Source organism: Humulus lupulus, chromosome 2 (genome assembly GCF_963169125.1).
Source record: "Humulus lupulus chromosome 2, drHumLupu1.1, whole genome shotgun sequence".
In the NCBI taxonomy this organism is placed as follows: Eukaryota; Viridiplantae; Streptophyta; class Magnoliopsida; order Rosales; family Cannabaceae; genus Humulus; species Humulus lupulus.
The window spans coordinates 158,540,115-158,604,857 of record NC_084794.1 but is presented as its reverse complement, the minus strand read 5'-3'; the positions used below and the strand labels follow the sequence as shown (position 1 = coordinate 158,604,857).

Here is a 64,743-nt window from a genome sequence, read left to right as displayed (position 1 = left end):
TCGACTGCAAACGGAAGAAGGTGATGTTCGAGACTCCTGACGCCAGAGATTATGCATCATTGGACAAGTTTTAGGACTACGCACACCGCTAATATCATCTCTAAAAGCTCAAAGGATGATGGAAAAAGTATGTCAAGCGTTCTTAGCCAGCATCACAAATGTGGTAAAGGAAACACCACTTATGGTTGGAGACGTCCGCATTGTAAGAAAATTCCCAGAAGTATTTCCCGATGATTTACCAAGATTGTTGCCGACTCGGGAAATTGACTTCACAATAGAATTAGTACCGGGCACCGAGCCTATCTCCAAGGCACCATACCGGATGGCACCTACGAAACTCAAGGAGTTAAAGCTGCAGCTGCAAGAACTCCTATACTTGGGTTTTATTAGGCCAAGCCATTCACCATGGGGAGCACCGTTCTATTTGTGATGAAGAAGGATGGAAGCATGCAGATGTTCATAGACTACCGCGAGCTGAATAAGGTAACAATCAATAATAAGTACCCGCTACCCCAGATTAACGATTTGTTTGATCAACTCCGAGGTGCGACTGTATTTTCAAAGATTGATTTACAGTCCAAGTACCATCAGCTCAAGGTGCGGGGAGAAGATATTCCTAAGACAGCTTTTAGAACTCGTTATGGGCATTATGAGTTCTTAGTTATGTCTTTAGGTCTTACCAACGCACCAGCCACTTTTATGGACTTGATGAATAGGGTCTTCAAGGAGCTTTCTGGGTTTAGAAGGTTATTATAGGAGATTCATAGAAGGCTTTTCTAAGATAGCCACTCTACTCAACAACCTGACCCGGAAACAGCAAAGATTCAACTGGAATGATAGATGTGAAGAAAGCTTCCAGTTGCTTAAGGACAAGCTGTGTTCAGCACTAGTAATCTTTGTACCGACACCCAACGATAAGTTCATAGTCTACTACGATGCGTTGAAGCAAGGGTTAGGTTGTGTGCTGATCCAGAATGACAAGGTGATAGCCTATGCCTCAAGGCAGCTGAAGGAGTACGAGCAACGCTATCCAACGCACGATATGGAGTTGGCAGCGGTGGTCTTTGCGTTAAAAATCTAGCGCCATTATCTTTACGGAGAACGGTGCGAGATTTATACGGACCACAAAAGTTTAAAGTACTTCTTCACTCAAAAGGAGCAAAACATGAGGCAGTGTAGGTGGTTAGAGCTAGTGAAGGATTACGACTGCGAAATCCTATACCACCCGGGAAAGGCAAATATAGTTGCCGATGCGCTAAGTAGGAAGAGTTATGGAAGTTTAACAGCGCTAGCAAGAATGGAAAAGCCGCTACAGCGGGAGCTGATCAGTGCCGGAATAGAAATAGTTGTCGGTAAGCTAGCTAATTTTTCTATCCAGTCAAATCTGCTAGAAGATATACGGATTGGGCAAGGGCATGATGACACACTAGCGGCACATATGGATGCAGTCAGAGAAGGCAAGGCTACAAAATTCTCAATATCAAGTCAAGGATTATTGAGATATAAGGATCAGGTATGCGTGCCAGATAATCAAGGGATTAAGATGGCGATTCTAGAAGAAGCACACAGTACCCCGTACTTAGTTCACCTAGGGTCGCCCAAGATGACGCATGACATCAAGGCAATATATTGGTGGCCAAGGATGAAGAAGGACATAGCAGAATTTGTGTCTAAGTGTCTAGTATGCCAACAAGTGAAAGAAGAACATCAACGGCCTGCAGGCTTATTGCAACCGCTTAGCATACCAGAATGGAAGTGGGACGATATAGCCATGGATTTCGTGACAGGGTTGCCACGAACGAACAAGCAGCATGATTCTGCTTGGGTAGTAATAGATAGACTAACCAAGGAGGCTCATTTCCTGCTTGTTAAGACTTCATACATGGCAGACCAATATGTAGACATCTATGTCCAAGAGATAGTATGGTTGCATGGAATCCCCAAGACAATACTGTCGGATAGAGGATCGGTGTTTACATCGAGATTTTGGGGCAGTTTACAGCAAGCCATGGGTACTAAGTTTAGTCTTAGTATAGCTTTTCATCCTCAGACAAACGGTCAGTCCGAGCGTACGATACAGATTTTAGAGGATATGCTACGCGCTTGTGTACTTGAATTCGGAGGATCATGGAATAAGTACTTGCCGCTGATAGAGTTCTCCTACAACAATAGCTACCATTCAATGATCAGGATGGCACCTTATGAGTTGCTTTATGGAAGAAGGTGTCGATCGCCGCTACACTGGGACAAGGTAGGAGAAAGGCAGCTTCTCGGTCCCGAAGCTGTTAGAAAAGCTCAAGAAGTAGTAGCTCTAATTAGACAGTGTATGCTTGCTGCTCAAATCCGACAAAAAAGCTATGCGGATGCCAAGTGACGCGATGTGGAATTCAAAGTCGGAGATCAAGTCTTCCTGAAGATATCTCCTATGAAAGGTGTGAAGCGGTTAAGGAAGAAAGGCAAACTTAGTCCCCGATTTATAGGTCCTTTTGAGATATTGGACAAAGTGGGAGCGGTTGCGTATTTTGATGAATAAGTTTATTAAGAGTAATATTTGAAAATCCTAGAGTCTACCAGTAGCTTTGAAATCATTAAAGGACTTAGTCAATGTTGTTTACTCAATTCAAATTAGGCTAAAAAAGTGTAATTACGTGTATAATATTTCAGCGTATGCCGATATATCGCCACACGCGGATATGAAAAACACGTAACTTCACACGACCACCTCGACGAGCCTCGGGAATATGAGCCCAGGCGATATATTGGCTTGAGGGCTGTATTTTCAAATGATTTTGAAACCGAGCTCATTTTAATCCTTAACTTCTTGATAAGTCCAGAATCTTTTTGACCGAGTCTTTAGCCTCTTCTGAACGATTATTCAAATGTTTTTCAATTAAAAAGCCATTATTTTATTCAAGCTAAATGAAGATCTTTTCATTCTTGAACTCTATAAATATGACCTAGTAATCAGCCATTTCTTCATTCTTCAAGCTGAGTTCAGAGCCTACAAGCTGCTAGGATTACTTTAGAGTGTTAAACACTTGGGTTGGGGTTATAAGCTTTATCATTATAAGCTTATCAAACACTTGGGAAGTAAGGTTTATAGTGTATTTCGGTTTCGAGGTGTAGTTCGGGTATAGCAATTTCAAAGGTATCCCTATTCTTAGTTCCTTTCTGTATTGTTTCATTAAGTTCTTATAGTTTTCTCTACTCAATTCCTAACTCGGTATTCTTTATTCTTGGTTAGGCATCTAATTTCTTTGAACTTGAGGTTCTTGTTGGTAAGTATATTCCTGATTGTTTAGTTCATTCTTTTCATCTTTTTCTTTTAGAATACTCACCTTTCTCTATTAATGGTTTTTAGGAGTGTTCCAAACTCCCGACCTTGTTCTCATCATCTCGGTATTTTGGTAAGGAAAATAGGATAGTTCTTATGTGATATGTGTTATGTTTATATAAAAGTGTTATGATTATGCTATAGTATGACTTTATGTGTTATGATATATGTATTTGTGGGGCTTATAGTTGTTATATAGCAAACCCTATCACTTTTATGTTTTGGGGCTTATAGTTGCTATATAGCAAACCCCAACACTTTTATGTTTCTGGGGCTTATAGTTGCTTAACTAGCAAACCTCATTGTAGTCTGAGTCTTATAGTTGCTTAGTTAGCAAACCCAAATAGTCACCATGTACATGGGTTAGAATTATGATATGTGTTATAGTATTTGATATATGTTCATAGTTTATGTGTATGATTATGTTTCATGCTTGTAGTAGATTTTCCTTGCTAGGCATTAGGCTCATTCCTTTATGTTTTAAATGTGCAGGAAAATAGTTTGGCGGCGGGAAGGTTCTTGGCAGCTTGGGAATGTGTATTGAGGGAGAATGGAAATCGGTGGACTGCGCGAACGATTCGAGGATGAAGTTGTTTAAGTCTATCAATCATATTTTCTACGTATTTTTTCGCATCTGAGTTGGAACAAATTTTAAGATTTAAGTTATGTTATGCTTTATTTTCAAAACAATGGGATCCCATATCCTACTTATGAATTTTTATGTATTTTAATCCTTTACTTTACAGTTTTTAAATAAAGTTATGGTGATTTCATATGTATGTTTTTCTTAGGATTAGTGTCTGTGTATAGTAGTTTATTAATGGTCCAAAGTCTAGAATAGTTGGGTCGTTACAGAAAAATAAGAGAAATATCTACAACTTTTATTTCTACAAGTGTTTCCCGAAAGTGAAGATATCATGGTGAAAATTTGGCTTAAAGCTTCAGATTTGCATTACAGAGCATAAACTACGCGTGTTAAGCATCTTCAATGTAGTATTTTCCACACATAATGTCTTGAAAATTCACAATCAACAATAAATCCATCTTATTAAAAATATTTAACATATTTTTTCTCATTTCACTCCATATTATGTACTTAACCATTAAAACCTGAAACAAGCGTAAATCTGCATAAAACAATCCTAAATAACTAAAAACATAACATAAAACGATCTCTAAAACAAACATAAAATGAACCTACCATATATTTTATTTACTTTATAATTCCTAAACTCTTCCTATTCTTCTTCTTCTTTGCTTTGTTGGAATAACACTGGAGCCTTTATTTTTCTTTTAATGCTCACTTCATAATCAGTCAAAAATTTAATCACTCTACTTTAAATTGGGCTCCACACTTAGGAGAAATACTCTTAAGCTTTTATTCAAAGAAAGCCCTAATTAATCCCACTTATTTAAGAACGAGTCCTTTACAATTATATACCTATAATATAAAATAATTACAAAAATTACCTACAAAATTTTATTTACAAAAATAAATTTTCATGTCATAAAAAAATACCGGATTCTAAAAGTACTATACCTGAATTTGAAACTTTTCCGAAATCCCGGTTTTCCCGTTTTTCTAGGTTTAAAAAGTAACTTTTTTGTTAGTTAAAATGCTAATAAGTTACCAATTAGTTACTTTTTTCACCGTTTTTTTATACTGCTTTTTTCAACTTTTTTTTTATTATTTTCTTTTTGTTTTTTTTTCATGGTACAGGGCCCCTCTCTCTCTCTCTCTCCCCACTATACTCTTTTTTTTTTATTAATTTATTACATTCTCTCTTATCTTTAATTTCAAAAATCTTGTCTAGCCACACCGCTAGTCGATTGGGCTCAAAAGTGGTACCATTGCGACCTACTCTTCAAGGTGATCATTTTGATACGTCTGAAGCATATGTTTTTTGGTCGTCGCTGGAGAAGATGACGGAATAAAAAGCAACATTTTAATTTCTTTTTTATATTGTGTTGATCAAAAAGTAACTAAATTTGAAACTTGATCAAAATTTAATATACTAAATTTTGTATTCTTATTATACATTTAAAATATACTATATTGTATTCTAAACAACTTAAATTTATTTAAAAAATATTTCAAGTAACTTTTTTAAAATAAATTCTTTAGGATATTGTTTGGTAACTTTTAAAAAGAATACAAAAAAAATTACTATATAGTATACTAAAAGTAACTTTTAATAACAAGCTATATAGTAATTTGTTATATTTTATTGTAACTCATTAGTTTCTAAAAAATTACTAATCGGCAACGTAAAAGTATTTTAAGCAATAAGACTAATATAACTTCAAAATGACTAATTAGTGACTTAAGATAAAAATGACTAATTAGTGACTTAAGATAAAAAAAAGTTTCAAAAAATAAGTATTGGAGGTAACCAAAATGTATATAAAATAATATGCTATAAAAATAAATTTTTTTCATGAAAAAAGGAACTAATTGGTAACTTATTAACATTTTAAGTAACAAAAATGTTACTTTTTTAAACCCAGAAAAACGAGAAAACTAGGATTTCGGAAATGTTTCACTTTCAAGTATATTACTTTTAAAATCCGATATTTTTTATGACGTGGCAAGGTATTTTTGTAAATAAAATTTTGTATGTGATTTTGTAATTAAATTATAAAAACAGTAATGAATGTAAATTTCTCTTTAAGAAAACTAAGGGTCGAAACTGACCCAAGTCCACATCTTTCTTGGCCTTTAACATTTTTGTGACCTTCTAATAAGTCCACCTCTTTTGTTATAATAATGGGTCTATTGTTTATTTCCCAAAAACCCTTCATGGGCCAGTCCAACCAGCCCAAATAAGAGTTTAGTTCCACGTTTGAAATGTCCATTATATTACACATATTAACCCTAAATAATGCCTGTTTCTTTAAAATATTGCTATATATTCTACGTTGTAATAAATATTATATGTATGTACATAATAATGAAGAATTACTAGGTTATCCAAATAAAATATCAGTATTAATTATTGATTGTCTTCAGAGTAGTTACCCGATTTCCTTAGGGCATATTTATCCGTATAAATAGGGGTCATTTCCCCATTGAAATGAGACACAATATTTCACTCTTCTTTTGCATTACTGTTTATTTATCTCTTTCTTTGTTTTTATATTTTAATTTATTCTCAATAGTTTCATAACACATTATCAGCACGAGTCTCTAACCAATGTAAAGATTGTTTACTGAAATTCTTGAATTGTTTCGAAGTCACGATACACTATACAAATATATATATATCCTCCTCTAACCAAAATAATTTCAAACAACTATTTTAATTATAAATAAGTCTATTATTTTTTTTATGTAGGAATAATAATATGTATATGATACGAACCACACCAACATTGTGATGAAACCCGACACCAAATATGGAACAGCCACCAAGAACATACGAGATTGGAATGGAACCGCGACCCAATGCTTAGCCAAGCACGAACCTTGGTATGAGGAAGACGCCACAAACGGGGATGGAATCCATTTGATAAGTCAGGATGAACGCCACAAGGAATCTCCTTGATAAGTTCAAAAGTTTCTTCAAGAACTCAAGAAGAAATAAACTCACAATTTCATTCAACATAATCTGCCTTTTCACATTGTTTTGGCAGTCCTTATAAGGATGAAAATTACATGAAAACAAGACCCTTGGTCTTCCTAATGAAACCGAAAAATTAAGGACAACCCATTTGTCTTCCACATAAAAACCGAAATTAAAGACAAGCTTTTTGTCTTCCTAATAAAACCGAAAATTAAAGTCCAAAAGGACTATTGGACTCACACAAGTCAAATGTTTGACTTATCACAAAATAAACAAAGACTAAATAAAAAACGTGATAAAAATTAAAAAGACTCATTACAGGAAGATAAATATTGATCAAGCTCCTAAACTGGTGTCCTCATCATTCCTCCCCTCTTGACTTGGATCAACTGGAACTTGACTTGGATTTTTAGTCTTGGTGTCCTCATCATTCCCCCCCTCTTGAGAAAGATTTGACCTCAAATCGTCACCTGCATCAAAAGGACTCAAATCAGAAACATTAAAAGTAGTACTAACAGTATACTCACCTGGTAAATCGAGTCTGTAGGCATTGTCATTGATCCTTTCTAGCACTTGAAACGGCCCATCTCCTCGAGGTAGCAATTTGGAACGTCTTTGTGCTGGGAATCGCTCTTTCCTCATGTGTACCCATACCCAATCACCGGGGTCAAAAACCTGCTTGTGACGACCCTTGTTAGCATCAAGTTGGTTAGTGTTTAAAAGAGCCTCCTTAACCTCACTTTTTTTTGCATAAAAATTATTTTGTTTTCTCTCTAATTTTCCCTCATTGATCGAACTCTTCTCTTTCTTTTCTCTCTCACTTGATTCGACCCTTTTCTCTCTTTGTCTCTCTTTTTTCTCACTCTCATTCATCTTTTCACTCTTCTTCTTTTGCTCACTCAATTTTTGTTGATCACTCAATTTTTGCAACCTCACTTGGTCTTCATATGCTTGCTTTGGCGTCAATGGAGCTAGAGTGATTGTTCGTTGACGGAACGTGAATGAGTACTTGTTGGTGAAGCCATCATGCTGGACTCGCCGATCAAATATCCAAGGCCTTCCTAGAAGGAGGTGTCCAGCTTGCATTGGAACCACATCGCACAATACCTCATCCTCATACTTGCCAATTCGAAATGATACCAGCACCTGTTTTGTAACCCTCACTTCACCACTATCATTCAACCACTGCAACTTGTATGGACGAGGATGTTTAAGCGTTGGGAGCCCTAGCTTTTCAACCATGGAAGAACTAGCAACGTTAGTGCAACTACCACCATCAATAATAACACTGCATACCTTGTCTTTCACATGACAACGAGTGTGAAAGATGTTCTCTCGCTGCACCTCTTCTTCCTCTACTTTTGCTTGCAAGTTTAAGGCTCGTCTTGTGACTAGTGCAAGCATTTCACCAGATTCTGGCCCATACTCTTCATCATCGATAGAAGCATCTTCCAATGGTGGCATGTCAGCAAGATCATCTTCATCTTCAGAATCGAGCTCGCCACTTTCTCGAATCACCATAACTCTCTTGTTTGGACATTGGCTAGCTATGTGTCCTCGCCCCTGACATTTGAAACACCTTATCTCACTAGAATGAGACGAAGTAGGGGCTGTTTTACCTTGAGAGGCTGTGGTGGCTGGTTTTGGTGTAAAGGATGAAGTAGGTTGGTCTTCTTCCTTCTTTGGATAGTTTGACCGCCAAGGTGTTGCACTTGAATTGTGTGGGCTCGGTCTTGACCTCGAACTTGAACTACCCTTCTTGAGCTGCCTCTCAACTTTGATGGCCATATGAACCAAATCCTCCAATTCCACATAATGGTGTAGCTCGATTGGGTCAGCAATCTCTCGGTTCAACCCATTCAAAAACCTTGCCATGGTTGCCTCCCGATCCTCTTCAACATTGGCTCTAATCATAGCCATCTCCATCTCCTTGTAATACTCATCAACACTTTTGTAGCCCTGACGAAGACCCTGCAACTTAAGGTAGAGATCTCGATAATAATGAGGTGGTACAAACCGTCGCCTCATCACCCTCTTCATGGCCTCCCATGTTTCAATAGGGCGATCTCCACTCCGCCTCCTGTTGATGCACAACTGATCCCACCAAACAATAGCATAATCAGTAAACTCAATGGCAGCAAGTTTTACCTTCTTCATGTCGGAGTAGTTGCGACAATCAAAAACTAGCTCCATCTTCTTCTCCCACTCAAGGTATGCTTCAGGATCACTCTTCCCCTGAAATGCTGGGATTCTCATTTTGATATTCCCCATATAATTATCTACCTGGTTCCTATCTTCTCTATTCCCACCATACCTCCTATGGTTACCCGTCGACATCCTATCAAACTCATCATCAGAAAATACCCCTTCTAAATCCCCTTCATTCTCATCCTCCCTTTGGTGTACCCTACCCCTCCTTGGTCTCCGTTGTGCCCCCTCTTCTACCCTTTCCAACCGCTCATGTATTTGCTCACACTCCTCCCTCAACATCCTCCTCATCTCCCCCATTAAAGCTTCAATTTGTAGATTTGGAACTGTAGGTGGTGGAGTGTCATTGCCTGCATTTCTTTCTGTATTTTGTGACATGATTGAAAATCTGCAAAAAATAAGGTTAGAACAGTTATAGAAAAAGACGTCATTGCACTCCCTCACGTGTTTCACTCAAAGAAAATGGTCACTCAAGTACACTCGTGTTTGCACTCAATGATGGCTTTTACCCTTAAATAAGCTCACACCTCTGCCTTTTTCCACTCTATTTTCTTCTTTAAGCTCTTTGAAAACTAATGAAACAGCCAAAACTAATGAAACGGTGATATGGAGATTCAAGCAGCAAATCCAACCAAACAAACCAAACGAACACCGACGAAAACTGGTGAAAATGACGAAAAAATGAGGATTTTTGGAACACTTGTGTGGGGTTTTGGCCAAAAGGCCTCTAGACCATAAAGAACAAGAATAGAACAAAAATTAGAGTTCGGATCCTCTTGGTTTTCTTCTTCTTTCTTTTCTTTCTTTCTTTCTTCTTTTCTTTTCTTTGATTTCTCAAATGCAGATGCAAGGAACGAATTTGAAAGCAAAAAATGAATCGGTTTTCACAAGAGAAACAATGGAGACTCAAAAAGAAAAGAGAAACAATGCAGATTCGGATTTCACAAAAAAGAAAAGAGAAAACCCAACCCACTTTCGGATTTAACAATAAGAATAAGTGAAACTCAATCCCAACTCAGATTTCACCATAAGAACAAGATAAAACCCAATCTCAATTCAGATTTCACTACAAGAACAAGAGAAAAAAAAAACTCGATCCCAATTCAGATTCTCAATCCCAATTTCAGATTTCACAATTAGAATAAGAGAACCTCAATCCCAATTTCAGATTTCACAATAAGAATAAGAGAAAACTCAATGCCAATTCGGATTGCACAATAAGAACAAGATAAACCCAAGGCAAAATTCGGATTTCAAAACAAAACAGCACTAGAAACTCAATGAAAATTCAGATTCTACAATGCGAACAAGAGAAAAACTCAAAGCCCTAATTCACGATTTCAACAAGCTCTAGAATAGTTTCTGATTTCACAACAAACAATTGGAACAAGGATATTAAGAACACGATTTGAACAAAGAAATAATCTGGAATAAAGAGATTAACTATAATGGTTTCAGATTTTTAGAAGGAAAACAAGAACAAAGACTAAGAAAAATCAAGAACACGAATAGATAGATTTTTTATTTTTTTTTGATTTCAGAAACCCTAAAATTGAAATACGAATAGAATAGAAACACAAATGAAAAAAAAGGATAGGCCAAACCGGATGATCCTAAGCTCTGATACCAACTTATACGAACCACACCAACATTGTGATGAAACCCGACACCAAATATGGAACAGCCACCAAGAACATACGAGATTGGAATGGAACCGCGACCCAATGCTTAGCCAAGCACGAACCTTGGTATGAGGAAGACGCCACAAACGGGGATGGAATCCATTTGATAAGTCAGGATGAACGCCACAAGGAATCTCCTTGATAAGTTCAAAAGTTTCTTCAAGAACTCAAGAAGAAATAAACTCACAATTTCATTCAACATAATCTGCCTTTTCACATTGTTTTGGCAGTCCTTATAAGGACGAAAATTACATGAAAACAAGACCCTTGGTCTTCCTAATGAAACCGAAAAATTAAGGACAACCCATTTGTCTTCCACATAAAAACCGAAATTAAAGACAAGCTTTTTGTCTTCCTAATAAAACCGAAAATTAAAGTCCAAAAGGACTATTGGACTCACACAAGTCAAATGTTTGACTTATCACAAAATAAACAAAGACTAAATAAAAAACGTGATTAAAATTAAAAAGACTCATTACAGGAAGCTAAATATTGATCAAGCTCCTAAACTGGTGTTCTCATCATTCCTCCCCTCTTGACTTGGATCAAGTGGAACTTGACTTGGATTTTTAGTCTTGGTGTCCTCATCAGTATATGCCAATGTTAAGTTTATTTTAATATTTATTATTATTATTCCCTTAATAATTTTTCTTATATGATTTGGTACACATTATTATTATTCTTTTCATAATTATGTTTATTATTTATTATTCTTTTAATAATTATTATTTGGTTATACAATTATTAGTCATGTTATCACCTTATTATACGTTACCTTATTAGAATTGAATTACCTTATTAGAATTATATGTGTTAATATATGTTTGAACTTATATCTATGTTACGTTTTAAATTAATATTAATATTACCTATTTTTTTTTAGTTCGCTTGTTTTTCTTTTATGCTATTAGAGATTCAATTTTATTAGTCAAGAAAGAATTATTTGGTACATCACACTTATCACTTTATTTCTTAATAGTGTTTGCAATATAATTTCTCAAATGTTTATTTTTCTAATACTTTGAATATTGTTCCATGATAGTTTTCTTCATGGCAAATCTCACAAAACACGAATTTGTGCCACTTGATATTTCTGGAAGAAATTACTTATCATGGATTCTTGATGTTGAAATCCACTTGGATGCTAAGGATCTTGGAGACACCATCAAAGATAAAAACAAAGCATCAAGTCAAATGAAGGGCAAGGCTATGATTTTTCTTCGCCACCATCTTCATGATGGGTTAAAATCTGAATATCTGACGATAAGAGATCCTCTTACTCTCTGTAAAAATTTAAAAGAAAGATATGACCACCAAAAAACTGTCATACTGACAAATGCTCAATATGAATGGTTGCACCTAAGGTTGCAAGATTTTAAATCAGTGAGTATAACTTTGTAATGTTTAAAATTACTTTTAAATTAAAATTGTGCGGAGAAAAGATTACTGACAATGATATGTTAGAAAAAATATATTCTACTTTTCATGCCTCAAATGTGCTCCTGCAACAGCAATACAGAGGACGAGGTTTTAAAAAGTACTCAAAATTGATTTTGTCTTCTAGTAGCAGAACAAAATAATGAACTTTTGATGAAAAATCATGTATCTCGCCAAACTAGGTCTACCCCATTCCCTGAAGTGAATGCTATAACATCCGACAATCGTGGTCGTGGTCGTGTTCGTGGTCGTGACCCTAATCAAAGCCATAGTCGCGGTTGTGGACATAGACACAAACATAGTAAGGGTCGAAGTAATGTTTGGCAACGTGGTGGTTATAATAACAACTCCTCTACTTCGTTGAAAACCACAAGCAATGAGCATAAGGGAAAGAGTCCACAAAATAAGAATCAACAAACTTATGAAAACTTATGATTCAGGTGTGGTATGAAAGGACATTGGTCACATACTTGTCGTACATCCAAACATCTTGTTGATCTTGATCAAACCTCTTTGAAGGAGAATGAGAAAAATATAGAAGCAAACTTTGCCTATCAAGATGATGACCTCCTCAATGAATCCTTGGATTTTACAAACTTTGATGTTGCTGATTTTTTGCTGATGATCCCATCAATGACAATCTGGATATTTCTACTAGTGATGAGAAAGTCTGTAATTAGAGTTATTTTATTTGGTCATGTTTGACATATTTGTCTGTTATTTATTTTGTTTTAAGTACTTTAGTTTGGTATATTAATTTTATGGACTTATGTTTAAGTATTTCTATTTAGAACTTATTATGTTTTTTTTTTGGTTAATAAAGAAATGGACATTTCTCATCCCTTACTTGATTCTAAGAATGATGGTGAAGATATATGTTTAGCGGACAACACAACAACTCATACAATTTAGAAGCGATAAATATTTTTCAAAGTTAACAAGAATGGAGGCAAATGTTAATACAATATCAGGCAGTGCAAACTTGATTGAAGGTTCTGGAAGAGCCATTATATTAATGCCTAGAGGAACAAAAATTATCATAGATAATGCTTTATTATTTGCCAAATAAAAAAGAAATCTATTGAGTATTAAGGATATACGTCGTAATGGATATCATATCGAGACAATAGATGAAAATAATATTGAGTATCTATGCATTACATCTATTGCTTCAGGAAAAAAGTGTATGTTAGAAAAACTGCCTGCTTTGTCCTCAATTTTGTACGCACGAATAAGTGCAATAGAGGCACATGTTAAGAGAACCAGAAGTTCATAGATCTAAAAGAATCTTTCCTTGTTTGGCATGACCGGTTAGGTCATCTCAGTTCAATCATGATGTATAGAATTATAGAGAACTTACATGGTCATCCATTGAAGAACCAGGAGATTCTCTTATTAAATGAGTTCTCATGTCCTGCTTGTTCTCAAGGAAAATTATTTATTAAGCCATCACCAGTAAAAATTGGGATTGAATCTGCTGGATTTCTTGAGCGAATTTAGGGTGGCATATGATACGAACCACGCCAACAAGTGTGACGAAACCCGACACCAAATATGGAACAGCCACCAAGAACACACGAGATTGGAATGGAACCGCGACCCAATGCTTATCCAAGCACGAACCTTGGTATGAAGAAGACGCCACAAACGGGGATGGAATCCGTTTGATAAGCCAGGATGAACGCCACAAGGAATCTCCTTGATAAGTTCAAAAGTTTCTTCAAGAACTCAAGAAGAAATAAACTCACAATTTCATTCAACATAATCTGATTTTTTCCAAATGTTTTCAAGGCCTTATATAGCCGAAAATTACATCAATACAAGCCCCTTTGTCTTCCTAAAAACCGAAATATTAAAGACAAGCCTTTTGTCTTCCTAATGAAACCGAAAAATAAAGACAACCCTTTGTCTTCCTAATGAAAACTGAAATTTAAAGACAACCCTTTGTCTTCCTAATAAAAACCGAAAATTAAAGACAAAAGGACTATTGGACTCACACAAGTCAAATGTTTGACTTATCACAAAACAAAGACTAAATAAAAAACGTGATTAAAAATAAAAAGACTCATTACAGGAAGCTAAATATTGATCAAGCTCCTAAACTGGTGTCCTCATCAGCATATGTGGGCTCCCACCATGTGGACCATTTAGATATTTTATGGTATTATTAGATGCATCAACCAGATAGTCACATGTTTGTTTATTATCTACTCGTAATGTGGCATTTGCAAGATTGCTTGCCCAAATAATTTGATTACGAGCACAATTTCTAGACTATGCAATAAAGACTATTCGTCTAGATAATGCTAGTGAATTTACTACACAAGCTTTTGATGATTATTGTATGTCAACAGGGATACAAGTTCTCATGTACATACACAAAATGGCTTAGCAGAATCATTTATTAAACACCTCCAGTTAATGGCTAGACCATTACTTATGAGAACAAAACTCCCCATTTCAACTTGGGGACATGCCATTTTACTAGGGATGTAAATGGGGTAGATCTGATCCACCCCAGTAGTGATCCGACCCGACCCGAATAGACTCGTGCCCTGAGCTGACCCGATAGGTGTTTGGAGCGGATTGGATCTGATCCGACCCAGTCCATCTAGGTCGGGTCAGACCTAATCCGACAAGGAGTTTTTATATATATATATATATAATCACATCATAGTACTACTAAAAAGTCCTAAAGTATAAATGAAATTTTTTTCAAACAAAACAAAGTTTTAAATTTCTAAAATCCATATCACTATTGATACAAGTTATTATATCAATGCAATGAATCTTATAGATGGATTTGGTGATCTTGACTTTAGTGACAACCTAGAAAAACATCCATATAAAACCAAATTAATCAAATTATATTTGAAGTTATTTACTATATGTCATTTTACTTCATTTTTCTTTGGTATTTTTTCATTTACATTTCATTTTATTTTATGCATCATATATTTAATTGAATCATATCATTATATCATTAATTATATTAAGAATTCACCAACATATACTAATAATGAAGTATATCAATTACATTAAATGAATTATAAAACTTTCATATACTACCCTAATCTTCAAGATCTATTATGTATGGGTCATGCAAAGAAAAGAAACAAAAGTATTAATAATAGAAGTTTAATAATTTATTTGATTTATTTTAAAAACTATGATGGAAAAGAAGAAACTCAAAAAAGAAAAGAGAGGGAAAAAAATAATAAAAAAAAAGTTAAAGTAAATAAAAATGAAGTAGAAGAGCCCAGATTCCAAATGAATGAAAACATGACTGAATTGGTCCTAGTTACTCTTCGGAACGAAGTGGAAGAAGGGAGAGGTTCTCGAACAAGGAAAAAGATCCAATGACTTCAAAAGAATTGAACGAGGAGCTGTATGAGATGAAAATCTCATGTACAGTTCTATAGAGTGGCAGTAAGGGTGACTTATCTGTCAACTTTTCCACTATCACCCCCAAAAAACCAAACTCTGCCTTACGTAAAGTTGCCAGAGTACGCTTAACCTCTGGATTTGAAATCACTGCTTATATACCTGGTATAATTACCACAGTTGGATCTACGTCATTTTATTCATCATTAATGGTGACTAGTTTAGTCGCTCCTACAGAAAAAAATATATATCAAACATTAACTATCAAAATATTAAAAAAAATGGTTATATATATAAAACAAAAGATAAGTATAAATACCTTTTTTGTCTTTCACCAACCAACTTTGAGTACAGACCAATGCCTCCAATTTAGTTGGATGAAGTCTCAATCGATGTGAACCCACATGTTTACCACCAGTGCTAAATGTAGACTCTGAAGCAACAGTGCTAATAGGCACAGCAAATGTCTCTGGCAATCTTGTTCAACATGAGATATTTAAATCCTGTTACCTCCAATAATTGCATATATCAAAGAATTCATCAGTCCTAGGTAACACTTTCTCATTCAAATAGGCATCTAACTCTGACTTCACACTCTCTGCACCAGATGCAATTATAACATATGTATCATAGTTAGATAGATCATCCTGTGTTGAAAAAGATGTTGATGCATTATCCAATTGCTGACTTCTTTTGCTCAAATCAGAACATTTAGACTTATACTCATCTAATAAATCATAACAAAGCTTGTGGGCCTTCTCAATTTCAATCTCATTTAGATCATTTCCATAAAGCTTAGGAAAAAAATATTCGATCAACATAAATTTGTACCTTGGATCCAAAACAACTGCAACAGTCATAAGCCCATGAATCTCTTCCCAATACTTTTGAAACTAAGACATCATTTGAGTTGCCATATTCTTAATAAACAACTCATCTGATGATACGAACCACACCAACGATTGTGGTGAAACCCGACACCAAATATGGCAACCACCAAGAACACACGAAATGGGAATGAAGAACCGCGACCCAATGCTTAGCCAAGCACGAACCTTGGTATGAGGAAGACGCCACAAACGGGGATGGGAATCCGTTTGATAAGTCGGATTAAACGCCACAAGGAATACCCTTGATAAGTTCGAATAGTCTCTTCAAGAACTTAAGAAGAAAACCTCTCAATTTTCATTTCATAATAATCTGCCATCCCCAAATGTTTACAAAGGCCTAATATAGGCGAAAATTACATCAAGACAGCCCTTTGTCTTCCTGATGAGGACACCAAGACTAAAGATCCAAGTCTAGTTCCAGTTGGTCTGGTGACGAGGGCGCGAGCCAAAAGACTCAGTTTAGGAGCTTGATGAGTCTTATTGTATTTTGTCATCTTGTATTTTTTATTTAGTCTTTGTTTATTTTGTGAAAAGTCAAACACTTGACTTGTGTGAGTCCAAGAGTCCTTTTGTCTTTAATTTCGGTTTTCATTAGGAAGACAAAAGGCTTGTTTTTTTAAATTTCGGTTTTCATTAGGAAGACAAAAGGCTTGTTTTTTTTTAAATTTCGGTTTTGCTTTAGGAAGACAAAGGGGCTTGTCTTGATGTAATTTTCTCCTATATTAGGCCTTGAAAACATTTGGAAAAATCAAATTTTGATGAAATGAAAATTTGTGAGTTTTCTTCTTGAGTTCTTGAAGAGACTATCCGAACTTATCAAGGGTATCCCTTGTGGCGTTCAATTCGACTTATCAAACGGATTCCCATCCCCGTTTGTGGCGTCTTCCTCATACCAAGGTTCGTGCTTTGCTAAGCATAGGGTCGCGGTTTACCATTCCAAATTTCGTGTGTTCTTGGTGGTTGCCATATTTGGTGTCGGGTTTCATCACAGTGTTGGTGTGGTTCGTATCAGTTGGTATCAGAGATTAGGATCATCCGGTTTGGCCTATCTTTTTTTTTCATTTGTGTTTTCTATTCAATTCGTTTTTCAATTCTGAAATAAAATATATATATATATTCATCATCTAGTCGTGTTTGAGTTCTTTGTCCTTGTTTATTTTTTTCTTGTGAAATCTGAAACTACTATAGTTAATTTCCCTATTTCAATTGTTTCCTTGTTCAATCATTCCCTTATTTCCAAAGTTTCCATTATTTCTTTGTGAAATCCCTTGAAATCCGAAACTAGTATACACAAAGTTCTTTAATTTTCGATTCTTTGTTCAATTGGTGCGTTTGAATTAGGGATGTTGAAAATCCATCTAATTTTTTTTTTTTTCTGAAAACGTGAATTAGGGCTTTGAGTTTTTCTCTTGTTCTAATTGTGGAATCTGAATTTTCACTGAGTCTCTCTTGCTGTTTTGTTTTGAAATCCGAATTTTGCCTTGGGTTTCTCTTGTTCTTGTTGTGAAATCCAAAATTGAAATTGACTTCTCTTGTTCTTATTATTGTGCAATCCGAATTTGGCCTTGAGTTTCTATTGTTTTATTGTGAAATCTGAATTGACAGTGAGTTTCTCTTGTTTTTCATTGTGAAAATCCGAATTTGCATTAAGATTCTCTTGTTCTTTTGTGAAATCTGAGTTGTTGTCAAATCCAAGTCTGATTTTTTTTTTCTTGTGTCTTGTACCTGCGTTTGAGGATCAAGAGGAAAAGAAAAGACAGAAAAGAAAGAAGAAGAAAAATTCAAAGGGGATCCGAACCTAAAAAAAAAAAAAACAAGCCTTTTGTCTTCCTAATGAAAACCGAAATTAAAGACAAAAGGACTCTTGGACTCACACAAGTCAAGTGTTTGACTTTTCACAAAATAAACAAAGACTAAATAAAAAATACAAGATGACAAAATACAATAAGACTCATCAAGCTCCTAAACTGAGTCTTTTGGCTCGCGCCCTCGTCACCAGACCAACTGAAACTAGACTTGGATCTTTAGTCTTGGTGTCCTCATCATTACTGATACGAACCACACCAACACTGTGATGAAACCCGACACCAAATATGGCAACCACCAAGAACACACGAAATTTGGAATGGTAAACCGCGACCCTATGCTTAGCAAAGCACGAACCTTGGTATGAGGAAGACGCCACAAACGGGGATGGGAATCCGTTTGATAAGTCGGATTGAACGCCACAAGGGATACCCTTGATAAGTTCGGATAGTCTCTTCAAGAACTCAAGAGGAAAACTCACAAATTTTCATTTCATCAAAATCTGATTTTTCCAAATGTTTTCAAGGCCTAATATAGGCGAAAATTACATCAAGACAACCCCCTTTGTCTTCCTAAAGAAAAACCAAAATTTAAAAAAACAAGCCTTTTGTCTTCCTAATGAAAACCGAAATTAAAGACAAAAGGACTCTTGGACTCACACAAGTCAAGTGTTTGACTTTTCACAAAATAAACAAAGACTAAATAAAAAATACAAGATGACAAAATACAATAAGACTCATCAAGCTCCTAAACTGAGTCTTTTGGCTCGCGCCCTCGTCACCAGACCAACATGAACTAGACTTGGATCTTTAGTCTTTGTGTCCTCATCATTCCCCCCCTCTTGAGAAGGATTTGTCCTCAAATCTTCACCTGCATCAAAAGGACTCAAATCAGAAACATTAAAAGTAGCACTAACAGTATAATCACCTGGTAAATCGAGTCTGTAGGCATTGTCATTGATCCTTTCCAGCACTTGAGACGGACCATCTCCTCGAGGTAGCAATTTGGAACGTCTTTGTGCTGGGAATCGCTCTTTCCTCATGTGTACACATACCCAATCACCGGGGTCAAAAACCTGCTTGTGACGACCTTTGTGAGCATCAATTTGGTTAGTGTTTAAAAGAGCCTCCTTAACCTCACTTTTTTTTGCATAAAAACTATTCTGTTTTCTCTCTAATTTTCCCTCATTGATCGAACTCTTCTCTTTCTTTTCTCGCTCACTTGATTCAACCCTTTTCTCTCTTTGTCTCTCTTTTTTCTCACTCTCATTCATCTTTTCACTCTCCTTCTTTTGCTCACTCAATATTTTTTTATCACTCAATTTTTGCAACCTCACTTGGTCTTCATATACTTGCTTTGGCGTCAATGGAGCTAGAGTGATTTTTTGTTGATGGAACGTGAATGAGTACTTGTTGGTGAATCCATCATGCTGGACTCGCCGATCAAATAGCCAAGGCCTTCTTAGAAGGAGGTGTCCAGCTTGCATGGGAACCACATCACACAATACCTCATCCTCATACTTGCCAATTCGAAATGATACCAGCACCTGTTTTGTAACCCTCACTTCACCACTATCATTCAACCACTGCAACTTGTATGGACAGGGATGTTTAAGCGTTGGGAACCCCAGCTTCTCAACCATGGAAGAACTAGCAACGTTAGTACAACTACCTCCATCAATAATCACACTACATACCTTGTCTTTCACATGACAACGAGTGTGAAAGATGTTCTCCCGCTGCACCTCTTCTTCCTCTTCTTTTGCTTGCAAATTCAAGGCTCGTCGTGTGACTAGTGCAAGCATCTCACCAGATTCTGGCCCATACTCTTCATCATCGATAGAAGCATCTTCAAATGGTGGCATGTCAGCAAGATCATCTTCATCTTCAGAATCGAGCTCGCCACTTTCTCGAATCACCATAACTCTCTTGTTTGGACATTGGCTAGCTATGTGTCCTCACCCCTGACATTTGAAACACTTTATCTCACTAGAACAGGACGAAGTAGGGGCTGTTTTACCTTGAGGGGTCGTGGCTGGTTTTGCTGTAAAGGATGAAGTAGGTTGGTCCTCTTCCTTCTTTGGATAGTTTGACCGCCAAGGTGTTGCACTTGAATTGTGTGGGCTCGGTCTTGGCTTTGAACTTGTACTACCCCTCTTGAGCTGCCTCTCAACTTTGATTGCCATATGCACCAAATCTTCCAATTCCACATAATGGTGTAGCTCAATTGGATTAACAATCTCTCGGTTCAACCCATTCAAAAACCTTGCCATGGTTGCCTCCCGATCCTCTTCAACATTGGCTCTAATCATAGCCATCTCCATCTCCTTGTAATACTCATCAACACTTCTGTAGCCCTGACGAAGACCCTGCAACTTAAGGTACAGATCTCGATAATAATGAGGTGGTACAAACCGTCGCCTCATCACCCTCTTCATTGCCTCCCATGTGTCAATAGGACGATCTCCACTCCGCCTCCTGTTGATGCACAACTGATCCCACCAAACAATAGCATAATCAGTAAACTCAATGGCAGCAAGTTTTACCTTCTTCATGTCGGAGTAGTTGTGACAATCAAAAAACTAACTCCATCTTCTTCTCCCACTCAAGGTATGCTTCAGGATTGCTCTTCCCCTGAAATGCTGGAATTCTCATCTTGATATTTCCCAAATAATTATCTACCTGGTTCCTAGCTTCTCTATCAAACTCTCTTTCACCCTCAACATCCCGTTGTTGCACCCTGTTCCTCCGAATTGACAGAACCGCGACCCTATGCTTAGCAAAGCACGAACCTTGGTATGAGGAAGACGCCACAAACGGGGATGGGAATCCGTTTGATAAGTCGGATTGAACGCCACAAGGGATACCCTTGATAAGTTCGGATAATCTCTTCAAGAACTCAAGAAGAAAACTCACAAATTTTCATTTCATCAAAATCTGATTTTTCCAAATGTTTTCAAGGCCTAATATAGGCGAAAATTACATCAAGACAAGTCCCTTTGTCTTCCTAAAGCAAAACCGAAATTTAAAAAAACAAGCCTTTTGTCTTCCTAATGAAAACCGAAATTTAAAAAATAAGCCTTTTGTCTTCCTAATGAAAACCGAAATTAAAGACAAAAGGACTCTTGGACTCACACAAGTCAAGTGTTTGACTTTTCACAAAATAAACAAAGACTAAATAAAAAATACAAGATGACAAAATACAATAAGACTCATCAAGCTCCTAAACTGAGTCTTTTGGCTCGCGCCCTCGTCACCAGACCAACATGAACTAGACTTGGATCTTTAGTCTTGGTGTCCTCATCACTTCCTAAAGAAAACCGAAAATTAAAGACAAACCCTTTGTCTTCCTAATGAAAACCGAAAATTAAAGACAAGCCTTTTGTCTTCCTAATGAAAACCGAAAATTAAAGACAAAACGACTCTTGGACTCACACAAGTCAAGTGTTTGACTTTTTACAAAATAAACAAAGACTAAATAAAAGATACAAGATGACAAAATACAATAACACTCATCAAGCTCCTAAACTTAGTCTTTTGGCTCGCGCCCTCGTCACCAGACCAACTGGAACTAGACTTGGATCTTTAGTCTTGGTGTCCTCATCATTCCCCCCCTCTTGAGAAGGATTTGTCCTCAAATCTTCACCTGCATCAAAAGGACTAAAATCAGAAACATTAAAAGTAGCACTAACAGTATACTCACCTGGTAAATCGAGTCTGTAGGCATTGTCATTGATCCTTTCTAGCACTTGAAACGGACCATTTCCTCGCATCAAAAGGACTCAAATCAGAAACATTAAAAGTAGCACTAACAGTATACTCACCTGGTAAATCGAGTCTGTAGGCATTGTCATTGATCCTTTCTAGCACTTGAAACGGACCATTTCCTCGAGGTACCAATTTGGAACGTCTTTGTGCTGGGAATCGCTCTTTCCTCATGTGTACCCATACCCAATCACCGGGGTCAAAAACCTGCTTGTGACGACCCTTGTTAGCATCAAGTTGGTTAGTGTTTAAAAGAGCCTCCTTAACCTCACTTTTTTTTGCATAAAATTATTTTGTTTTCTATCTAATTTTCCCTCATTAATCGAACTCTTCTCTTTCTTTTCTCTCTCACTTGATTCGACCCTTTTCTCTCTTTGTCTCTCTTTTTTCTCACTCTCATTCATCTTTTCACTCTCTTTCTTTTGCTCACTCAATTTTTTTTTATCACTCAATTTTTGCAACCTCACTTGGTCTTCATATACTTGCTTTGGCGTCAATGGAGCTAGAGTGATTGATGAGGACACCAAGACCCAAGTATCAAGTCAAGTTCCAGTTGGTCCAGTGACGAGGGCACGAGCCAAGAGATTCAAGGAAGAACTTAATAGCCTAGTCCACAAAGTCCTAAAACAAGAGGAGACCGTGGCCAACATTGAAGGAGAACAAAGACTTGTCTTACTCATCAAAGTTGACTGAGTTTAGGAGCTTCATGAGTCTTATTGTATTTGTCTTTTTAATATATTTACGTTATTGTTGTTATTTGGTCTTTCTTTATTTTGTAAAAGTCAAACACTTGACTTGTGTGAGCTGAATAGTTGTGTGAGCCGAAAGGTCTTGTTTTGTGAGCTGAAGAGTTGCGTGAGCCGAAAGGTCTTGTTTATGGTGCTTTCATTAGGAAGACCAAGGGTCTTGTTTTCATGTAATTTTCGTCCTTATAAGGACTGCCAAAACAATGTGAAAAGGCAGATTATGTTGAATGAAATTGTGAGTTTATTTCTTCTTGAGTTCTTGAAGAAACTTTTGAACTTATCAAGGAGATTCCTTGTGGCGTTCATCCTGACTTATCAAACGGATTCCATCCCCGTTTGTGGCGTCTTCCTCATACCAAGGTTCGTGCTTGGCTAAGCATTGGGTCGCGGTTCCATTCCAATCTCGTATGTTCTTGGTGGCTGTTCCATATTTGGTGTCGGGTTTCATCACAATGTTGGTGTGGTTCGTATCAGTGATTGTTCCTTGACGGAACGTGAACGAGTACTTGTTGGTGACTCGCCGATCAAATAGCCAAGGCCTTCCTAGAAGGAGGTGTCCAGCTTGCATGGGAACCACATCACACAATACCGCATCCTCATACTTGCCAATTCGAAATGATACCAGCACCTTTGTAACGCTCACTTCACCACTATCATTCAACCGCTGCAACTTGTATGGACAAGGATGTCTAAGCGTTGAGAGCCCCAGCTTTTCAACCATAGAAGAACTAGCAACGTTAGTGCAACTACCACCATCAATAATAACACTGCATACCGTGTCTTTCACATGACAACGAGTGTGAAAGATGTTCTCTCGGTGCACCTCTTCTTCCTCTTCTTTTGCTTGCAAGTTTAAGGCTCGTCTTGTGACTAGTGCAAGCATTTCACCAGATTCTGGCCCATACTCTTCATCATCGATAGAAGCATCTTCCAATGGTGGCATGTCAGCAAGATCATCTTCGTCTTCAGAATCGAGCTCGCCACTTTCTCGAATCACCATAACTCTCTTGTTCAGACATTGGCTAGCTATGTGTCCTCGTCCCTGACATTTGAAATACTTTATCTCACTAGAACGGGACGAAGTAGGGGTTGTTTTACCTTGAAGGGTCGTGGCTGGTTTTGGTGTAAAGGATGAAGTAGGTTGGTCTTCTTCCTTCTTGGGATAGTTCGACCGCCAAGGTGTTGCACTTGAATTTTGTGGGATTTGTCTCGGATTTGAACTTGTACTACCCCTCTTGAGCTGCCTCTCAACTTTGATTTCCATATGCACCAAATCTTCTAATTCCACATAATGGTGTAGCTCAATTGGATTAGCTATCTCTCGGTTCAACCCATTCAAAATCCTTGCCATTGTCTGATACGAACCACGCCAACAAGTGTGACAAAACCCGACACCAAATATGGAACAGCCACCAAGAACACACGAGATTGGAATGGAACCGCGACCCAATGCTTAGCCAAGCACGAACCTTGGTATGAGGAAGACGCCACAAACGGGGATGGAATCCGTTTGATAAGTCAGGATGAACGCCACAAGGAATCTCCTTGATAAGTTCAAAAGTTTCTTCAAGAACTCAAGAAGAAATAAACTCACAATTTCTTTCAACATAATCTGATTTTTCACATTGTTTTGGCAGTCCTTATAAGGACGAAAATTACATGAAAACAAGACCCTTGGTCTTCCTAATGAAACCGAAAAATTAAGGACAGCCCCTTTGTCTTCCTAATGAAAACCGAAATTAAAGACAAGCCTTTTGTCTTCCTCATGAAAACCGAAAATTAAAGACAAAAGGACTATTGGACTCACACAAGTCAAATGTTTGACTTATCACAAAATAAACAAAGACTAAAAAAAACGTGACTAAAAATAAAAAGACTCATTAAGCTCCTAAACTTAGTCAACTTTGATGAGTAAGACAAGTCTTTGTTCTCCTTCAATGTTGACCACGGTCTCCTCTTGTTTTAGGACTTTGTGGACTAGGTTGTTAAGTTCTTCCTTGAATCTCTTGGCTCGTGCCCTCGTCACTGGACCAACTGGAACTTGACTTGATACTTGGGTCTTGGTGTCCTCATCATTCCCCCCCTCTTTAGAAGGATTTGACCTCAAATCGTCACCTGCATCAAAAGGACTCAAATCAGTAGGCATTGTCATTGATCCTTTCAAGTACTTGAAATGGACCATCTCCTCGAGGTAGCAATTTTGAACGCCTTTGTGTTGGGAATCGCTCTTTCCTCATGTGTAACCATACCCAATCACCGGGCTCAAAAACCTGCTTATGACGACCCTTGTTAGCTTGCTTAATGTATTGTTCAGTCCTTCTCTCTATGTTGAGTCGCGCCCTCTCATGGATTTTCTTCACAAATTCTGCCTTCTTCTCGCCATCTAAATTCAAATGGTCAGAAACAGGTAAAGGTGATAAATCCAAAGGAGTTAGAGGATTAAAACCATAAACAATTTCAAATGGTGAAAATTTAGTAGCAGAATGCATTGAACGATTATAAGCAAACTCAACATGTGGCAAACAATCTTCCCAAGTCTTAATAATTTTACTTATGATAGCCCTCAACAAGGTGGATAGGGTCCTATTAACTACTTCTGTTTGACCATCGGTTTGAGGGTGACAAGTAGTAGAAAATAATAGTTTTGTCCCAAGTTTTCCCCACAATGTTTTCCAAAAATAGCTTAAGAACTTGGCATCCCTATCTGATACAATTGATCTAGGCATACCATGTAATCTCACAATCTCCCTAAAGAACAAATCTGCAACGTTAGAGGCATCATCAGTTTTATGACATGGAATAAAATGAGCCATCTTAGAAAATCTGTCTACAACCACAAAGATTGAATCCCTCCCACACTTACTTCTAGGTAAACCCAACACAAAATCCATTGAAATGTCAACCCATGGTGAACTAGGGATAGGTAGGGGTGTGTAAAGGCCATTTGGCTGAACTCTTGATTTAGCTTGCCTACAAGTGACACACCTACCACAAATTCGCTCAACATCTCGTTTCATGTGGGGCCAAAAAAAGTGCTCTTGCAACATAGCTAGGGTCTTAGCAACTCCAAAATGTCCCATCAACCCTCCCCCGTGGGACTCTCTAACTAGCAAATCTCTCAAAGAACAATTAGGTACACACAACCTATGCTCCCTAAACAAGAAACCCTCATGCCTATAAAATTTTCCTTCAGCAGATTTTTCACAAACACCATAAATTTCCCCAAAATCATGGTCAGCAGAATACAGCTCCTTTATGTGTTCAAACCCAAGTAATTTAGCATCAAGAGTGGAGATTAGGGCATACCTGCGAGAAAGGGCATCAGCAACCACATTCTCCTTACCTTGTTTATAGCGAATGACATAAGGAAATGTCTCAATGAACTCAACCCATCTTGCATGTCTCTTGTTGAGCTTGTGTTGGCCTTTCAAATGTTTCAAGGATTCATGATCTGTGCGAATCACAAACTCCTTTGGCCACAAATAGTGCTGCCATGTTTCTAAAGCACGCACTAGTGCATACAATTCTTTGTCATAGGTGGGGTAATTGAGGGCAGCCCCACTTAGCTTTTCGCTAAAGTATGCAAGCGGTCTCCCATCCTGCATAAGAACAGCGCCAATACCTATTCCAGAAGCATCACATTCAACTTCAAAAGTGTTAGAAAAGTTAGGCAAAGCAAGTAAAGGAGCATGAGTAAGCTGGTATTTCAGTAGCTGAAATGCCTCCTCTTGAGCTTCACCCCATTTAAATATCACATTCTTTTTTATAACTTCTGTAAGTGGTGCGGCGATGGTGCTAAAATTTTTTACAAACCTCCTGTAGAAGCTAGCAAGTCCATGAAAACTTCTAACATTACCTATAGTTGTAGGGGTCGGCCACTCTTGGATGGCTTTGATCTTTTCTTCATCCACCTGAATACCTGTAGCACTTACAACAAAGCCTAGGAAAACAAGCTTATCGGTGCAGAAAGTACACTTACTGAGGTTAGCATATAAACTATGTTTCCTAAGAACATCCAAAACAGAATGCAAATGCAAAACATGGTCATGCAAATTCTTACTATAAATAAGAATATCATCAAAATACACAACCACAAATTTTCCAATGAAAGCACGCAATACATGATTCATTAAACGCATGAAAGTGCTAGGTGCATTAGTTAGTCCAAAAGGCATGACTAACCACTCATACAATCCATGTTTAGTTTTAAAAGCAGTTTTCCACTCATCCCCTTCTTTCATACGTATCTGATGATACCCACTTTTAAGATCAATTTTGGAAAACACACAAGAACCATGCAATTCATCTAACATGTCATCTAAACGAGGAATGGGATGTCGATATTTTACCGTTATATTGTTGATGGCTCGACAGTCAACACACATCCTCCATGTTCCATCCTTCTTGGGAACTAGAATCACTGGAACAGCACAAGGGCTCATGCTTTCTCTCACATGCCCTTTCTCCATCAATTCTTCAATTTGCCTTTGCAATTCCTTTGTTTCATCAGGATTACTTCTGTATGCTGGTCGATTTGGTATTGAAGCACCTGGAACAAAGTCAATCTGATGTTCTATCCCTCGAATAGGTGGTAAACCATGTGGTACCTCCTCAGGAAACACATCCTCAAATTCCTGCAAAATAGACCCAACAACACTTGGCAACAAAGAATCAAGTTGGTTAGTATTTAAAAGAGCCTCCTTATACATGAGTAAAATCATGGGCTGTTTTGTAACCAATGCTCTCTTAACCTCACTTTTTTTTGCATAAAAATTATTTTGTTTTCTCTCACTTGATTCCCCACTTTTCTCTCTTTGTCTCTCTTTTTCCTCACTCTCATTCATCTTTTCACTCTCTTTTTGCTCACTCATTTTCTTTTTGTCACTCAGTTTTTGCAACCTCACTTGATCTTCATACACTTGCTTTGGTGTCAATGGCACTAGAGTGATTGTTCGTTGACGGAATGTGAATGAATACTTGTTGGTGAAGCCATCATGCTGCACCCGCCGATCAAATTGCCAAGGCCTTCCTAGAAGGAGGTGTCCAGCTTGCATGGGAACCACATCACACAACACCTCATCTTCATACTTGCCAATGCGAAATGAGACCAGTACTTGTTTTGTAACCCTCACTTCACCACTATCATTCAGCCATTGCAATTTGTATGGACAAGGATGCCTAAGCGTTGTAAGCCCCAGCTTGGCAACCATGGAAGCACTAGCAACATTAGTACAACTACCTCCATCAATAATGACACTACATACCTTGTCTCTCACATGACAACGAGTGTGAAAGATGTTCTCTCGCTGCACCTCTTCTTCCTCTTCTTTTGCTTGCAAATTCAGGACTCGCCTTGTGACTAGTGCAAGCATCTCACCAGATTCTGGTCCATACTCATTGTCAGAAGCATCTTCCAAAGATGGCATGTCAGCAAGATCATCTTCATCTTCAGAATCTATCTCTCCACTTTCTCGAATCACCATGACTCTCTTGTTTGGACACTGGCTAGCTATGTGTCCTCGCCCCTGACATTTGAAACACCTTATCCCACTAGAATGAGACTTAGTAGGAGTTGTTTTACCTTGAGGTGGTGTGGCTGTGGTGGCTGGTTTTGGTGTAGATGATGAAGTGGGTTGGTCTTCTTTCTTTGGATAGTTCGACCTCCAAGGTGTTGTACTTGGATTGTGTGGGCTCGGTCTTGACCTCGAACTTGAACTACCCTTCTTGAGCTGCCTCTCAACTTTGATTGCCATATGAACCAAATCCTCCAATTCCACATAATGGTGTAGCTCGATTGGGTCAGCAATCTCTCGGTTCAACCCATTCAAAAACCTTGCCATGGTTGCCTCCCGATCCTCTTCAACATTGGCTCTAATCATAGCCATCTCCATCTCCTTGTAATACTCATCAACACTTCTGTAGCCCTGACGAAGACCCTGCAACTTAAGGTAGAGATCTCGATAATAATGAGGTGGTACAAACCGTCGCCTCATCACCCTCTTCATGGCCTCCTATGTGTCAATAGGGCGATCTCCATTCCGCCTCCTGTTGATGCACAACTGATCCCACCAAACAATAGCATAATCAGTAAACTCAATGGCAGCAAGTTTTACCTTCTTCATGTTGGAGTAGTTGTGACAATCAAAAACTAGCTCCATTTTCTTCTCCCCCTCAAGGTATGCTTCAGGATCACTCTTCCCCTGAAATGCTGGGATTCTCATTTTGATATTCCCCAAATAATTATCTACCTGGTTCCTATCTTCTCTATTCCCACCATACCTCCTATGGTTACCCGCCGACATCCTATCAAACTCATCATCAGAAATTACCCCTTCCAAATCCCCTTCATTCTCATCCTCCCTTTGGTGTACCCTACCCCTCCTTGGTCTCCGTTGTGCGCCCTCTTCTACCCTATCCAACCTCTCATGTATCTGCTCACACTCCGCCCTCATCATCCTTCGCATCTCCCCAATTAATGCTTGTATTTGTAGATTCGGAACCTCAGGTGGCGGATTATCATTGCTTGCATCTTTCTCTGGATTTTGTGACATGATGGAGAATCTGCAAAACAATAAGGTTAGACAATTATAGAAAGGACCTCACTGTACTCCCTCACGTGTTTCACTCAAAGAAAATGGTCACTCAAGTACACTCGTGTTTGCACTCAATGATGGCTTTTACCCTCAAATAAGCTCACACCTCTGCCTTTTTCCACTCTATTTTCTTCTTTAAGCTCTTTGAAAACTAATGAAACGGTGATATGGAGGTTCAAGCAACAAATCTAACCAAACAAACCAAACGAACACCGATGAAAACTGGTGAAAATGACGAAAAATGATGATTTTTGGAACACTTGTGTGGGGTTTTGGTCAAAAGGCCTCTAGACCATAAGGAACAAGATTAGAACAAAAAATTTTTTTTTTTTTTTTTTTTTTTTAGGTTCGGATCCTCTTGATTTTTCCTTTCCTTTCCTTTCTTCCTTTTTTTTTTTATCTCTCAAATTTGATAACCCAGATACTCAATTTTTGAAAAGAAAAAAAAAATTTGAACACCAAAGAACCAATCCGAAAACCAAGCAAACTGTGGTACTATAACAGATTCAAGAACAATCCCAATAACAGAAAACCAATATTCCCAAAATCTAATATGTGATTCAAACAATAAGATCAAAACCAAACTAATTTGTGGCACTATAACAGTCTCGGATTCCACAACAAATAAAGGAACCAATGGAAACCAGGGACACAATTGAAACAAGGGAATGATCAATACCAATTTCGGATTTCACAACAAGAACAAGAAACCCAAGGCAAAATTCGGATTTCAAAACAAAACAGCACTAGAAACTCAATGAAAATTCAGATTCTACAATTAGAACAAGAGAAAAAACTCAAACCCCTAATTCACGATTTCAACAAGCTCTAGAATAGAAACACAAGACTAGATGAACACGAATTGATATTTTTTTTTTTTCAGAAACCCTAATATAAGAACACGAATTGAATAGAAAAAAAAAAGATGAAAAAGGATAGGCCAAACCGGATGATCCTAAGCTCTGATACCAACTGATACGAACTACACCAACTTTGTGATGAAACCCGACACCAAATATGGAACAGCCACCAAGAACATACGAGATTGGAATGGAACCGCAACCCAATGCTTAGCCAAGCACGAACCTTGGTATGAGGAAGACGCCACAAACGGGGATGGAATCCATTTGATAAGTCAGGATGAACGCCACAAGGAATCTCCTTGATAAGTTCAAAAGTTTCTTCAAGAACTCAAGAAGAAATAAACTCACAATTTCATTCAACATAATTTGATTTTTCACATTGTTTTGGCAGTCCTTATAAGGACGAAAATTACATGAAAACAAGACCCTTGGTCTTCCTAATGAAACCGAAAAATTAAGGACAGCCCCTTTGTCTTCCTAATGAAAACCGAAATTAAAGACAAGCCTTTTGTCTTCCTCATGAAAACCGAAAATTAAAGACAAAAGGACTATTGGACTCACACAAGTCAAATGTTTGACTTATCACAAAATAAACAAAGACTAAAAAACGTGACTAAAAATAAAAAGACTCATTAAGCTCCTAAACTCAGTCAACTTTGATGAGTAAGACAAGTCTTTGTTCTCCTTCAATGTTGACCACGGTCTCCTCTTGTTTTAGGACTTTGTGGACTAGGCTGTTAAGTTCTTCCTTGAATCTCTTGGCTCGTGCCCTCGTCACTGGACCAACTGGAACTTGACTTGATACTTGGGTCTTGGTGTCCTCATCAACACTCATAGTAGTACTTGTAGATTTTCTAAGTTTAAGCTATAGTTTAAGAATATTAATGTTAACCTAAGGTATGATTATATGATGATATTAAGGAAAATATTTATTATACTATAAGGTTTAGATAAGGACCAATAGGATTTTAAGCACATGTTATGTATGGATGATTAAGGATTAAGTATTTTGAGGATTAAATTTAATAAGGGTAAAAGTTTGAATGCTATAAGGTCAGTCAGCAGCTTTGAATACGTTGAGGGCTTAGTCAAGGTTGTTTACTCCATTCAAACTTAGCTAAAAATGTGTAATTTCGTGTTTAAATAATCAGCGTGTGCCGATATATCGCAGCACGTAGATACGGAAAACACGAGACGATGCACGACAGCCTCGGGCATACTGACCCAGGCGATATATCGCCTACATGGGGCGATATATCGCCTCCTTCAGTATATTTCAAAAGTTTTTGAATTCTTTTTCCTTTCAGCCATTCAACCTCTTGATAAGTCCAGCATCTTTTTGAACGAGTCTTCAGCCTCTGCTGAACGATTATTCAAATTATTTTCACCTAGAAAGCTATTATTTTTATTCAAGTAAAATTTAGATCCTTTCATTCCTAAACTCTATAAGTTCAGAGGCTGCAAGTGCTAAGTGAGTGTGAGAGTGTAAACACCTGGTTTGGGGAAATCATAAGCTTGATCATCATAAGCTTATCAAACACTTTGGGAAGTAAGGTTCTATAGTATTTCGGTTCGAGGTTTAGATTGATCTACAAGTCTTCAAGGTATTTCCACACTCTAGTTCATTGGTTTTATGTTATTTTTCCTTCTCATAGTCTTCTACTCAGTCTTCTAACCTTATTCTTATTTTGGTTAGGAAATCTAAGAACTTGCACATAAGTTTTTGGTAAGTATGTTTCTCAAAGGTTTAGTCATTCCATTCCTTCCATTCTTTTCATTACTTTTTCTTCAATCAACTCACCCTGTTATATATGGTTTTAGGAGTGTTCCAAAAGTCCCAACGCTGTCCTCTTATCCCGGTAACTTTGGTAAGGAAAATAGGATAGAAATGTATATGTTATATGTTCTATATGTTATCTTATGTTTCTTATGTTATGATAAGTGTTATGATATGTATGTTTGTAGGCTTGGGCATTGATACGAACCACGCCAACAAGTGTGACGAAACCCGACACCAAATATGGAACAGCCACCAAGAACATTCGAGATTGGAATGGAACCGCGACCCAATGCTTAGCCAAGCACGAACCTTGGTATGAGGAAAACGCCACAAACGGGGATGGAATCCGTTTGATAAGTCAGGATGAACGCCACAAGGAATCTCCTTGATAAGTTCAAAAGTTTCTTCAAGAACTCAAGAAGAAATAAACTCACAATTTCATTCAACATAATCTATTTTTTTCCAAATGTTTTCAAGGCCTTATATAGCCGAAAATTACATCAAGACAAGCCCCTTTGTCTTCCTAATGAAACCGAAAAATTAAGGACAACCCATTTGTCTTCTTAATGAAAACTGAAATTAAAGACAAGCCTTTTTGTCTTCCTCATGAAAACCGAAATTAAAGACAAGCTTTTTGTCTTCCAAATGAAAACCGAAAATTAAAGACAAAAGGACTATTGGACTCACTCAAGTCAAATGTTTGACTTATCACAAAATAAACAAAGACTAAATAAAAAACGTGATTAAAAATAAAAAGACTCATTACAGGAAGCTAAATATTGATCAAGCTCCTAAACTGGTGTCCTCATCATTCCTCCCCTCTTGACTTGGATCAACTGGAACTTGACATGGATTTTTAGTCTTGGTGTCCTCATCATTCCCCCCCTCTTGAGAAAGATTTGACCTCAAATCGTCACCTGCATCAAAAGGACTCAAATCAGAAACATTAAAAGTAGCACTAACAGTATACTCACCTGGTAAATCGAGTCTGTAGGCATTGTCATTGATCCTTTCTAGCACTTGAAACGGCCCATCTCCTCGAGGTAGCAATTTGGAACGTCTTTGTGCTGGGAATCGCTCTTTCCTCATGTGTAACCATACCCAATCACCGGGATCAAAAACCTGCTTGTTAGCATCAAGTTGGTTAGTGTTTAAAAGAGCCTCCTAACCTCACTTTTTTTTGCATAAAAATTATTTTGTTTTCTCTCTAATTTTCCCTCATTGATCGAACTCTTCTCTTTCTTTTCTCGCTCACTTGATTCAACCCTTTTCTCTCTTTGTCTCTCTTTTTTCTCACTCTCATTCATCTTTTCACTCTCCTTCTTTTGCTCACTCAATATTTTTTTATCACTCAATTTTTGCAACCTCACTTGGTCTTCATATACTTGCTTTGGCGTCAATGGAGCTAGAGTGATTGTTCGTTGACGGAATGTGAATGAATAGTTGTTGGTGAAGCCGTCATGCTGCACCCGCCGATCAAATTGCAAAGGCCTTCCTAGAAGGAGGTGTCCAGCTTGCATGGGAACCACATCACACAGCACCTCATCTTCATACTTGCCAATTCGAAATGAGACTAGCACCTGTTTTGTAACCCTCACTTCACCACTATCATTCAACCACTGCAACTTGTATGGACAAGGATGTTTAAGCGTTGGGAGCCCCAGCTTCTCAACCATGGAAGAACTAGCAACGTTAGCACAACTACCTCCATCAATAATCACACTACATACCTTGTCTTTCACATGACAACGAGTGTGAAAGATGTTCTCCCGCTGCACCTCTTCTTCCTCTTCTTTTGCTTGCAAATTCAAGGCTCGTCGTGTGACTAGTGCAAGCATCTCACCAGATTCTGCCCCAAACTCCTCACTACCCATAGAAGCTTCCTCCAATGGTGGCATGTCATCAAAAGCATCTTCTTCTTCGGAATCTATCTCTCCACTTTCTCGAATCACCATGACTCTCTTGTTTGGACACTGGCTAGCTATGTGTCCTCGCCCCTGACATTTGAAACACCTTATCTCACTAGAATGAGACTTAGTAGGAGTTGTTTTACCTTGAGGTGGTGTGGCTGTGGTGGCTGGTTTTGGTGTAGATGATGAAGTGGGTTGGTCTTCTTTCTTTGGATAGTTCGACCTCCAAGGTGTTGTACTTGGATTGTGTGGGCTCGGTCTTGACCTCGAACTTGAACTACCCTTCTTGAGCTGCCTCTCAACTTTGATTGCCATATGAACCAAATCCTCCAATTCCACATAATGGTGTAGCTCGATTGGGTCAGCAATCTCTCGGTTCAACCCATTCAAAAACCTTGCCATGGTTGCCTCCCGATCCTCTTCAACATTGGCTCTAATCATAGCCATCTCCATCTCCTTGTAATACTCATCAACACTTCTGTAGCCCTGATGAAGACCCTGCAACTTAAGGTAGAGATCTCGATAATAATGAGGTGGTACAAACCGTCGCCTCATCACCCTCTTCATGGCCTCCCATGTGTCAATAGGGCGATCTCCACTCCGCCTCCTGTTGATGCACAACTGATCCCACCAAACAATAGCATAATCAGTAAACTCAATGGCAGCAAGTTTTACCTTCTTCATGTCAGAGTAGTTGTGACAATCGAAAACCAACTCCATCTTCTCCCACTCAAGGTATGCTTCCGAATCACTCTTGCCTTGAAAGGCGGGGATTCTCATCTTGATATTTCCCAAATTATTGTCTACCCAGTTCCTAGCTTCTCTATCTCGGCCATACCTCCTATGGTTACCCTCTGACATCCTATCATATTCTTCCTCTAAATCGCCCCCATCAAACTCTCTTTCACCCTCAACATCCCGTTGTTGCACCCTGTTCCTCCGTGCCCTCCATTGCGTTCCCTCTTCTACCCTATCCAACCTCTCATGTATCTGCTCACACTCCGCCCTCATCATCCTTCGCATCTCCCCAATTAATGCTTGCATTTGTAGATTCGGAACCTCAGGTGGCGGAATATCATTGCTTGCATCTTTCTCTGGATTTTGTGCCATGATGGAAATCTGCAAAATAAGGTTAGAATAATATGGAGAAAAGACCTCACTGCACTCTCTCACGTGTTTCACTCAAAGAAAATGGTCACTCAAGTACACTCGTGTTTGCACTCAATGATGGCTTTTACCCTCAAATAAGCTCACACCACTGCCTTTTTCCACTCTATTCTTCTTTAAGCTCTTTGAAAACGAATGAAACGGTGATATGGAGGTTCAAGCAGCTAATCCTACCAAACAAACCAAACGAAAACTGATGAAAAAGTGGCGAAAACTGGTGATTTTTGGAACACTTGTGTGGGGTTTTGGGAAAAAGGCCCCTAGACCATGGGGAACAAGAATAGAACAAAATTTTTTAAGAGGGGTTTCCAGACTCTTTTTTTTTTTTTTTTTTTTTTTTTTAGAGTTCGGATCCTCTTGGTTTTTGTTTTCTTCTTCTTTCTTTTCTTTCTTCTTTTTTTTTTCTTTTTTTTTTCTTTCAAGAACAAAGAGCCAACCCGAACAAAAAAAATGAATACCAAAGAGCCAACCCGAAAACCAAGCAATTTGTGTTACTAAAACAGATTCAAGAACAAACCAATCTATGATTCAACAACACTCCCAATAACATGAGAAACCAATCTCAGATTTCACCACAACTAAAGCAACAATTGAAACCAGGGACACAATTGAAACAAGGGAATTAACAATACCAATTTGTGGCTCTAGAGTACTTTCGGATTTCAAGGGATTTCACAAAGATATAATGGAAAATTTGGAAATAAGGAAATGATTGAACAAGGAAACAATTGAAATGAGGAAATTAACTATAGTAGTTTCGGATTTCACAATAAGAACTAGAAAAAAAAAAACCAATGCAAATTCAGATTCCACAATTAGAACAAGAAAAACCCAAAGCACATTCGGATTTCACAACAAAACAAGAGAAACCCAAGGCAAAATTCAGATTTCAAAACAAAACACAAGAGAAGAAACTCAATGACAATTCAGATTCCACAATTAGAACAAGAGAAATACTCAAAGCCCTAATTCACGTTAAGAACCCTAATTCACGATTTCAACAAGCTCTAGAATAGAAAAACACAACTAGATGAACACGAATTGAATATAGGAACACGAATTGATTTTTTTTATTTTTTTTTATTTCAGAAACCCTAATATTGAAAAATGAATTGAATAGAAAACACAAATGAAAAAGGATAGGCCAAACCGGATGATCCTAAGCTCTGATACCAACTGATACGAACCACACCAACACTGTGTGACGAAACCCGACACCAAATATGGAACAGCCACCAAGAACATTCGAGATTGGAATGGAACCGCGACCCAATGCTTAGCCAAGCACGAACCTTGGTATGAGGAAGACGCCACAAACGGGGATGGAATCCGTTTGATAAGTCAGGATGAACGCCACAAGGAATCTCCTTGATAAGTTCAAAAGTTTCTTCAAGAACTCAAGAAGAAATAAACTCACAATTTCATTCAACATAATCTGTTTTTTTCCAAATGTTTTCAAGGCCTTATATAGCCGAAAATTACATCAAGACAAGCCCCTTTGTCTTCCTAATGAAACCGAAAAATTAAGGACAGCCCATTTGTCTTCCTAATGAAAACTGAAATTAAAGACAAGCCTTTTGTCTTCCTCATGAAAACCGAAATTAAAGACAAGCTTTTTGTCTTCCAAATGAAAACCGAAAATTAAAGACAAAAGGACTATTGGACTCACACAAGTCAAATGCTTGACTTATCACAAAATAAACAAAGACTAAATAAAAAACGTGATTAAAAATAAAAAGACTCATTACAGGAAGCTAAATATTGATCAAGCTCCTAAACTGGTGTCCTCATCATTCCTCCCCTCTTGACTTGGATCAACTGGAACTTGACATGGATTTTTAGTCTTGGTGTCCTCATCAGGCATATGACCCATATGACTAACAAGACCCCAAATAGATGATGGGCATATGACCTACTTAGCTAGTAGGACCCCACTAATCTCATGGGCATATGACTTGTTTAGTCTATGGGACCCCAAGTAATAATGGCCATTATAGTATGTGTATGTAATAAGTGTTATGTTAAGTTTTTATGTTTCTTATGAAATTATATGAACTATGTGTTAGATTTTTCCTTGATGGACATTAGGCTCATTCCTATTTGTTTATATGTGCAGGAAAATAGCTATAGTGGCGGTAAGATTCATGGATGCTTGGGAGAATGTGTATCGATGGTGAATGGATTCAAGGAGTCGAGAGTTCGATTTCGGGGATGTAGTCTTTTATTTATGGGTTTATGTGTAATTTTTCCGCACTTTCTATGTAACTCTTTTATTTTAAATTATGTTTTGTTTTTAAGACAATGGGATCCCATATCCTTCTTGATATTTTGTAAGTAACTCTTATTTTTACAAGTTACCTATATTTTCGCAATGTAAGTTTTAGTAAGGATTTGTATGCGTAGTTTCATTAATGGTCCAAAAGTCTAGAGTAGTTGGGTCACTACAATGGTAGCCTTTGAGTATTTTATAATGGAAATAAGAGAGCATCGCGGTGGGTTTCACGGTGGGATTTCCAGGTTAGTGAGCTGGCATTGAGTCGTGATGGACCAGTAGTCCAAGTGAGTTCACTTCTACCAGTAAGAATGAGTAAATAATACAGTTGATCAGTAATCAGATCTCCATGAGAGAGATAGAGTGCCTTCATGAAACTCAAGGTCTATCTTATCAGATAAAGACTCTAGTGCGACTTCCAAATTATGGAAGGGTGAGAGAAGGCAATGAGTATATAGATGGAATTCGGTACAGTTTATTACTCTCAGACTAATGGTAAATCAGAGAGAGAGAGGGTTATCCAATTATTATTGGAAGAACATCTTATAAGATATCAAGTTATATATATGGATCCTAAGGTGGTTCAGGGGACTAATGAGATTGCTAGAGATTGAAGCTTGGATGCTCACTTCTCAGAATAAATGGAAAAGTTTTACTGAATTTGAAAGCAGGAACATAGAGTTGCAAGTAGGAGAATGTATCTTCCTTAAAGTATCACCATGGAAAGGGATGAGGAGTTAAGGGCAAGCTAAGCCCTAGATTATCTCAACAGTTAAATTCTGAATAGGTCTGGTTAGGTTGACTTTGGATCAGCCTTATCTTTGGCACTGTCAGTTGAACGCAGTGTGTTATGTGTTACCATGCAGGGGACATGGGTTAAAGGAACTCATGAGTTGAGTAATAAGAATCTGAAGGTTAAGGTTAAGTATTCCGGTAAGGAATAGCCAGTTCAGATTGTAGTAAAAGTAATAAGGTTTTGAGGACCACAGTGCACCTTGAGTTAAGGTAATGCTACAGAGACAGTGAGGTCGAGAGAACGACCTGGGAAACTGGAATCAGTTGTGCGGAATGTTTATTTTGGCAGTTTAGGTAAATTTCGAGGACGGAATTTCTATAAGGAGGGGATAGTTGTAATGCCCCAAATTTCCTAATAAGGGTTAGGACCTTGATTAGGAGGCCGGGAGGGACATAATTGATTTATTATGTTATTTAGTGATCATATGCATGTTTATGTGAATTATATTATTATATGATGATGAATGCATGCATGCATATGGGTGTATTTATAATTATAAGGGTATTTTGGTAATTTGGCCCGTTGAGGGCGTGATTGTGTATTTTCGTGTATGTGGGTGAGTTATGATTGGTACCACATTATATGTGGATTTGTTCGAGCTTTTCGGCATGAGACGATCATGGAATGCAAGTGTTCGGTCTGGTCATAACGGGTTTAAGTTCGGGGCTCGGGGTGAGTCTTGGGGTGATTTTAATGATTAGAGCATTATAGGGAACTAAAGGGTAATTGGACATAATTTATTGGTGTTTGAGAATATTGAGAATAGCGAGAATTGGAGGGTGTTAATTATGATTAATGGAATAGGTGTGAAAGGACGAGTTTCCCCTTGGTGGCTATTAAGGCTTTATTTTAGACTTGAGGGCATTTAGGTCTTTTCACCCTTAGAGATTGATATAAGCCATTAAGGCTGTAGAAAGAAGAGGAAAACAGAGTGTTATTCTCCTTCTCTCCCGATGGTTTTTCTCCCTCATTTTCCCTTGGATTTTTAAGCTTTTTTTGAGGAATCAAGCTGGGATAAGCTAGGGTTATGCTCCACCATTGAAGAGTGTGTGTTGCTGAGATTGAGGTGAGTTTTTAGCCATTAGAACTCTTGTTTTTGCTCTGTTTTCATAGTTAAGTTTCAGCTGGTTTTTGAGTTGAAAAGTTAGGAGTTGATTGGAGTTTTGGCTAGGGTTCTTGTGGTTGTGATGCTTGGAGCATGTGAGGATGGTATTTGGGTTCATTTGGGACTTAATTTGATGTTTGGAAGCTTTTGGTTTGGGTTAGAAATGGTGGAATCGAAGGAAGAACTTTCTGGGCAGATGCTGGCTGAAGGTAGCACTACAACGCCCAGTATAGGGCGCTACAGCACTACCTGCAGAGGAGGCTAGGGCGGTTTGGTTCTGTCTTGAGCGCTGGGGCGCTAGGAGGGTACCGTTGTAGCGCTACCCTGTTTTTTTCATAACCCTGTTTTGAGTGTTTTTAAGGGTTTTTGGCTCGGGGTTTCAATCCTTACTGCCCGGAATCGAATCTACTCACCGTGTGGGTATGTTTCAAGGTCCCGAGAGTGGGGTTTAGGTCAAGACCCTATCTTTGATGATTTTCATTAATCGGAGATTGTATTTGGTTATGACTAGGTGACCGCTAAAGGATTAAGGATCAATCGTTCTCAAGGGTCGTTCTTGTTCCAATTCTCGCTCGAACTGGAGGTAAGAAAATTGCACTCTGTGTATATGTGACATGCATGGTTATTCTTGATGCATGTTGGATGTTTAAATGTAATGCACGAGAAACATGTGATTAGGACATGCTTGGTATACTGAGTATAATATTGTTCAGAGCTTGAGCCTCTGTGTTTATGCATGATCTTAATTGTGCTAGTATTTGTTAAGTAAGCATGTTGAATGCCCTGTATTCATATATTGGATAGGTGATATATGTTTGGTGGCATTGCTTACTTGTTTATGGCACTAACTAGTCAGGGACACTGACTTAAGAGTCAGAAACGGCATAAGCGTCCTGAACGCAGGGCCGAATGAAGATTAGATCTAATCGATATCAGTGTTGAAGGACTCATATGGGGTATTAATGTTGGACCGACCCGAAGGTCGATGAAAATTATAAGCGCTTGGCTAGTCTAGGACTAGTTACTCAAAGCCAGGGCCTAAGGCCTAGGTGACTGCTTGTCACATGGCTAGGGAACATTGTTCCATAGTTATGACTCTAGGGTCATGAGGAAGGTTATGTTGGTGAATAATCATCATGCACCTATCCTGTTTAAGCTAGTGAAAGGATCACTTATCTATAAAGGGAACGGATCCCACCTTAGTGACTTGTACTACTGTCACTCTTCTATTCAGGACTATCAGCCTGGTATGGTTACCGGAACCACTAGTGTTAAATCACTTATCTGATTGAGATTGACTTAATAGTCATCCCCTCAGGAGGGCAGGATTCCTTATCCTGGATACCCATCATGATACAAACCACACCAACATTGTGATGAAACCCGACACCAAATATGGAACAGCCACCAAGAACATACGAGATTGGAATGGAACCGCGACCCAATGCTTAGCCAAGCACGAACCTTGGTATGAGGAAGACGCCACAAACGGGGATGGAATCTGTTTGATAAGTCAGATGAACGCCACAAGGAATCTCCTTGATAAGTTCAAAAGTTTCTTCAAGAACTCAAGAAGAAATAAACTCACAATTTCATTCAATATAATCTGCCTTTTCACATTGTTTTGGCAGTCCTTATAAGAACGAAAAATTACATGAAAACAAGACCCTTGGTCTTCCTAATGAAAGCACCATAAACAAGACCTTTCGGCTAACACAACTCTTCAGCTCACAAAACAAGACCTTTCGGCTCACACAAGTCAAGTGTTTGACTTTTACAAAATAAAGAAAAACCAAATAACAAAAATAACGTGAATAAATTAAAAATACAAGATGACAAATACAATAAGACTCATCAAGCTCCTAAACTGAGTCTTTTGGCTCGCGCCCTCGTCACCAGACCAACTGGAACTAGACTTGGATCTTTAGTCTTGGTGTCCTCATCATTCCCCCCCTCTTGAGAAGGATTTGTCCTCAAATCTTCACCTGCATCAAAAGGACTCAAATCAGAAACATTAAAAGTAGCACTAACAGTATACTCACCTGGTAAATCGAGTCTGTAGGCATTGTCATTGATCCTTTCTAGCACTTGAAACAGACCATCTCCTCGAGGTAGCAATTTGGAACGTCTTTGTGCTGGGAATCGCTCTTTCCTCATGTGTACCCATACCCAATCACCGGGGTCAAAAACCTGCTTGTGACGACCCTTGTTAGCATCAAGTTAGTTAGTGTTTAAAAGAGCCTCCTTAACCTCACTTTTTTTTGCATAAAAATTATTTTGTTTTCTCTTTAATTTTCCCTCATTGATCGAACTCTTCTCTTTCTTTTCTCTCTCACTTGGTTCGACCCTTTTCTCTCTTTTTTCTCACTCTCATTCATCTTTTCACTCTCCTTCTTTTGCTCACTCAATTTTGTTTGATCACTCAATTTTTGCAACCTCACTTGGTCTTCATATACTTGCTTTGGCGTCAATGGAGCTAGAGTGATTGTTCGTTGATGGAACGTGAATGAGTACTTGTTGGTGAAGCCATCATGCTGGACTCGCCGATCAAATAGCCAAGGCCTTCCTAGAAGGAGGTGTCCAGCTTGCATGGGAACCACATCACACAATACCTCATCCTCATACTTGCCAATTCGAAATGATACCAACACCTATTTTGTAACCCTCACTTCACCAGTATCATTCAGCCATTGCAATTTGTATGGACAAGGATGCCTAAGCGTTGTAAGCCCCAGCTTGGCAACCATGGAAGCACTAGCAACATTAGTACAACTACCTCCATCAATAATGACACTACATACCTTGTCTCTCACATGACAACGAGTGTGGAAGATGTTCTCTCGCTGCACCTCTTCTTCCTCTTCTTTTGCTTGCAAATTCAGGACTCGCCTTGTGACTAGTGCAAGCATCTCACCAGATTCTGGTCCATACTCATTGTCAGAAGCATCTTCCAATGGTGGCATGTCAGCAAGATCATCTTCATCTTCAGAATCTATCTCTCCACTTTCTCGAATCACCATGACTCTCTTGTTTGGACACTGGCTAGCTATGTGTCCTCGCCCCTGACATTTGAAACACCTTATCCCACTAGAATGAGACTTAGTAGGAGTTGTTTTACCTTGAGGTGGCGTGGCTGTGGTGGCTGGTTTTGGTGTAGATGATGAAGTGGGTTGGTCTTCTTTCTTTGGATAGTTCGACCTCCAAGGTGTTGTACTTGGATTGTGTGGGCTCGGTCTTGACCTCAAACTTGAACTACCCTTCTTGAGCTGCCTCTCAACTTTGATTGCCATATGAACCAAATCCTCCAATTCCACATAATGGTGTAGCTCGATTGGGTCAGCAATCTCTCGGTTCAACCCATTCAAAAACCTTGCCATGGTTGCCTCCCGATCCTCTTCAACGTTGGCTCTAATCATATCCATCTCCATCTCCTTGTAATACTCATCAACACTTCTGTAGCCCTGACGAAGACCCTGCAACTTAAGGTAGAGATCTTGATAATAATGAGATGGTACAAACCGTCGCCTCATCACCCTCTTCATAGCCTCCCAAGTGTCAATGGCACGATCTCCATTTCGCCTCCTGTTGATGCACAACTGATCCCACCAAACAATAGCATAATCAGTAAATTCAATGACAGCTAGTTTTACCTTCTTCATGTCAGAGTAGTTGTGACAATCGAAAACCAACTCCATCTTCTTTTCCCACTCAAGGTATGCCTCAGGATCACTCTTGGCTTGAAAGGCGGGGATTCTCATCTTGATATTTCCCAAATTATTGTCTACCCAGTTCCTAGCTTCCCTATCTCGGCCATACCTCCTATGGTTACCCTCTGACATCCTATCAAACTCTTCATCAGAAACTACCCCTTCCAAATCCCCTTCATTCTCATCCTCCCTTTGATACACCCTATTCCTCCGTGGCCTCCGTTGTGTTCCTTCTTCTACCCTATCCAACCTCTCATGTATTTGCTCACACTCCGCCCTCATCATCCTTCGCATCTCCCCAATTAGTGCTTGCATTTGTAGATTCGGAACTGTAGGTGGTGGAGCGTCATTGCCTGCATTTCTTTCTGTATTTTGTGACATGATGGAGAATCTGCAAAACAATAAGGTTAGAAAATTATAGAAAGGACCTCACTGCACTCCCTCACGTGTTTCACTCAAAGAAAATGGTCACTCAAGTACACTCGTGTTTGCACTAAATGATGGCTTTTACCCTCAAATAAGCTCACACCTCTGCCTTTTTCCACTCTATTTTCTTCTTTAAGCTCTTTGAAAACTAATGAAACGGTGATATGGAGGTTCAAGCAGCCAATTCTACCAAACAAATCAAACGAAAACCGACGAAAAAATGGCGAAAAATGGTGATTTTTGGAACACTTGTGTGGGGTTTTGGCAAAAGGGCCTCTAGACTATGGGGAACAAGAATAGAACAAAAAATTTTAAGACAGGTTTCCAGACTCTTGGTTTTCTTCTTCTTTCTTTTCTTTTTTTTCTTTGATTTCAAAAATGCAGATGCAAGGACGATTCGAAAACAAAACAAATCAGATTTCACAAGAGAAACAATAGAGACTCAATGCAGATTCGGATTTCACAACAAAAAAAAAAGAGAAAACTCAACCCACATTCGGATTTAACAATAAGAATAAGAGAAACTCAATCCCAACTCAGATTTCACCATAAGAACAAGAGAAAACTCAATCCCAATTTAGATTTCACAGTAAGAACAAGAAAAAAAACCTCAATCCCAATTCAGATTTCACAATAAGAACAAGAGAAATCTCAAACCCAATTTCAGATTTTCCAATAAGAACAAGAGAAACCCAAGGTAAAATTCGGATTTCAAAAGCAAAGCAAGAGAAACTCAATGAAAATTCGGATTTCACAATAAGAACTAGAGAAAACCAATGCAAAGTCAGATTCCACAAGTAGAACAAGATAAAACTCAAAGCCCTAATTCACGTTAAGAACCCTAATTCATGATTTCAGAAATGAAAAGAAAACAAAATAGGGGATTACAAAGGAATTGAAACTTTGTGTAGACTAGTGTCGGATTTCAAGGGATTTCACAAAGAAATAATGGGAACTAGGAAATAAGAAAACGATTTGAACAAAGAAACAATCTGGAATAAAGAGATTAACTATAATGGTTTCAGATTTTTAGAAGGAAAACAAGAACAAAGACTAAGAAAATCAAGAACACGAATAGATAGATTTTTTTTTTCAAGAAATCCTAATATAATAACACGAACTGAATAGAAAAAAAATGAAAAAGGATAGGCCAAACCGGATGATCCTAATCTCTGATACCAACTGATACGAACCACACCAACATTGTGATGAAACCCGACACCAAATATGGAACAGCCACCAAGAACATACGAGATTGGAATGGAACCGTGACCCAATGCTTAGCCAAGCACGAACCTTGGTATGAGGAAGACGCCACAAACAGGGATGGAATCTGTTTGATAAGTCAGGATGAACGCCACAAGGAATCTCCTTGATAAGTTCAAAAGTTTCTTCAAGAACTCAAGAAGAAATAAACTCACAATTTCATTCAATATAATCTGCCTTTTCACATTGTTTTGGCAGTCCTTATAAGGACGAAAATTACATGAAAACAAGACCCTTGGTCTTCCTAATGAAAGCACCATAAACAAGACCTTTCGGCTCACACAACTCTTCAGCTCACACAAGTCAAGTGTTTGACTTTTACAAAATAAAGAAAGACCAAATAACAAAAATAACGTGAATAAATTAAAAATACAAGATGACAAATACAATAAGACTCATCAAGCTCCTAAACTGAGTCTTTTGGCTCGCGCCCTCGTCACCAGACCAACTGGAACTAGACTTGGATCGTTAGTCTTGGTGATGAGGACACCAAGACTAAAGATCCAAGTCTAGTTCCAGTTGGTCTGGTGACGAGGGCGCGAGCCAAAAGACTCAGTTTAGGAGCTTGATGAGTCTTTTGCGTTTTGTCATCTTGTATTTTTTATTTAGTCTTTGTTTTTTTTTGTGAAAAGTCAAACACTTGACTTGTGTGAGTCCAAGAGTCCTTTTTGTCTTTAATTTTCGGTTTTTATTAGGAAGACAAAGGGTTGTCTTTAAATTTCAGTTTTCATTAGGAAGACAAAGGGTTGTCTTTATTTTTCGGTTTCATTAGGAAGACAAAAGGCTTGTCTTTAATATTTCGGTTTTTAGGAAGACAAAGGGGCTTGTATTGATGTAATTTTCGGCTATATAAGGCCTTGAAAACATTTGGAAAAATCAGATTATGTTGAATGAAATTATGAGTTTATTTCTTCTTGAGTTCTTGAAGAAACTTTTGAACTTATCAAGGAGATTCCTTGTGGTGTTCATCCTGACTTATCAAACGGATTCCATTCCCGTTTGTGGCGTCTTCCTCATACCAAGGTTCGTGCTTGGCTAAGCATTGGGTCGCGGTTCCATTCCAATCTCGTGTGTTCTTGGTGGCTGTTCCATATTTGGTGTCGGGTTTCATCACAATGTTGGTGTGGTTCGTATCACTTGGTGTCCTCAGCACATCATTACGTGAATTTGTTTGCTTGCTTGATTAGGGCTATATCTGCTAGGCGTGTGCCTTATGATTTGATGACATGTCATTACTGCTCATGAGAATATTAAGTTTTCTTGCCGGGCTTCGGCTCACAGGTGCTATGTGGTGCAGGTAAAGGAAAAAGAAAGTTGAACCATCCTTGAGCTGGAGAGCTTAGGTGACGATGTGTACATATGCGGCTGCTCGACCGCCACGACTGAGGGTTGGAAGAGGAACTAGGGTTAAACCCTGTTTTGCCGCTTAGATCGGCCTGTTGTAAATATTTTCTTATAATAGACGCTGAAGTTATATTTTTGGGATCCCAATGTATACAGTAAACGTTCTAATGATACGTTACATCTTAACCAAAAAATTTAATCCCTAAACCGCTAATCATACTTAGTTACACGATTTTGGCCAAATGACTCGATTAGCGAGTTTAGCACGGTTTATAAGGCACACCGTAACGGTCCCTGGAGTTTAGGGCGTTACAAGGGTATACAAGAGTGATCGCCATTTGGGTGTTGGTTCTTGTGTTCTCTCAAGGAAGGTATTGGACTCCTCCCTCAATCTATGTGTTGATTTTGTTTTCTTAGGGAGATTAAAGATTTGTGAATTGTAATATTATGTTGTCTTGTTTTTCCTTATAATTTTTAGTGGTATGTTATTTTGATCAAAGGATGAAGGTTATGGTGGTTTAATGCATGAAGGGTTTAGTGATTTAATGTATGAAGGGATTTGGTACTGATTTGCTAAGTATGATGATTGATGATATTTTGTGTTTGTGTTTATGTATGTTTCGGCCTATGCATGTCTAGGAATTCCCATTATGTTTGTTATTGTTATTGTGTTTTTATGTTAGATCCATGTTCTAGGACCCCATATAATTTTTGGTATAATAATAATTTGGACTCTTGATGATTGAATCCATGAAATTGGATGAATATGTTTATGAGATTATGTATCAATAGGTTATTGTATGCATGGGTGATGATAGGAACATGCTAGGATGCATGTGAATGTAAATGAGAAATTTTGTTTTATATTTAGCCTATGCATGTCTAGGAATCCCCATTATGTTTGTTATTGTTATTGTGTCTTTATGTTAGATCCATGTTCTAGGACCCCATATAATTGTTGGTATAATAATAATTTGGACTCTTGATGATTGAATCCATGAAATTGGATGAATATGTTTATGAGATTATGTATCGATAGGTTATTGTATGCATGGATGATGATAGGAACATACTAGGATGCATGTGAATGTAAATGAGAAATTTTGTTTTATATTTATGTTTAATTCATGAGGGTTTTGGCAAAAGGATGTAATGCATGATGAGTTGTTTGATTTTGTATCATCCATGCATATTAGGAATATGCTAGGGTTTGTGAATTATTTTTTATGGATTTAAACATGTATGGTAATGATGTAAATTTTGTGAAGCATTATGTAAAAGATGGATTTTTTTTTTATTTTATAGGCTTGCTGATTTTTGTGTTTAAATGGTTTAGAATATGATGAAAATAATATTGTTTTTTTTTTGCATGCTTAAATAATTTTGCAAGTACTATAATGTTTTAAAAAATTAAATGGAACTTTATAATGCATTAAAATTATATTTTTACTCAAATAAATACCTACAGATTTTTTTATATATTTTTAGAGAAAATATGAGGTTTCAGATTTAATATGGTAATTTTTTAGAGTGTATATAGTTGCTGGAATTTTTGGTAAAATATTGGAAAGTTTTTTTAAATGAAAGGAAAATTTGTGTGCTTGTAAAATTATATAACCCTATGTTATGTCAATATTAAAAATTGTATTTTTAAATGTAACCCTGAGTTTTCATTTTAATAGGTAAGATTTTTCTTTGTTTTAATTTAAAAAAAATATTGAAATTAATGCACTTGTGATTTTTGAATAAATAAAATGGTGGCTGAAAGTTTATTTTAATGATTTAAAAATAATTATTGGATTTTCACTAATGAAATTAATCTACTTAAAATTAAGTCTTAAAATAGTACAAGTAAAATATATTTTTCCCACACCTAAAAAAATTATATTTTTCTCACACCAAGTTTGTAATTTTATTAATTTGAATTAAATTGTTATTTTCTAAGGAAACATGCTAATTATAAGTATTTTACATAATATCTAGCCTTTATTTTTTTTGTAATTTAAAAATAAATAATGGGATTACTATATTTTTAAATGGCTAAATAAATTATTTTATGAAATAAAAATAATGTTTTAGAGGTTTAGTTAACTTAGTAATTTTAAAGAGATAAATAATGATAAGAAAAGTAGGTTATTAATTCATTATTTTTAAAACGATAGAAATTATTGTTTTTAATGTCCCTTTTTAACAACGTTTCCACGTATGCATGTCGTATGTAAATTCTATTTTACGTTCAAAAATATGTCTAATATTCAACCATATGTTTTTATTTAAAAACCATGCATGTAACATAGGTAAATTTGCATTATTCTCTTAGTGATTTTATGTGTAATTATGCCTATTTGGAAATTATGAGTAGTTTTTACCATGTGTGCATGGCCCATGCACACATGGGATATATGAGTTGGGCACAAGAAAGTCTTATGTGATGCTAACGAATGTTATTTGATTATTGTATAGGCTCGTTGTGAAGTTTGTCAATTTTTGTTTTGCTTGGACCTGAGGTAAGGAAGTTAGATAGAGTTTTGGCTATTTATGCCTTGAATGGTAAGGTTGGCATGTATGAATAAGAATGTTATGCATGATGATACTCTTTTGCGATATGAATTATGAAATGCTATTTTGTGTGGATATGACTGAATTGTATGAATGTTGTATGTTGTGTAATGGTTGTTAGCATGATGAACGCGACACAACAAAAACGGGTTACTAAGGATGTGAAGACGTAACCCGAGTTACTATGAAGACGTAACTCATAGGGCGGACGCGCTGAAGCTATTCAAGGACCAAAGATCTTGTTTACCTCAAGATGTGACATGGACAAGTTAGCGGGCCATGTTCACAAAGATATGATGTTATGTTTATGATGACTATGTATATGATGTTTATGTTATGATGTTATGTTTATGATGACTATGTATATGATGTTATGTTTATGATGATTATATTTATGTGTATGATGATGGTGGTTACGATAATGACGCTTATGATGTATGACGATGTTGGAATATGAATATGTGTGTTAATTGTACTTCCTTACTGGGCTTTTAGCTCACCCCATTACTTTCCCTTCCAGGTAGCAAATATGATTTCTCTTTGGCACGCGTGGTGATGTGGGGAGTTCTATCGTCAGGGTGTGTATGGCGTGGGGGCATCTTATGGATGAGAAACGATCAGTTTAAAATGTCATTTTCTAAAGAATAATGTTATGTTTATTTTTTTAACTTTCAGAACTTATCAGTGAGACTTGAACTTTAATTATTTTTACAACGTTGCATGAAAACTATTATTTTCCTTTTAAACTATTGGGCCCAACTTGCATGTTTTAACAAGGCCCCACTGGGATTTTTCATATAATAAATGGCTTTCTTTTTATAAGTTATGAGCATATAAAAGTTTTACAAGTACTAGTTTAGGGAATTTTACAAATGGTATTAGAGACGACCGTCTATGTTTCCAAGAACCCTCCTCATACACGCTAAAGACGGGAAAATCTCACCTCACTACTTTGTAAGTATTTGTTTTATGTGCTATTACTTGTTTCTGTTTTATTTAATTTTATAGTTTTGTAACTGCAATATAGTAAGATGCCTCCCATTTTGAAAACTACTAAGAAACAACTACTCAAGGAAATACGCGCAATACCCAAGGTCCAGCTTGAGGAGGAGCCCTACGATTGGCAGATTGCGGTATTAAAAACAACAATGGTGGTTTGTGATCGTATTCAAGGGATCAGATCATGAAAAAAAATAGGAAATTTGCTATGGCCCAGAGAGAAATATTGGGTGTTGAAAAAAAATAGGAAATTTGCTATGGCCCAGAGAGAAATTTGCTATGTACTTTGAGGCCCTAATCCAGTTGGATAGAGCATGGCACGGCGTCATTCAAGATGACCTGGAATTTAGTACCATGGAATACGTAATCTACGATCTTATTATAGACAACTATAATTTTAGTCGTGAGGAGCTGGTATTGGTGAAGACGGATGACGGAGAGATAGAGGAGCGAATGGAGACAGTACACGATGTGGAAGGAGCCTTGGCAATTGAGGAAGTAACTCAAGCCATACAACGTGTGACCGCAAGGATGAGGATTATGGCGAGCGCCCCTGGCTACTTTCACATCCTAGAGGACGTCTTTGATTACAGCTCAGGGGACGAGTCCACAGTTGAGGACTAGAGTCTGTCACGTAGATCGTTCCATGAAATGTTAATAAGATGTGATTTTTTTAAAAAGGACCCTAAGGATTTATGTTTTTGGTTATTAAACACTTTATGGGTTGTTTAATTTTTGGAATAATTTGAACACTTTGAATGCTATGGTTTAATATTTTCCTCTTGCAAACTATAAATGATGTGGTTTGAATGTATGATTTTTGCATTTATCTATCAAACCATTATGCGATTTTCCTTCCTTATGATTTTCTTTTGATGCCTTAGAATCTCGTAATGTCGACTAGAGGAAGAGGAGGCAGAGGAAAGGGTGTCTCTAGAAGGTCTAAGGCCACGACAACCCCTAAAATAGAAATGCCATCAGTCCAACTTGCAGCTCCAACAACACCATCTGTGGACCTGGCTGTAGAGGTAGCAAGGTTGAGAGAACAACTAAGACTGAAAGATAAGGAATTGGCACATGCTTGGCAAGCGCCTCAAATGCCCCAAACGCCCTAAGTGCCTCAAGTGCCAGTGGCACAGCCTCAGCCGCCAACACCACCACCTGCACCACTGCCTGTAACTTATGGGGTTTGAGCCAGTGTATAAACGTTTCAGAAAACAAGCCCCACCAACCTTTGAAGGGAAAGCTGATCCCATAGTGGTAGAGGATTGGTTAAGATCGATTGAGGCCATCTTCTATCATATGGATTTGAATGATCGCCAGAGAGTCTCATGCATAGTTTATTTACTCAAAATGGATGCACGGATATGGTGGGATGTAATTAAACAAACCCGTGATTTGAATACCATGACTTTGGCAAAATTCATCCAAGGTTTTATCAAGAAGTATTACAGTGCGGCTGTGCTAGCAACCAAGGTAGATGAGTTTGTAACTCTGGTACAAGGAAACCTATATGTCACTGATTATGCTCAAAAGTTCGATAGGTTGGCAAAATTTGCTTCGAAATTTGTGCCAACTGAAACTTTGCGAGTCCAAAGGTTCGTGAGGGGACTCAAGCCGATGATCGCTAGGGATGTTATGATGAACAGTCCTGAAGTAGTCAGTTATGAAGAAGTACTTGATAGAACACTTGAAGCAGAATATTTGGAAGATTGGATTTGGAAGGATAATGCTGCCAGAAGGGAGAACTACCGAAACAAGGGCTTCAATGATGGGTAACAAAAGGAAAGCTAATGAAGGGCAGAACAGTGGCACTTATAAGAGACCAAGACCTCCGGCCACAAATAACAACAGTCACAACACTCAGAACCCCAACAACCGCAACAATCGCTTTAATGACCAAAACCGTGGGAATCATCAAGGCAACTGAGTAGAGCACCCTATCTATCCTAAATGCTCGAAAAGACACCCGGGAGAATGCCAGGCCGGCACCAATAAATGTTTTAAGTGCGGCCAGGCAGGACATCTGAGGAAGAATTGCCCACAATGGAAGGCGGGACAGAATAGTAACAAGAATCTGGTGCCAGCACAGGTTTTTGCCTTAACTCATAATGAAGCAGCCAATAGCAACATCGTAGTCACAGGTTAGCTCCCTATATCTAGTATGATGTGTAAAGTCCTCATTAATTCTGGAGCGACTCACTCTTATGTTTCCATGAATGTTATTGATAAGTTGAGTATGCCTTGCAAACTGTTTGAGCATAGCTTTAGTACAATGTTTCCATTGGGAGACATGATGTTGTCAACTAGGTGGTTACCGTCAACGCCTGTAACAATAGAAGGCAGGGAGTGCCCAGCAGACCTCATAGAACTGAGTATACCAGATTATGATGTCATACTTGGCATGGATTGGTTATCCAAACATGGGGCAACGATAGACTGTCAGAAGAAGACTGTGGAGTTCAGACCAAAAGAAGGAGTGGTCTTTTCCTTTAGAGGAGAGGTAGCGGGTTTTCAAACACCCATAATATATGCACTAGAAGCATGAAATATGATGCAACATGGTTGTTTGGTGTTTCTGGCTAGTGTGGTGGATAAATCCAAGGAGTCAGAGTTAAAACCGGAAAATGTGCATATTGTTTGTGAGTTCCCGAAGGTGTTTCCAAGGAATTACCAGGATTACCCCCGGATAGAGAAATCGAGTTTGTGATTGAGCTTGCACCAGAAACAGCACTAATCTCTAAAGCGCCCTATCGAATGGCACTTGCGAAATTGAAGGAACTTAAGAACCAGCTACAAGAGTTGTTGGACAAGGGGTTCATAAGACCTAGCCATTCACCATGGGGAGCACCGGTCCTATAAAAAGAAGGACGGGAGCATGAGAATGTGCATCGATTACTGAGAACTCAACAAGGTCACCATTAAGAACAAATATCCTTTGCCTAGGATAGATGACCTTTTTGATAAACTACAAGGGGCGGCAGTATTCTCGAAGATTGATTTGTGATCCGGGTACCATCAGTTGAAAGTGAAAGAGGAAGACATTCCGAAAATGGCTTTTAGAACTCCCTACGGGCACTATGAGTTCCTAGTGATGTCTTTTGGACTCACTAACGCCCCAGCAGCATTTATGGATATGATGAACAGGGTATTTCAAGTCAATTTGGACAAGTTTGTGGTAGTTTTCATAGATGATATCCTTATTTACTCGAAGACCAAGGAGGAGCATGAGGAGCACTTGAGGTTGATTCTGAAAAGACTACGAGAACATCAGCTATACGCTAAGTTCTCTAAGCATGAGTTTTGGCTGGAACAGGTAACTTTCCTAGGGCATATAGTGTCCAAGAATGGGATAGCAGTAGATCCATCAAAGATCAAGGCCATTAGAGACTGGCCCCAGCCGAAGAATGCCTCAAAAGTTTGAAGCTTCTTAGGATTGGCGGGTTATTACAGGAAGTTCGTAGAGGGTTTCTCAAAGATCGCCACACCCTTAACCAATTAAACCTGCAAACATCAGAAGTTTTCTTGGACTGAGAAATGTGAAGAAAGCTTTCAGACCATGAAGGATAAGTTGATTTTAGCGCCTATCCTTTGTGTTCCCACAGAGGGCGGGAAATTTGTGGTGTATTGTGATGCATCAAAGAATGTCTTAGGGTGTGTGTTAATGCAAGATGGGAAGTAGTAGCTTATGCTTTAAAACAACTCAAAGTCTATGAACAACGATATCCCACTCATGATCTTGAGTTGGCAGCAGTGGTGTTCGCACTAAAGATATGGAGACATCACCTATATGGGGACAAGTGGGAAATCTACACTAACCACAAAAGGCTGAAATACTTCTTCACGCAAAAGGAACTGAATATGAGGCAGCGAAGGTGGTTGGAATTAGTGAAGGACTACGATTGTGAGATTCTTTACCACCCAGGAAAGGCCAATGTGGTTGCAGATGCATTGAGTAGGTTGGGACATGGGAATGTTGATACGAACCACACCAACATTGTGATGAAACCCGACACCAAATATGGAACAGCCACCAAGAACATACGAGATTGGAATGGAACCGCGACCCAATGCTTAGCCAAGCACGAACCTTGGTATGAGGAAGACGCCACAAACGGGGATGGAATCCGTTTGATAAGTCAGGATGAACGCCACAAGGAATCTCCTTGATAAGTTCAAAAGTTTCTTCAAGAACTCAAGAAGAAATAAACTCACAATTTAATTCAACATAATCTGATTTTTTTTTCCAAATGTTTTCAAGGCCTTATATAGCCGAAAATTACATCAATACAAGCCCCTTTGTCTTCCTAAAAACCGAAATATTAAAGACAAGCCTTTTGTCTTCCTAATGAAACCGAAAAATAAAGACAACCCTTTGTCTTCCTAATGAAAACTGAAATTTAAAGACAACCTTTTGTCTTCCTAATAAAAACCGAAAATTAAAGACAAAAGGACTATTGGACTCACACAAGTCAAATGTTTGACTTATCACAAAACAAAGACTAAATAAAAAACGTGATTAAAAATAAAAAGACTCATTACAGGAAGCTAAATATTGATCAAGCTCCTAAACTGGTGTCCTCATCATTCCTCCCCTCTTGACTTGGATCAACTGGAACTTGACTTGGATTTTTAGTCTTGGTGTCCTCATCATTCCCCCCCTCTTGAGAAAGATTTGACCTCAAATCGTCACCTGCATCAAAAGGACTCAAATCAGAAACATTAAAAGTAGCACTAACAGTATACTCACCTGGTAAATCGAGTCTGTAGGCATTGTCATTGATCCTTTCTAGCACTTGAAACGGCCCATCTCCTCGAGGTAGCAATTTGGAACGTCTTTGTGCTGGGAATCGCTCTTTCCTCATGTGTAACCATACCCAATCACCGGGATCAAAAACCTGCTTGTTAGCATCAAGTTGGTTAGTGTTTAAAAGAGCCTTAACCTCACTTTTTTTTGCATAAAAATTATTTTGTTTTCTCTCTAATTTTCCCTCATTGATCGAACTCTTCTCTTTCTTTTCTCTCTCACTTGATTCGACCCTTTTCTCTCTTTGTCTCTTTTTTTTCTCACTCTCATTCATCTTTTCACTCTCCTTCTTTTGCTCACTCAATTTTTTTTTATCAATCAATTTTTGCAACCGCACTTGGTCTTCATATACTTGCTTTGGCGTCAATGGAGCTAGAGTGATTGTTCGTTGACAGAACGTGAATGAGTACTTGTTGGTGAAGCCATCATGCTGGACTCGCCGATCAAATAGCCAAGGCCTTCCTAGAAGGAGGTGTCCAGCTTGCATGGGAACCACATCGCACAATACCTCATCCTCATACTTGCCAATTCGAAATGATACCAGCACCTGTTTTGTAACCCTCACTTCACCACTATCATTCAACCACTGCAACTTGTATGGACAAGGATGTCTAAGCGTTGAGAGCCCTAGCTTCTCAACCATGGAAGAACTAGCAACGTTAGGACAACTACCTCCATCAATAATCACACTACATACCTTGCCTTTCACATGACAACGAGTGTGAAAGATGTTTTCTCGCTGCACCTCTTCTTCCTCTTCTTCCATGGTTGCCTCCCGATCCTCTTCAACATTGGCTCTAATCATAGCCATCTCCATCTCGTTGTAATACTCATCAACACTCTTGGAACCTTGACGAAGGCCCTGCAACTTAAGGTATAGATCTCGATAATAATGAGGTGGTACAAACCGTTGCCTCATCACCCTCTTCATTGCCTCCCATGTGTCAATAGGTCGATCTCCACTCCGCTTCCTGTTGATGCACAACTGATCCCACCAAACAATAGCATAATCAGTAAACTCAATGGCAGCTAGTTTTACCTTCTTCATGTCGGAGTAGTTGTGACAATCAAAAACTAACTCCATCTTCTTTTCCCACTCAAGGTATGCCTCAGGATCGCTCTTCCCTTGAAATGCTGGAATTCTCATCTTTATATTTCCTAAATAATCATCTACCTGGTTCCTAGCTTCTCTATCCCGACCATACCTCCTATGGTTACCCGCCGACATCCTATCAAACTCTTCATCAGAAACTAACCCTTCCAAATCCTCTTCATTCTCATCCTCCCTTTGGTACACCCTATTCCTCCGTGGCCTCCGTTGTGTTCCTTCTTCTACCCTATCCAACCGCTCATGTATTTGCTCACACTCCTCCCTCAACATCCTCCTCATCTCCCCCATTAAAGCTTCAATTTGTAGATTTGGAACTGTAGGTGGTGGAGCATCATTGCCTGCATTTCTTTCTGTATTTTGTGACATGATGGAGAATCTGCAAAATAATAAGGTTAGACAATTTTAGAAAGGACCTCACTGCACTCCCTCACGTGTTTCACTCAAAGAAAATGGTCACTCAAGTACACTCGTGTTTGCACTCAATGATGGCTTTTACCCTCAAATAAGCTCACACCTCTGCCTTTTTCCACTCTATTTCCTTCTTTAAGCTCTTTGAAAACTAATGAAACGGTGATATGGAGGTTCAAGCAGCCAATTCTACCAAACAAATCAAACGAAAACCGATGAAAAAGTGGCGAAAATTGGTGATTTTTGGAACACTTGTGTGGGGTTTTGGTTAAAAGGCCTCTAGAGCATGGGGAACAAGAATAGAACAAAAATTTTTAAGAGAGGTTTCCAGACTCTTTTTTTTTTTTTTTTTTTTTTTAGGTTCGGATCCCCTTTGAATTTTTCTTCTTCTTTCTTTCTGTCTTTATATATTTTTTTTCTCAAATGCAGATACAAGGAACAATTCAAAAACAAAATGAATCGGTTTTTCACAAGAGAAACAATGGAGACTCAAAAAGAAAAGAGAAATAATGCAGATTCGGATTTCACAAAAAGAAAAGAGACAACCCAACCCACTTTCGGATTTAACAATAAGAATAAGTGAAACTCAATCCCAACTCAGATTTCACCATAAGAACAAGATAAAACCCAATCTCAATTCAGATTTCACTATAAGAACAAGAGAAAACTCAATCCTAATTCAGATTTCACAATAAGAACAAGAGAAATCTCAAACCCAATTTCAGATTTTACAATAAGAACAAGAGAAACCCAAGGTAAAATTCGGATTTCAAAAGCAAAGCAAGAGAAACTCAATGAAAATTCGGATTTCACAATAAGAACTAGAGAAAACTAATGCAAAGTCAGATTCCACAAGTAGAACAAGATAAAACTCAAAGCCCTAATTCACGTTAAGAACCCTAATTCATGATTTCAGAAATGAAAAGAAAACAAAATAGGGGATTACAAAGGAATTGAAACTTTGTGTAGACTAGTTTCAGATTTCAAGGGATTTCACAAAGAAATAATGGGAACTAGGAAATAAGAACACGATTTGAACAAAGAAACAATCTGGAATAAAGAGATTAACTATAATGGTTTCAGATTTTTAGAAGGAAAACAGGAACAAAGACTAAGAAAATCAAGAACACGAATAGATAGATTTTTTTTTTTTTTTTCAAGAAATCCTAATATAATAACACGAACTGAATAGAAAAAAAATGAAAAAGGATAGGCCAAACCGGATGATCCTAATCTCTGATACCAACTGATACGAACCACACCAACATTGTGATGAAACCCGACACCAAATATGGAACAGCCACCAAGAACATACGAGATTGGAATGGAACCGCGACCCAATGCTTAGCCAAGCACGAACCTTGGTATGAGGAAGACGCCACAAACGGGGATGGAATCCGTTTGATAAGTCAGGATGAACGCCACAAGGAATCTCCTTGATAAGTTCAAAAGTTTCTTCAAGAACTCAAGAAGAAATAAACTCACAATTTAATTCAACATAATCTGATTTTTTTTTCCAAATGTTTTCAAGGCCTTATATAGCCGAAAATTACATCAATACAAGCCCCTTTGTCTTCCTAAAAACCGAAATATTAAAGACAAGCCTTTTGTCTTCCTAATGAAACCGAAAAATAAAGACAACCCTTTGTCTTCCTAATGAAAACTGAAATTTAAAGACAACCTTTTGTCTTCCTAATAAAAACCGAAAATTAAAGACAAAAGGACTATTGGACTCACACAAGTCAAATGTTTGACTTATCACAAAACAAAGACTAAATAAAAAACGTGATTAAAAATAAAAAGACTCATTACAGGAAGCTAAATATTGATCAAGCTCCTAAACTGGTGTCCTCATCATTCCTCCCCTCTTGACTTGGATCAACTGGAACTTGACTTGGATTTTTAGTCTTGGTGTCCTCATCAAATGTCTCAGCACTACATACAATAGAGATGCCTCTTCAAAAGGACATTATAAATGCTGGCATCGAACTTGTAACAAGAAGCCTAGCAAACCTCACATTACAATCCTCCCTACTAGAACAAATTTGAGAAGGGCAGAAAGTGGATGAAGCCCTAATGAAGCAAGAGGCTTTGGTACAAGAAAGTGGTAGCAGTGACTTCACAATGTCCAATGGTGGATTGCTGAGATACAAGGATAGGATTTGTGTGCCTGATAATGTTGAGATTAAGGAAAGTATTATGAAAGAGGCACATACAACCCCCTATTCCTTACACCCAGGGTCCACATAGATGTACCAATACCTTAAAGTGCTATATTGGTGGCATGGAATGAAAAAGGATATTGCTGAGTTTGTTTCCAGATGTTTGACCTGTCACCAAGTCAAAGCAGAGCACCAAAGGCCAGCAGGGTTACTTCAACCGCTCTACGTTCCCGAATGGAAATGGGAGGGTATAGTAATGCATTTTGTCGAAGGGTTACCCAGAACCACCAAGTACGATGATTCTGTGTGGGTAATGGTGGATAGGCTCACTAAGTCCGCCCATTTCCTGCCAGTTAAGACCACATACTCGGCGGATCAATATGCAGAATTTTATGTAAGTGAGATAGTGAGACTTCATGGGGTGCCAAAGTCGATAATTTATGATCGAGGGTCAGTATTCACATCGAACTTTTGGAAGGGACTACAGAGAGCTATAGGATCAAGGCTAAATTTTAGCACCGCGTTTCATCCTTAGGCCGATGGGCAGTCGGAGAGAACTATACAAATTCTAGAGGACATGTTGAGATGTTGTGCCTTGGACTTTTCAAGGTCTTGGAACCAATACTTACCCCTATTGGAGTTCTCTTATAATAACAGTTACCAATATACTATTGGGATGGCCCCCTATGAGATGCTTTATGGGCGCAAGTGCAGATCTCCTTTACACTGGGATGAAGTTTGGGAGAAGCAGATTTTAGGCCCCGAGGCAGTTAGGGAACCAGTGAGGCAATCGAGAAGATTTTCCAAAGGATCCTTACCGCGCAGAGTAAGCAAAAGAACTACGCTGACCTTAAGAGAAGGGACATCAAGTTTTCAGTGGGCGAGTTTGTTTTCTTGAAAGTCTTGCCGATGAAGGGTGTTATGCATTTTGGAAAAAAGGGGAAGTTAAGCCCTAGATATATAGGTCCATTTGAGACTTTGGACATAGTAGGGCAAGTTGCTTACCATTTAGCACTGCCCCCGAAACGCATAACGTCTTTCACATCTCGATGTTGCGTAAGTACGTGCCAGGTCCTCTCATGTTTTGAGTTACGAGCAATTACAGCTGAAGCAGGACCTGAGTTATGATGAATAGCCTAAGCGCGTTATTGAAAAGGGAATCAAGGAACTGAGATCCAAAAGAATTCCACTAGTTAAGACCATGTGGAAGAATAGGAACAAGAAGCAACATGGGAGTTGGAGGAAGACATGAGAAAAAGATACCCTGAATTATTTGGTAAGAAAGAATTTCGAGACGAAATTCCTTTAAAGGAGGGTATATTTGTAGCGCACCAAAAAATAATTTAGTTATTAAATTTGGTGCTTTGTTTTATTAAATTGTTAAGTGTTATGATTATTTTATTTATTTGTTTGAAATTAATTGTTAGAATTCTTTGGTAGAATTTTTGTGAATTTAATTGTTAATTGTTATTTATTTGAATGCACTAAGGTGCATGGTAGGTAACGATGCACCCTAGCGATTAAGTGTGTGCATGTGCATGGTTGCATGGTGCACTTGTGTAGAATTTTCTACACACTTTAGTTTCCTTTTTATTAGAATTGTTTATTTAATTTAAAAAAATGATAGAAAGGGCAACAAGGGAGGACAGCAAGAGAGAATGGAGGAAATTGAGTTGTCCTATTTATTTTGTTTCTTTTTTTTTCTTCTTCAATTAAATAAGTCAAATTAAAAGAAAATACGTACAATTAGGAAACTGACCAATTATTTTCCTTAGGCTATTATGGGTAGATTAGAATAAAGAGGGCCAAAAGGAAGAGAGCATTATGCTCAATTGGTGTCGTCAGCTTAGAGAGAAGGAGAGAGAGAGAGAGAGAGAGAGTGGTGTGTTCTAGAGAGAGAAGGAGAGAAAGGAAGAAAAGAAAGGAGGAAGAAGAAGAAGGTCTTGCAAAGTCACACTAAAAAAAAGAGGGGTTTTAGCGACGACTTTTTTCGTCACTAAAACCGGAGATGTCGTCACTGATGGTTTTAGCGGCGACCTAATCGTCGCTAAATGTCGTCGCTGAAGGCTGGTCGCTAAATGGATTTTATTAGCGACGAAAGCAAGTGTGTCGTCACTATTTCTTTTAGTGACTACATGTTGTTGCTAAAAGTCCTCATTGTTCGTCGCTGTTAGTTTGAAATTTGCCTGAAATTTGTTAGAATTGGTTAAGAATTAGCGACGACATGAGGACTTTTAGCGACAACATGTAGTCGCTAAAAGTCCTCATTTTTCGTCGCTATTAGTGTGAAATTTTCCCCAAGTTTTTGTTTTTTGGTAATCGTTTAAGCTAAAAAAAAAATTGTAATCGTTAAAGCACTATTATATATACTACAGAAAATACCATTATTAAATATACATATGTGCACATATTTTTTTGCCAAAGGATTTGAAATAGAAGAGAATTTCAATTATGCCCAAAATTATATTTTGACTATAAATATTTATATGACAAAGTAACTATCATAGTAAAATTAAAATACATAAATATGAATGTTTTTAACTAGGCGTTGTAGGATCAGCACCATGACCTTGCTAAGGAGATCCAGATCCCGAGACTCCACTAATCCTAGCCAAGTGTTCCTCTATGGCTCGAAGTCGCTCCCTCACCTCTTGCATGTCCTATGCAGTAGGAGGTGGTTGGACTGGTTGAGGTACATCAGCCGCTTCACAATTCGCCTTCGTGCGAATCCTACGACCAAGGCCTGGTTGATAACCTCGACGACGTCCAAAGATCATCTCAACAAGAGTAATGTCATCCTCTTCTCTCGAGATAGTACTCGAAGCAGAGGTTCTCATAGATGATTATGACTGCAGAGTGTCACGTACCTCCATCATCTTTTCCTATATCACACAATTTTCAAGAATATTAGAATTTACAATACAATAAAGTAAGAAAATCATAAAATATAAATTTACTTACATAGTTATCCTTTGCTGCCTTGCTCACCCAACCTTCCCCGTCTATGAACTTAGTCGCCATCCAAATCTCTAGAACCCCAGCAAGACGCCCAGTTTGTAAATCACGCTACAATACAAGAAGTTTGAAAAAAATTAAGAAAAAAATCATTATAAAAAAACATAAATTAAAATTATGTACAAAAAGGGTACCTTCTTGTAACGAAGGGTTGGCGTAGACTGTGAACCCTGCACGTTTCTCTGTTTTTATTTTGCACGCTTTGCAGAGTTAATCTCAGAACGCCTCTGCAAAGAACTTGTGTTTATCATATGTTAAATAAACAAAAATAAATTAGAAAAAAATATTTTTGTGAATACCTTCACTTCAGGGCGATCAAAATACGGGAGCACCTCTGCCATTTCTCCACCACCAAACCATCAGGAGGATGTGCTCAGCCATTCTTTTTTAAATGGGTGGACACGTCATTCTTCCACTCCGAGTAACGATCAACGCACGATCGTTGAATGCCCAAAAGGATGTCGGGGAGGTTCTTTGAGGCATATCGACTTCGACCGATGTCGAATAAATCATCCTGAATAAAAAAAAATTAGTTAGATTTAATATTAAAGTGAACCCAATAAAAATTATAGAAATAAATTACCTCTAGACAAGGAAGTATGCGATCCCTAACTTCGCTGGGTACTTTTATCCCATCAGTCGTAGTCGAGATCGGCATATTGTCAAATGAGAATGGCAATCTCTCAAGAGAAATGTTGGGAATAGTCACCAAGTTCTTTGTAAGTCTTCCCTCAAACATCCCACTCTAGTGGTAGTGGTCTACCTGATGCAACTCTAGCTTCTCGGGTTGAAAACCCTTTGTTGATGCTGTGCCTTTTCATTTTAGTCGTCACTATTATTTTTCAAATACATATAATTAATATATACACATAAATAAATTAATTCAATATATTCATCCAAAAATAATAATTGCATGTGTTACCTCTCTCACAATCAGCCTATATTTGCGTTGGATCTGGAGGAGGATCTACCCCACCATCACCTCTGTGATGCTGCATAACCACAGAAGACATATCTAATAAATTTGATGATACATATGCATTGATAAATTTGTACAATCAAATTTAAATATTATAAAATTTCAATACATTTGAACAATCTTTCAATGTAAAAATAATATAATATTCACTATCACTATCACTATCACTATCACTATCACTATCAAGATATCACTGCTATTTTCATTTTCTTCTAGATTATCTTCTAAGTTTATCATTTTATTTTGGCAACAGTATTTTAACTTATCCCAACTTAAACCAGCCCATGTGTTAGATTCTTGGCTATGTACCTATAAATGAGTAGCTAGGTTATGATCTTTGAACTAATTGTTGTCGTCCAGCTTTAAACAGTATAAATTTATTTATGCAACTATTAAAAATTATTTAATAGAAGTTTAAGTTTAAGATTCAGGTGACGTATACACATTATTTATTAATTATTAAAAATTAATTTTACATTTATTAAAATTATTTTTAACAAACAATGTAGAAGTTTTAAAAAAAATAAAACTTATTTATTTTAAGTGTGTCCCACAAGTTTTAAGCTATTCTAGACACTTTATTTATCACCGAAAATTAAGAGTATACATTTCTAGCAGCTAAACTCAACATACCAACTAATAACACTCTTTAAAATAAATCATAAATCATTCTCCAAAATAGAGCTCCTAAATAATAGCGAAATGGGCTCCTAAATAATCCTAAACAAATAAAAGATTCAAAAGAATAGGTCAACATACAAAGTCCATATAAATTGATTGCATAAAAAATAACTAATGAGGTTTCAAATTAGTGGGGATTTAATCAACATGATTTATAATAATATACCTCAAAGACACCAAGCCAAATTGCCTGAAACCCTCAAAGCCACCAATCCACCAAGTCAATCAATCTGAAACAATCAAATTTGAAACCAAACTAATGAGATGCCTGAGGTTGCTGCTCGGGTTCCCCTTCGGCGCGAGCACTCCCTGTCGAAGGCCCCCTCGTCTCTGATTGGGGGGCCCAAAGGCCGGCCAACCTAAGGTTAGCCTAAGTAACCAGAGCCTTGACACTCTTTTCAGCATCTGGCAGGCCAGCTAAGAGTGTTGCCCTCGACACCATTCCCGGAGTCGGGTTTGGTCGCAGCCACGGGCCTAGAATACATCAAGAGTTTAAGATATTGCGGAGGAAAACACCAAGAGAAGAATTCAGCTAGTGATAAGAAAGTTTTACCTCCACGAGCGAAGGCCAGATTGTCCGCGACCAGGTCAGGCGTAAGGAAGTACTCCTAGTGGTACCTCCCCACGTTCGAGATGTGGGTTGTGTCAGTCAGGAAAGTGTGCCCGGTTTCCTGATGACAAAGATGGAAGAACCCCGTGCCTTCTTGGTTGGGGTTAGACTTGAGGTCGAACAGATAGTTGACCTCATGTGGCGACGACACAGGCCATTTTTTCTGGCTATACAGGATATAGAGTGCAGCGAACATTCTATATCCGTTTGGGGTAATTTGGAAGGGGGCAACTCCAAAATAATTGACCACCCCCTAAAAAAATGCATGAAGAGGCAAAGTGGCTCCTGCCTCAATATGAAACTGCGACCAGGCGCTGTAGGCACCTCCAGGAAGATTAGCCCTTTGGTCTGAGTTAGGTTTGACTAGGGTCACTCCTGTCAGATTGTATTTGTTTAAGTAGTTGGCAATCATTCTGATCGTCACCCTACTTTCAGAGACTACATGCCACTCGACATCCGGCTGAATAGCGTGTCGAGGGCGGGCATGCCTCTGGACATTTGGATCGGGGGCATTTTCGTCTCGACCACTGGTCGAGGGAGCACGGCAGTAGGCTGATGAGAAGTGTTGGGAGTTTTTCTTTTTCGAGCTTTGGTTTTGGTACGAGACATATTTTGAGTCAAAACTGGGGAAGTGTTTTAGGTTAACGCGAAAAAGGAATATCTGATATCAAGGTCGAAGGTTGTTCTTCATCTTTAAGCAGTTGAACTAAGAGATTGTCGTCAATGGGTCTTTCTCCTCCCCACGGGTCTTGCATATGAACTGCAAACTGACAAAGGAGGAGATAAGATGCACAGTCTGGGAGCTTATGTTGAAAGTTGGAATAACGTTGCTCGCCTCTATCGACCAGCAGCATTCTAACCGAAACACTAAGTTTTATGCTAGCAGTTTGAAAAATGGATCAAAAAGTGAAAGTAAAAAGTTTTATGAAAAGAAGCTTTTTCAACTCCAAAAGGGCGGGAAAAATCCAGTTTTTCAACTAGCCTAAAAATCAATTTTTTACGTCGGTTTTACGCCCTAAACCTATGATCCTGACTATCAAACTGATTCCTAACTTATATAGAGAAAAAGTACACTACCCTATCAAGCATCAAACAACATATACAAAATCCTCACAAATTTCTACTCAAGAACACAAAAAGTCTCAGAACTCAAAAGCAGTATGCATAGCATCTCAAAGAGTTTAAAAGACGAAGAAATTTACCTGGATGAAGGTTGGAGATTCTAAAATGGGACGACTTTGGGCTTGCAAACAAAGAATCCTTAAGCAAAGTGACGGGAGACCTTCGAAGTTCTGAGCTCTGGGATGGAGTTCTTGAGAGTTCTTGGCAGGAAATGGCGAGTAAAAGGTTAAAAGGTGAATGAGAGGGT

At 38.1% G+C, this 64,743-nt stretch overlaps 1 pseudogene; it reads right to left on the bottom strand.

The window, feature by feature from the left end:
• Positions 1 to 15,804: 15,804 nt before the first annotated feature.
• On the bottom strand, positions 15,805 to 28,819 carry LOC133814876 (uncharacterized; annotated as a pseudogene).
• Positions 28,820 to 64,743: the final 35,924 nt, after the last annotated feature.